General features: G+C 45.2%; 6 protein-coding genes across 11 annotated transcripts; 1 reads left to right on the top strand and 5 right to left on the bottom strand.

The window, feature by feature from the left end:
* Nucleotides 1-3,396: 3,396 nt before the first annotated feature.
* LOC120752873 (placenta-specific gene 8 protein-like) lies at nt 3,397-6,712 on the bottom strand. 3 transcript variants are annotated; one of them, XM_040064608.2, is made up of 5 exons: nt 6,552-6,712; nt 4,779-4,907; nt 4,518-4,642; nt 3,815-3,918; nt 3,397-3,548 (listed from the first exon to the last, which is right to left on the bottom strand). In XM_040064608.2, coding segments are annotated over exons 2-5 (345 nt in total). In that variant the 5' UTR covers nt 4,894-4,907; nt 6,552-6,712; the 3' UTR covers nt 3,397-3,547. The 3 variants fall into 3 exon arrangements, with proteins under 3 accessions (XP_039920542.1, XP_039920539.1, XP_039920540.1); XM_040064605.2 differs by lacking the exon at nt 3,397-3,548 and having other exon boundaries at nt 3,811-3,918; XM_040064606.1 differs by lacking the exon at nt 3,397-3,548 and having other exon boundaries at nt 3,811-3,918; nt 4,779-4,924; nt 6,552-6,693.
* Nucleotides 6,713-15,046: 8,334 nt separating this feature from the next.
* On the bottom strand, nt 15,047-22,539 carry COQ2 (coenzyme Q2, polyprenyltransferase). The gene is made up of 7 exons (XM_040065763.1): nt 22,314-22,539; nt 22,058-22,224; nt 19,557-19,678; nt 19,241-19,326; nt 18,022-18,155; nt 17,381-17,569; nt 15,047-15,574 (listed from the first exon to the last, which is right to left on the bottom strand). The coding sequence occupies exons 1-7, from the start codon at nt 22,537-22,539 to the stop codon at nt 15,419-15,421; spliced, it is 1,080 nt and encodes a 359-aa protein (XP_039921697.1). The 3' UTR covers nt 15,047-15,418.
* Nucleotides 22,540-26,326: 3,787 nt separating this feature from the next.
* On the bottom strand, nt 26,327-38,646 carry HPSE (heparanase). The gene is given in 14 exon segments (XM_040064537.2): nt 26,327-28,171; nt 28,911-29,057; nt 29,189-29,307; nt 30,947-31,061; nt 31,570-31,676; nt 32,333-32,426; nt 33,836-33,883; nt 34,410-34,581; nt 35,034-35,207; nt 35,567-35,692; nt 36,724-36,869; nt 38,321-38,525; nt 38,528-38,579; nt 38,581-38,646. Coding segments are annotated over 14 exon segments (1,731 nt in total). The 3' UTR covers nt 26,327-28,011.
* Nucleotides 38,647-45,011: 6,365 nt separating this feature from the next.
* Nucleotides 45,012-58,722, bottom strand: HELQ (helicase, POLQ like). 3 transcript variants are annotated; one of them, XM_040064365.1, is made up of 18 exons: nt 58,555-58,722; nt 57,439-58,177; nt 56,953-57,131; nt 56,193-56,393; nt 55,075-55,147; nt 54,512-54,609; nt 53,846-53,944; nt 53,054-53,199; nt 52,122-52,361; nt 51,285-51,426; nt 50,878-50,982; nt 50,143-50,362; nt 49,256-49,413; nt 48,783-48,881; nt 48,324-48,497; nt 47,704-47,817; nt 46,611-46,745; nt 45,012-45,210 (listed from the first exon to the last, which is right to left on the bottom strand). In XM_040064365.1, the coding sequence occupies exons 1-18, from the start codon at nt 58,705-58,707 to the stop codon at nt 45,124-45,126; spliced, it is 3,162 nt and encodes a 1,053-aa protein (XP_039920299.1). In that variant the 5' UTR covers nt 58,708-58,722; the 3' UTR covers nt 45,012-45,123. The 3 variants fall into 3 exon arrangements, with proteins under 3 accessions (XP_039920299.1, XP_039920300.1, XP_039920302.1); XM_040064366.2 differs by lacking the exon at nt 58,555-58,722 and having other exon boundaries at nt 57,684-57,877; XM_040064368.1 differs by lacking the exons at nt 57,439-58,177; nt 58,555-58,722 and having other exon boundaries at nt 56,193-56,269; nt 56,953-57,005.
* A 225-nt stretch (nt 58,723-58,947) lies between these two features.
* On the top strand, nt 58,948-61,348 carry MRPS18C (mitochondrial ribosomal protein S18C). The gene is made up of 6 exons (XM_040064371.1): nt 58,948-59,018; nt 59,132-59,202; nt 60,188-60,271; nt 60,701-60,758; nt 61,066-61,125; nt 61,225-61,348. Exons 1-6 carry the CDS (start codon nt 58,967-58,969, stop codon nt 61,299-61,301), a joined length of 402 nt encoding a protein of 133 aa, XP_039920305.1. The 5' UTR covers nt 58,948-58,966; the 3' UTR covers nt 61,302-61,348.
* Nucleotides 61,135-67,529, bottom strand: ABRAXAS1 (abraxas 1, BRCA1 A complex subunit). 2 transcript variants are annotated; one of them, XM_040064369.1, is made up of 9 exons: nt 67,420-67,529; nt 66,252-66,342; nt 65,590-65,626; nt 65,094-65,160; nt 64,243-64,436; nt 63,546-63,665; nt 63,146-63,230; nt 62,556-62,664; nt 61,135-62,402 (listed from the first exon to the last, which is right to left on the bottom strand). In XM_040064369.1, exons 1-9 carry the CDS (start codon nt 67,504-67,506, stop codon nt 61,975-61,977), a joined length of 1,218 nt encoding a protein of 405 aa, XP_039920303.1. In that variant the 5' UTR covers nt 67,507-67,529; the 3' UTR covers nt 61,135-61,974. The 2 variants fall into 2 exon arrangements, with proteins under 2 accessions (XP_039920303.1, XP_039920304.1); XM_040064370.1 differs by lacking the exon at nt 65,094-65,160 and having other exon boundaries at nt 67,420-67,468.
* Nucleotides 67,530-68,042: the final 513 nt, after the last annotated feature.

Below are 68,042 nucleotides of genomic sequence, written 5' to 3'. Positions count from 1 at the left end.
CCTGCCACCCCTGTAAGGCACAGTGCCAGCTTCTGCCACTCTCACTTTTCTTTCTGGAGCTTTAATTAAAACAAACAAACAAAAAACCCAGAGGACTCTCCCACAGGAGGAGTCCCATGTAGACACACTCCCTGTGCCCTGTGCCCAAGCTCCGCACCACTTTGTTAAGCGCTCCAAGAGGATTGTTTTCACATCAGAATTGCACATTTACACCAAGTTAAGTATTAAACAACACAAGAAATGGGGTGGAACGATTACCATGCCCAGCACTCTGATGATGCCATTGAGCTGATTACACACATCAGAGTGGCACCAGCTGTGGCATTGCATTTGTACTAATGCCAGCAGGTGGCAAAGGGTTGATGGCGCTGCTGGCAGCTACTCCCCAGCATTTACAGACACATCCCAGCTGTCAGACACAGCCTGTTGCTGTAGGGCCACCCCTTGTTCCTGGCAGTCCCAAGAAGAGGAAGAAAGGATTGTTGAAACATGGTGTAAGCAGGAAGAAAGCTGGTGAAAATCTCCACAGGGTTTGCTCCTGACTTTTTGCAGCTTTCTGGCTGGGCTGTCCCTGTCTGAGACACCTGTGAGTGCATCAGGGGACAGTGTGCCCATTGTCCCTCTCTGGACACCTCCTGGCCCTGCCTTGGCCAGTTGTCCCTGTTTGTTCATCCACGAGATCCCAGGTAATTCCAGCCACCTCTGCAGCCAACCTAACACCTCGTGGCATGCCAAAACAGCAATCCCTTCCAGAAGCCGTGGCACTCAATGATTTAAGAAGCAAGAACCAGGAGGGGCAGGGGAGGAGGCAGATCATGGACAGGCTGTGCAGTGCCCAGCACGGGGCTCCCATGCAGCGACAGGGATGCCCAGCAGCAGGCAGGACCACAGAGACCACAGGGAGAAATGTGCACAGGAGCAACAGCAGCAGGAGAAATTTTAGGGGCAGGATCCCTCCAGTCAGGCTTCCTCACCCCTCCCCAGGTACGAGCACACCACATCCCTGCATGGGTGGAGGCTGCGGTGTGAAGCAGGCAGCAGCCTGGAGAAGCTTCTGCCACATGCTCACCTCCCGAGAGATGGCCCAGGCTCAGCACACCAAACATATCCCAGTTCTACAATTCACAGCCCGAGGGCATCACCAGCCTTGCTGGAATGACTGATGGGGACAAAAGGATCCTGAGGTGCATGCAACCACATTTCACCAACAGCCAAGGTCATGAAGCAGCACCCACAGGCACTGTAGGTGCACAAATGAGCAACACAGTGCAAAACCTGCTGTCCTCTTCCTCTGCTCCCCACATCTGTCAAGATGCCGTCAGCAGCACCCACCACGCTGTAGTTAACCCTGAAGCAGTTTTCCAGGAAGAAAACCTCACCTTTGTTTCCAGCCCTTCCCCTTGCCCAGCATCACCGCTTCAGCCAGGAGCAGTTTTCATACCACAACCAAAGCCAAGACGTGCCATACGTACTTTCCAAGCTGTCCTTGTCCCAGCAGGCAAGAGCCTTTTTCCTGGTTCTCATGCTTTATATGTGCTCTGGCAAATGACCTCTGCTCCCTCTGACTAACAGAGCAAATGCCAGCTTAGGTGCAGCTTTGCACAATGACAGCTTCCCTGCTGCGTTCCTGCTGCCCGACCTCGCCTTTCCCCATCCGGGCGTTCTCCAGGCCCAGAGCCCCGGTGGGAGAGGTTTCCAGAGAAGGGCAGTTTGCTCCCAGGCTGCTGGAGGTGCAGCACCTTTCCTCTGTCAAACCTGAGTATCTGCAAGAACCTCCCTGTGACTGCACTGGGTGACACGGGGGCGGCCTCTCTTGGGCTGAAAATGCCCTCCTCTGCATTGCCAGGGATCATCCAAAGGACCATCTGGGCCATCTGGGGTTTAAGGGGTGTGGATGCCGTCACACCCCCCCACCCTGCAGCACGGACGGAGCCGCTGCCTGCCATGTAAAAAGCTTTGTGGTGAAGGTGAAGGCAGAGTGGGGACAAAAACCCAATCATATTCTCCTTAAAGAATGAAGCTGGGAGATATTTGTGGAGATCAAAGGTCCTTTAGCATTCCTCTTGAGAGTGATGGAGAGAGGGTGGGTGCGACCTTCACCTTCTGGACAGGAATGCAGGGCTCACAGCCCAGTGCAGACAGATGGGCTGTGCGCCATGGCTTGAAAAGACAGGTATCTGCTAGGGAGGGGTGGGGCCTCTCTAGGAATGGGGAATTCCAATCCCTTCCCTCCAAGTTATTATAATTTAGAAGATTAAAGAGGCTTTTCAGGCAGAGCTGTGGGGAAAGGAATAACAGTTCCTTACTAGTAAGTGTAATAAGGCAAACAGACAACAACAACAACAGCAATAATAATAAACAGAACCAGAAGCTGGGGCAGTCTGATCCCTTGGGACCCCGAGAGCACCAAGCTGGAACAGTGGAAAACTCTCGGGCTGGTGGATGGAACAACGAGGGTCCCCAGCAGGCAGGGGGGAATGTCCCGGCAGGCAAGGGGGGGTGTCCCGGAAAAGTGAGCAGTGCTGAAGAAGCCACAACAGCTGGACGGGGCCGGCCCAGCTCCAGCAGGGCAGGCGAAGTGGCTCCGAATTCCTGGGCACACGAGCGGATGATGGATGGTGGTAGAATTCCCAGGACCGGACCCTCCGTTCACAGTGGACTCCTCAGGCAATAAGCAGCAGCCCAACCGTGCCTCTCCAATGCCGAGAGCAGGGAAAAAAGAAACTCAGCTCCCCCCAGCCCTGTCCTTTTCCCTCCCCCAAACTTCGTGTGATCGTCTCCCTCCCGGTCACGTCTTTTTGTGTTAATCAAGTACCCTCTGTTTCCTAGCAACTTATGGGGAAAAATACTTTAAGACAAAAAGGAACAAATCCAACCCCCAATATTATGTAATGCCATGCGGGAAGATGCCACTCTTTGTCCCTGGAGAGGACACAGATCACCCACGACCCAGCCAGGTGTTTTATTGCAGGTAGGGAGGAACTCATGCTTTCAGTCCATATAACTTCAACGTCGAGGTGAGCTGGTGCCAGGCAGCCCCAAATCCCCATGCCTTTCTATTCACAAAGGTGGCATGACCAGGAACCCTGGACAGCCACCGCAGCAGGGGCAATGCTGGATGGCCTGCAGAAGTCACTTGCCTGCAGGAAGAAATAGCTCTGCCATGCAGCAGTAGTCATTTTCCCAAATTTTTCCACTTGGATGAGCAACACTGACTCCTTCAATGTATTAAATATCCTTTCTAGAAGCTGATCCAATAACAAAATACTAGTGGAAATCTCTCTCTGCAGCAGGCACAGGGAAATCTCAGCTACACTGGGGGCTGCTGAGATGGATGGAGCAGGAGAAGGATGGGTGCTCTCAGGCAGTGACACGCAGAAGTGACATACACAGAGGTAGGAAGACAAACTCAAAACTTTATTTCTGCACTTAATAAGGGAAAATCAAATGCAATCAAGGCAAGCTCCACATGGTGCATTTCCTAACAGTCAGAGCAGCGGTGACTCCTGCTTGCAGCAGCTCCAAGGACATAGCCAGGATGGCAGCATCTGCAACAGGATGGGAAAGGAGTGTCAGGGACTGGGGCTGTGCCTCACCACACCCTGTGTGTGCCCCCAGTCCTTCCCCCTCCACCCTACACGAGGTCCCCAGCGACATTTTTCTTTAGGACAGGTCACTGCTGTCACCCACGGCCATTTCCCCACTGCAGCAAACTTTGTCAGGTGTTCAAGGTGTCGGCAGGAGAGGCTCTGGGAAGCTGCCTGGCTGCGTGTGACAGCAGCTTTATGGACCAGCACCAGCACCCCCAGCTTACCAGAATATGCCAAGCTCCCTCCTGCGGTTGATGTCTCTCTTAATTTGGCAAACAGAGCACACCGGGCACCACATGGTGACACAGAAGTCAGAGCAAATGGACCCCTGTTAGGGAGAAACAGGTTAGGGACAGGTTAGAAAACGTTAATCACATTCCAAGTCAAGTACTCTTTTTTTCCTCGGCAGGCCGCAGCATCCTGAGTAGAAAACACTGAAGCCCTGGGCTGGCAAACCCCGAGCACCACGAAAAAAGAAGGAAGGAGCCCATAGTGCAGGCTGCAGATAGCTACCCATCTTTTGACTTCTGAGGTGCAGACTGGGAAGAAAAATGCACACGGGAACAGACAATTTGGGCAAGGTGAACTCAAGCCCCCATTGTTCGCACTTGGGATGGCAGCAACCACCTCCCCTGCAGGAAGAAACACCCCCAGGTATCCACCTTTCTCCCAAACCTGATTATGGATCTTTATCCGTGTAACCGGCTTCACCTATTCTTCAGTCAGCCCACAGTTACCTCGAATCTTTCCCATCTTTCAAAGCTCAAAGGGGGACGCAGCAGCCGAGGTGGAAACGAATGGGGAAAAAAGGGGCGAGTGGAAATCACTGCTGCCCTGAGCCCCTCCCTCGAGTGCAGGGAGAGGGGCCTCGGGGGCACCCCGTCTTTCAGGCTGCAGCGGGGTGAGGGGGGCAGGCTCAGCACTGACCGGGATGTTGTATCTGGTGCGGTACAGGGTCCTCATGGCCACGCTGGTCCCACACAGGCAGCACTCGTTCATGTCCCCGGCCACCTGGCACGCCAGGCACGGGTAGCAGAACATCCCGCAGCAGACTGGCGGGAGAGAAACACGGCGCTGGCTGAGGCTGCGCCTGCCCGCCCGGCACCGGCCGAGCGGCGGGGAGAGCCGGGCCGCACAGCGGCTGCACGGCGGCAGGAAAGGCAAGGGCAGCGTGTGCCGGGCACTCACAGACGCCACAGTCGGTGCAGCAGTCCATCAGGCCCGTCTGCCACGTGCATCTCGAGACGGAGGGCAGGGCCGCGCCGTACTGCGGCTGGATGGTCACGACGGTGGGGACGGCCATTCCCAGGTCCTCTTCTGAAAGAGACAGGGGACTGGATAGTGGGTCACAAAGCTGTGGCCGGTCCGAACCTCCAACCGAACCGGTGGCTGCCACCCCTCAGCGGGCCGCTGCCTTTTGCCCAGCTCCCTAGCTGCCGCTGGAGGTGACAGAGCGTAACCGTATCTGGCCTGCATTTCTGTCTCCTCAAGGTTTTTGCACTATCTGCCATTTTATCCAGCCTTCAGAACAGCATCAGGTCACTGACGTTCCCCACTCCACCCCGTAAGGACTTTGCTAGCGCCTAGGCACGGCTCGTTCCCCTTGTGCCGAGCTGGGCTGGGCAGCGAACCCGGGCTAAAGGGAGTGACTCGGGCATTCCGCTTGTTGGACTCGGCGTATTTTATACAAGATGCCTTTGGCATGGGCACAGAGCACGTGGGAAGCGCCCGTGGACTCATTTCCTCATAGCAAAGCCAGTCTACGAAGCAGAGATACTATAGAAAACTCGTATCTCTGGTTTCTTTACACAGGGAGGCAGAAAGGCAGAATATCAGCGTCTGAATTGCCTCTCCTTGCCTTCCTGTGCTTAAGCAAGTAAGTAAACCTTGAAAGCCAGTAAGCAACAGGTCTGAAATAATAATGATGATGATGATAATAGTAAGACTAGCAACAAGAACAATTCCTCTCTGCTTCTAATTCCCTAGCCAAGCAAAAAAGCCCAAAATATTTCCAGGTAACAATTCTAAGACAGTTCGGGCTTGGGTGAGGTTCTAAGATAAACTGCCTGCTCACATTGGTTGAGACTTTTTTCCTGTAAGTCGGGTTGATTTATTTTATTTGTTAAAAACGGCAATTCCACAAAGGCAGACCCACCCCGCTGGGTGGTCGGGCTCCTCCCCCTCCTTCCCCTGTTGCTTCGGAGCTCAGAAACCAGAATAGAAACTGAAATGAGAGAGTGATGCTGGGGGAGGGGGAGCACCTTCTTTCTCCAGCCTTTGGGGAAACGCGTGTTTCTCCAGAAATCCCGCTCCCGGCTGCAGGTGGTATCAGGTGCGTGTCCAGAGGGAAGCGCAACGCCTCTGCCTACCCGCAGCTTCCCTCTGCCTGCCCGCAGCAGTGCCACCGACACTTGGTGAATCTCTCCACACTTTTACAAAGGCACAGTGTCCTCTGCACGAGTGTTATTCGCTTATTTTCTCCTCTCCTAGCTGCAAACAATAATGAAGAGTTTGAAGCATAGCTGCTCTTGGCCCCGACAGCACACCCCACCGAAGGGACAGGCAAGAACACGGGGAGACCAGGTATCAAAAGGCATCAATATCTGAGCTTCTGGTAGGGCAGCCCAGCTTAAACAGAGACTTAAGTACCAGGCAGATTCCTTCAACACATTTATGCAGTTGTGTTAGCATCAGAAAGCAGGAAGCACAGGTAAACCCTCCACAACCTAGCTTTTGTATGTGGCTTTTTAAAAGCCCCACACCCCCTCTTCCCCAAGTAGGATTTGCCAGACAGATTGATTTATATTTTGTGCTAAGCAGGAAAAAAAAAGAAAAAAAAAAGAAAAAAAAAGAAAAAAAAAAAGAAAAAAAAAAAAAAAAAAAATCCCTGCTTCGACAGCATTATCCCACTCTTCCCAGATTAACAAGTTACTAATATTTCCATGCTTTTAGAGAACTAACCTGGTGAGCAGCCTTGATCTGTGCAGGCTTCCTCTCCAGCCGAGACCCTACGAAAGGCTCCGGGCGAGATGAAACTACAGTCACTCCCTCGGATGTTCCTAGTAACAGCCAGCAGCAAGTACAATGGGTGGGAGGTAACCTGAACGGGGAAGTGAGGAGCTGTGCCCTGTCCTTCCAACCACAAACTTGAAACATGAAGAGCGCAGCCGTTTATTTTTCCTTTTTCCAGAGTTAGTTATTCTTAAAAAAACCCCAAAACAACAACAAAAAAACCAAACAAAGAAAGAAAAAAAAACCAACAACAACAACAACAAAACACACAAAAAAAACCCCACCCAAAAGTTTTCATGTTTATTTTCTTGTTCCCCTAACTTTGCCCACATGTTGTTGCTGTTCGGGGGAGCGCAGCTCTGAATGATGTGCTTTCATCAGGACAGACATTTAGGTTTTCATTTCTTAGAAAATACACTCCACGTGGAGGCTTTCCAAAAAATGAGGCTGATTCCCTAAGTGCTTGTCACAAGCCACTGTAGCCCAGCCACTGTAAAATTAACCGAGCACTTACCATACACGCATAAATTTCCCTTTATGAGATACTAATATTTACGGTTTCTGCACTAACGTGCCCCAAATATGTAACCACTCATGCCTTGTGCAAGTCATGACAGTTTTGGATGCACTTCCACATTTTGTGGAGAATCTGGGGCACAGGGACAGCACTTTCTTTTTCCCAGCAGGATGCACAGAGTGTGCAGAGATCCCAGAGAGGATCTGGGTGGCTGCTTTCTCAGGAGCAAGTTGAGTTCAGCGCATCCCACGGGAAGTGCTGAGGGTCAGATTCGCTTCTCTCTTGCCCTCATGAAGAAAGGGGAAAGGAGAAGTTCAGGCAGACCTTCAGTATGGCAGCTTCATCAACAGGCTGGGATTTAGGGTGCTTTAAGTGAAGCCTTTTTCCAGTACTGCCGCTGAGAAAACAGGGAGCCGTGCCTTGAAATGCTTCCCTTGGCTTCCAGCAGGTCCAAAGTTAAACTGTGTCTGCCCCAGCTTTACAGTGGGGCTGCCTGGCCACTCCCTGGTGGGATCATACACAGTTGGTGTTTTCTGCTAAGAACATTGCAAGAGGCTGTGGGAACTGAAGTTTTCAAAAAAATTGCAGAGCAGCAGATTCTCCCTAGAGGAGGAGATGCCTGATATCCCACCAGCTGGCTGGATGAGGCTCATAGCCTAGGAGTCTGCTGGGGAGGAGGGAAGCAGGGAGCCGAAATGCAGTCAGGTTTTTTAGGTGGTAAGAGGAAAAGGTTCCAGAGAGACCTCAGAGCATCTCCCAGTACCGAAAGGGAGCTACAAGAGAGCTGGAGAGGGACTATTCACAAGGGCATGTAGCGACAGGACAAGGGGAAATTGCTTTGAACTGAAGGAGGATAGGTTTAGATTATATTACAAAGAAATTCTTCATTGTTAGCGTGGTGAGGCACTGGCACAGGCTGCCCAGAGAAGCTGCCGATGCCTCATCCCTGGAAGTGTTCAAGGCCAGGTTGGATGGGGCTGCAAGTAACCTGGTCTAGTGAAAAGCATCGCTGCCCACAGCATGGGGGTTGAAAAGAGATGATCTTTAAAGTCCCTTCCAAACCAAGCCACTTGATTATTTCCAAGAAGATGATGGAAAGGTTCTGCTGAAATCAACACTCACCAATTTAACATGTACTAGAGTAAATGCAATACTGCTGAAGATTCAGGAGCACAGATTTTAAAAAAATCCCCCTTAACACCTTTTTGCTTTCTCTGCAAAGAGCAAATTACGGATTACGCAGTCTACCATTGTATTTCACGGAGCAGTTGCAACCAGAAACTCATTTATTCCGGTTTGGGCCGCTCACACGTAAATAAATGTTCGTGCCTGTTCTCTGAACCGCATGAAACAAGCCCAACCTTCAGCGTCAAACATGACCACAAATAAGCAAAGCCACCTTCCCCAGCACGCTGCCTCATGCTATTTACACAGACTAAGGTGTCTCGAGTGGTGAGAGGTGTGTTCATTCACAAAGGGTCCATGAATCCCATTGCTGTGCAGGTCAGGGGGTTGCCTGGCACAGGAAGGTGCCTGGGGCCTCTCTCCAAAGCTCTGGTCCCACCAGTCCTTTCCAGAGACAGAGAAACAGCCTTAGGGTTCTGTTTCAGGTATGGAGAAGGGCTTCTGAATCAGAAATGTCACCTTTTTTTCTAGATGTCTTCACGGCTTCAGTGGAAGAGCTTTGTTACCCACAAACCTTGCTTCCTTCCCACAGCTTGAAATGGCTCAGGCAAAAGGGAACCTCCTGCAACTGTAAAAACTGCAGGAGAATGGAGCTGAGTAAGTGCAAGAGGAAATTTTCACAGCCCCTACAAATAGAGCTGAGGCCCAGGTGCACATATCACCGAAGCTGAAGCCACTGCAGTGGGTACAAGCAGAGAGCTGCTCCCATGTCTGCGCATCCCTCACCTCTCCCACGCCAGGGACACGGTGTTACCCTGGTTTTTCTGAGGTTTCTTTGTTAGCCTTTTGATTTTCGTAAATGGAGTCAGATCTTTTAGTTACTGTAGAATATTAGAGCAGTTTTTTACCTTTCCCACAGAAGTAATATAAACAAATCCTTTGTTTTTCAATCTCTGTCCTTTGTTTGCATATTTCTAACCTGAAAACAATTGTAACTGACAATTCGTCTGGCCACTGAGGCTGAGGGGTGGAAACCCCAAAAAGCCAATCTTCTGCTAGACCAACAAATGTATAAAAAGTGAAAAAATAAACAAAGGGGTCTCTTCCTCTCTCGGCTTTCAGCTGTGAGCTGGGATTGGAAGGACCTCTGCCTTACGAAATCTCGTCTGCGTGTGACTGCTTTGTGTGTCTCTGTGACGGCACACAGCAGAGAGGGTCTGCTTGGGAGCTGAGCAGACAAAAAACGACGCTGTGGCTGGGAGCGTGCAGTGCTGTTTGGGCAAGGGGCCTGAACCCCCTGTGCCACAGGCGCCCAAACATAAACCCAGGTCCAGCACACAGCGTAGAGCTCACAAGCCAGGGCCAAGGGTACCACCAGCCTTGCTGCAGCTCTTAGCCACGGCTGGTCAGACCGAAACAGAAGCAGCAGAAGTGGCTTCCAATCCCTCTACAATGGCAGGCGAGTGCTGGCAATGGTTTGTCACAAGATGTTTCACGCATCTTGCGTGAGAAAGACATCACACATCCAGCTGAGCCTGGGGCTTGTTACATTTTCGTGCTTTCGGTGGTGCCACGCTTTCTCCAGCTCGCTCAGATTTACAGGATAATGCCCTCCGGGAATCAAGATTTATCTCCGGAGCTCACAAGGTAAAAAACAACTAAAGCAAAAATCAACAAATAAATCCTCTTGCAACAAACAGACCAGTCCAGCTAATACATTTTGTAGTCTGCCGCTTCATTAACTAACTCAAAAATTCACTGAGCTGCACCTGCACACAAGCAGAACTACCAGAGGGTGCAAGTATAGATCCTCCTGTCCCTGTCCCCATCACCAGAGAGTGGTGGGAAGCAGGAGAACCTCAGCAGTTCAGCTGCTCTTGGGTCACCTCCAGAGGCTTTCTGGACTAAGCTGACCCATGGCAAATTTCCAGCTTGGGCATATGCTCGGTGCCATTTCTATGGCAGTTTTACCCCAAGCTGACAGCTTTTGCCAGGACCGTGCAGGGGATGATGGATCTTCCCCTCTGCTGTCCCTTGTGTCTGGCACACGAGATGTCCTTGCTTCAACGCCTGAGCAGGAGCTGAGCGAACAGCCACACACGATGCATCATGAAGTTAACCCAGCATTAACCAAGGGACTGGCAGAAGGACATCCAATGCACTTTGCAACAGTATCTGACAGGTGAAAAGTATTTTTTTTTAGTGTATTGATGTTATTTAGCAGAATAAGCTGTACTGCGGATTTAAAAGGGCCTTTACTACCTAATAATAATAATGATGTTTTTTAAGACCGATGGGAAAAGGTATTGAGAGAGTTGAACCAGGAGAGACGACCTCCTCTTCAGAGGAGAGCTTTTGTTTTCCATGGCAGTCTCACGACCCAACATGCTCAGCCTGATGGAAGGGTAGGTTATAACCTGTGACAGAAGCTCCCTGGCTGTTTAACCTCCATTTTTCTGACTTAACATGGCATAAATAAATCAGCACTGAGCAGCTCAAATTCTTGAAGGCAATTTTTTACCTCCTGCTTCCCCTCTTGCCCCTTGTTTCTCAAGCAAAGCCTGAAGACAGCAGATACAACACTCGCTGCCTTTGCACCTGCCCCGTGTGGATGGTTTCCCTGTGTGCATGTCCCAAGATCTCAGAGGACCCCTGGCAGCACAGCAGCTCACGGCGGGGCTGAGAGACACGGGAAACACTGGGAGAACACTTCCCCTGTCCTACCCAGCACATGAGAAAAAAACCCACCAGCAGTGGCCCGGTAGAGCACATTCATCTGATAGAGACACAAGAAGGGAGGAAAGTCTGCAGGTGCCAGAGTCCTGCTTGGGGTTGAGCAACCAAATGTTTATCACCTGTCACCTGGGAGAGGAGGCATGCCCTGCACATCAGACCTTCAGCCTGTCCTTTACCCAGCCAAGAGCAACCTCAGCCCCACCAGCTCCAGGGACAACCTCTGCGCACACAGCCTTGGCTTTCTGCCCTGGGTTTTCCTCCCAAGGAGGAGGCAGGCAGGAAAATCCCACCCCTCGTCTAATGGATGAAGACAAAGTTGCACTTTACTGTGATCTGCCAAATCCTTCTTTTACTGCCTTGCTGCACTCGCTGTGCGGCGTCACGCATGCGGAACTGCGGGGAAAAAAAGAGATCACGCCAACTCTAAGCAAATAAATTCAAAGTGCCTTCCAGCAAATTCTTCAAGCACAACAGTAATGAGTGTTACAGTGTACATGACGTCTGTGCTTTCCTCCATTTTCCTCTCAAGCACTTTTATTTCCCTTTATACGTATTCCCTGAAAAAGTGGTTAATAGCATGACAGAATTTAGGGAAAATAAGTTCTGATGAAGCTGAAAAACTGTTTGACAAATATTTGGCAGTGCTGCAGCATGAGAGGCAACACAAAATGCACACAGGTTTTTTACTAAGCAGCCACCTAATGGTGCTGAAGTTTCTCCCCAAAGCAGTCCCCCGGTGTTATGTATGTGCCACTGCTTGCAAGGTTGGGCATTGAACATTGATTAATTTGAAGATAAAATTATTTCCCTTCAATATCAAATCACAGCAAAATGTTTATGTTGGAAAACACCTCTAAGATCGCTGCGTCCAACCATTAATGCAGCACTGCCATGTTCACCACCAAGTGCCTCAACCTCACACCTTTTGAACACTTCCAGGGACGGTGATCCCACCATTTCCCTGGGCAGCCTGTTCCAATGTGTGACCATTTCAGGCAGGGAATTTACAACCAGTCTAAACCACCCCTGGTGTAACTGGAGGCGTTTCCTCTCCTCCTTGTTATGACCAACACCCACCTGGCCACAAAGTCCTTTCAGGGAGGCGTAGAAAGTGAGATACTTTACATTCAGAGCTGAACTCTCTAAATGTTAGTGCAGGAAAAACATAAGGTCCTGTGGAAGGGGCTGGCCACTGTTTTCCCCCACTGTCCTTACAACTTGTTTAGGGCTTGGTTCTGTTCTTTAAGCAGCTGTACAGCTTATTTTATAGTAGGCACATTTTATTTACTTTATTTTGTATCAGGTATATTTCCTTGTTACCGCACCTGCCACAGACAAGAAGCTCTGCAATTTGGAGGAAGTGTATTTTGCAGGTGTAAGAATTCAGTGGTGGCTTTGGATTTTATTTTGCATTAGGATGGGAATTTCCACCTCAGAAATTACAGTTGTATTGTTAGAAGCATTGAACTTGGCATGAACGCTGTTTTTTTGCTGTTGGTTTTGTTTCGGTTTCTTTTAAGTGTATTAGACCTCTTTCTGCTTTGTTCAGAAAAAATCACTTCTGTAGTGATGTTAATTGACAGGAAGTGTTATTTTCGATGGGTTTTTTTTAAACACAATCATCCAGGAAAAGAAAAATGCTGTAAAACAAATGAAGTTTTTTGCTATTTTCTTTGTAGTTCTGGTACTGCGTTCAGCACACTGTGTTAAAACGGGGTCTGGCCTATTGCCTCCATCACAAAACGCAGGGAAGCATTGCAGGAGAATCAAAACCACTTCTTCAGTATACCAGGCACCTTCAGCTAGTACCTACACTTCTCATTACCCATGGCTGGCTAAGATACACATTTTTTCTTGGCAGCTTTGTTTTGAAGCTCAAACGGAGCCTCTCTCCTGGTATTTGCCCTGTGAGGTGCTTAGAAATCAGTTAATGGCCCTTTCCTAGGTTTTGCCAAAGTGGAAATAGAAAAGCAGTGCCTTTTTTTTTCCAGCTCATGTCACCAGAGGCTGGCTGGCGAGATGCCTGACCTCCTGTCCTGGTGTTGCCAGGCTCGCTGGCAGCCAGGCCGGCTGGCACGGGCACTCCGGCTGTTTGCACAGCGCAGCTCCTGCAGCACGTACTTGGGAACAGAGGGAGGGAAAACCCCGACCCCCTCCCATTAACGGCATCATATCTACCAAGAAATGCTAAGAGCAGAACCCAGGCAGAGTCTGCCTTGGCTGAACCCCCTCTGAGGAGCGTTCTCCCTGGGAAAGGGGAGTGTGAGATCTCCCGCGTGCCACTGGGCAAAGCAGGCTTCTAAAGCAAAGATCCAGCCCCACGCTGCAGGCTACCAATGCCTTGGCAACCTCTCCCTTTATCCCTGCAGGAGTAGCACCCTTGTTCCTATAGGGCTAGTCCCGGACAAAGAGCTGGCGTTGCTTTGATACACCCTTCTACAAAGTGCAACACAGGCAAGGGTTGGCGTTGGTACAGAGCTTTCTGTTTCACTGAGCAACTGGTAGCGGTTCACTTCGCCATTGTCAGGCACACTTGACCTTCCTGCTGCCGGAAAAAAGCATTTATCTCAGCATCCTGTGGAGGAATACTTGGAAAAGGAGGTGGACGAGAAAGGCAAGGTTTGATAGTGGAGAAGAAACTTCCAGAGGATGTTGTTTAGTTCTGCAAAACCACACTGATAAAAAGCTGATACTTAGAGGCAGGAGTATTTGAAAACTTTTTAAGAAACTGTATCCAATTACAGCAAGAGTGTCTTAGTGAAGATTTGGAATAGAATGCCTTGGGAATGGAGAGAGGAGATGCATATATACCTGCCAGCAGATCCAAACAGGAAGGTTTTAGTCAGGAAGCAGCTTGGCCCTTATCTCTTCTGCCATTTAAAAAATATTTAATTTCCTTGTATAAATCATAAAACTTTCAGGAATTTAATATCCTCAGTATTACAGCCTGGGACCTGAGTCTTTCTGTTTTTTTCAGGCAATGAACCTAAAAATACAGCTATGTCTTATCAGTGTAAGATGAAATTAGGATGAATTTGGAAAATTCCAACAAAAAACATGAAATGATTTTCAAGTTCCGGTCATGAGGACTGTTCTGAAACTTTAATTCATACTCTGTTTAGCGACACCTTTTTCCTCCTCTCATTTTAAGAGAAACACTTGTGAAAAGCAGTCATCAGACAAAGGGCCCCAGAAGGTTCAAAGGCACGAGAAAATGTGAGTTCTTCTCAAATCTGAGCTACTTAAAGGCACCTCAGTATGTTAAAAACAGATTGATAACTTTTGCCACCACCTCACTAAAGCAGCACTACTAGTACTGAGAAACCGACCCACACTAGTCACTTCACATGACTTTTTAATTACTAGTAAATGGCTAATAAACAAAGTTCAAGTTGGATGCACCAAGTTCTCCCTCTACAAAATGCAGCTATGTCACATAACTCATCAGAAGCTTACTGTTTTGCATTATTAAACTGCTTTTCCTCCACTTAATACTTTCTCCACTCCAGAAATATAAACCCTATTTAAGAACAACTTCTGCGTAATGGCCCTTTAGTTAGCCTGCACTTGCTATTTTTACTGTTTCTAGGCATCCTCCTAGAAACAAGATTTTCCTGTAAGACTACAAATAAAACCGGGAGGAGTAAATCAAAACAAGCCGGACTAAAAAATAAAAGTTAAAAAATGTCAACAGTTTGCATGACAAATTTGTAGCCCAGGGTCAACCACTGCTCACACACACTTGGCAACAGCTCCAGGCTGCTCTGTTTTTGTTTTCAGTCCTTAGAGTTCAAATCACTCTTGGCAAACAAGCTCAGCTCACTCTGTGCAGGCAACTTTGCAGAAGCCTGTGCTTTTCATGTGGAAAGCACCTGCTGCAGCAATCACTGCAAGAGCAGAAAATCTTCTCAAACACTTCTCTACTGACTCCTTATTGTGGACCTGACACACTCAAGGGTCCTGACTGCTCCTAGACATCCCAGGAGAAAAACAGTTATTGCAACTCTTCCATGCAGCAAGTTCCAACTCAAACTGAAAATTACCTTTGTAATAAACCAGACCATCAAACATGTACAGCCAGATTTTATTTACATCCAAAAATTACTTTGCATTTTTACCCGTGCTGTCACTAAGAGACACCTGCTTCAGATAAAATCTTGGGTTCACAGTAACCAGAGCTTGAGAGAAGTCTGCTGCTACTACACAGGACTCGCAGAGCAGCTTCACGTTTTGGAGCTTCTATGCAGATTGAAGTTATTCCCAGATAACCAAAACTTCATTGTAGAATTATCTCAATTGCATGATTTCAGAAACAAGAATGTTTCCACCAGCTTTTATAAATAAATAATATAAACCTGCTATATTTATATTAAAAGTGTTTTCCTTCTTACAATATTTACACTTCAGTTAGACTAAAATATCAGTATAGTGATTTCAACTATCTGTTCTCTGAAGGCTCTTCTACATTTTTGAAGTCTTTTTGTTTCCACAGATTTCCAAGCACAATCCCTAGGAAGAGCAGAATTCCTACAGTACGATTTGAAGCAAATTTTTTCCAACAGTCTTCAGGCTTGTCTATGTCCAAAGTGTAAATCTGCAAAAGCACAGTACAACATTAGAGGATTATTATTTTACAGACTCATAAATATCTGACACATCACATAATGACCTGCAACTTCAAAAAATTATTCTTAAGCTCTAAAGTCTACCCTTACCTCCACAAGAAACAGGAACATGCTGTGCTTGAAATTTCTTTTTGGATAACTGGCATCTGTGTTTGACAGATTTTTTTTCAACATACAGCAGAAAAGCCAAGGATCTCATATGAACATGATTCCCAGACCATCTCAGTGGAAGATTACATAAACAGCCCAGTTACTGGTGTGTCTGGTTTGATGTTTAAAAGTGCAAAAACATCTGGGCATGTAAATAAGTCTTTTTGAGATTTTCCTCAGTAGGTTGCCACCTAATTCTTCAATGTAACTTTAAATAAAATGAGCCCCCCACAACATGCACTTTTCCATCTCTGCTGCAAGGTGTTGTTTCGTGTCTCAGTAGAGACAAGGCACTGGAGACCCAGCAGTGAACCAGGGTAACTGGAAAGCACAGGCAAGTGTCAGGCCCTGCCTTGTCACATAGAGCTGGTTTCAGCCCGATTGCTCCTAGCCAAATTCATGCAATTTCCCGCCAAACAACAACCAGGACATCTGCAACAGCAGCCAGAAGCAAGACTTGGCTTACCCAGCATAGCAGCTCTCCGCCGTGAGTCACAACCAAAGTAAAAAACAAAACCAAAAACCCATAAAACCAACAGAAAAACCCCACAAGGTATAGCAAGAGCAAGTTTAGTGAAAAATATTCCCAAACCCGAAATTTGGTGCAAAAGTCTTGAGAACGATAACAAGAGGAAATGCTGTGAAAGGGTGAAAGGGTTGACAGAAAAGGAGCCCCTAAAACCTCAAACCTTGCACTTCAGCCTTTGAAAAAGATAAAACAGAAAGAGAGAAGTGAAACCTTCCCCAGGAAATCTGCTTCATTTGTGCTTGTAGAGAGACCCAGGGCTGGGTCCTGGTCCTGGTCAAATAAACAAAAACACTCTTCACAAGTTTCTAAAATATGATGTGATCCACACCCTTAAGAACCTGCCAGCTCCTCAGACACTGGGAACTTGAAACACTGAACTGACAAATTAAACTCAACAGCAGCCAAGCTATTCTTTTGGAAACAAAAGGAAAATGAAAGATATTATTCTTCTATTGGTGCACTTCTTGAGAGGGATATAATTTAACACCATTATGACCCAAATTCCTCTGCCTCAGGCAAAAATTCAGTGAATCACGGAAATCTATCTGCATCCTTTACTGACAAAGCTAAATTCTTTCTTTCGGTTATCCATAAAAACTTCCAAATGAATGCACCTACAAGACTGAACTGGATTGTTCTCTGCTATGAAGAGAACTCTTGAGAACTGTCAATTAACATAAAATTATAATATTGCCATCTGCTGTAATGTGTGCCAGACACTGCAAGAGCTGACTCAGAAGAGTCAACACCACTGTATTTTGCAGCACATTGAGGTGGATCTAGCAGCAGCTGCTGCTGCTGGCAGTGAGAGGAAAATCCCTTCCTTGAGATCCCAGCTTAATGTGTGGCACTTCTGCTGGTTAGGAACAGACCGAATCTCAGTGCTCCACTGTTTGTGGTCAGGACTGAAGGTCTCCTCAACCAAAACATCTACAAAAGGTACTTAAGTAAGACCAAGCTTATTGACCGAAGACTTTAGTGCACTTTACAGGAGCTGTTTTTCGTGGGCAGCTCATGAATTGATGGGGGTGGAAAAGCCCTCTGACTTCTCAGTAAGAACTTGCACGTGGAAAAAGTATAAATAAATCCATCAAACCTGGTGTGCCAGGTGAGCCCCTACGGCAGCCACAGCCGAGTAATACGGGAAGGTCTGGTTGCAGTTCATCCCTGCCACGCACAGACTCAGGAGCATGGCCAGGCTGAAGCCACTGAGCCACTGCTTCGTGTCCTCCTTGAACTGCAACGCCGTTGACTTCACACCGATCATGATGTCGTCCCTCTTATCCTGGAATGAAAGGATGAATTACCAGATGAAAATCCATAATCCAACGCCACTTCATTAGAAGAATAAAAACAGGGGGGACTTGCTTAAATTTCCAATGCTTCCTACTAGGAACCCAATTTAAGGGCAGTTGTAGGTCCCCACATTAAAATTCAAACTAGAAGCTTGGTCCTAGAGCTGCTTTAGCAGCCGAGAGTAAATACCAACGTCCAAGTCATTTACACACAGCAAAAGCATAAAAGCACAAAGGGCACTGTACTTCCATCTTTCCACCCGATTTGTAAAACCCTGGCAAACAGCAATAAAACATCGAAGGGCTGGGACTTCTTTGGTGTTGCTTCAGCACAGCTGAGGGTGAAGAACTGCAAGAGGTTAGTTCTGCTGTTCGACAATAGATATGTAAACGAAGCACACAAACCTTTGTGTTCAAACACAATGTCTCACTGTTACCCTACCTGATGTGCATAAATGGTGTCGTACACCAGCGTCCACATCACCCCAGCAAAGTACAAGGGCAAGCACACAGACCACTCACACGACCCTCTGATGGCAGACCAGCCAAGAAGGGCTCCCCAATTAAATGTAAGTCCTAAAAACATTAAGAGAATTAAAAAAAAAAAGAAGTTACAATAACGCCTGGAGCAATTAAATACGATTTATTTGAGAGTGTATCATATCAGCAGCTTTTTGTGTAATAAAACAACTCTATTTTTCTACCACTTATTTTCAGGCAGGTAATAAATATAAATAATTTGACATTAAATACTCTGGACGTGCAAGGAAAAATACATATGCTACACATTTTCCCCTAATTTGAATTTGACTTCATTAGTGTAGGGAAACATTTGCACAGAACTATTCCAGAATATTCAAACAACAGGTCTGAAGATAAAATGCTCAGATGTCAGTGTAACAAAAGATGTCAGCATAACTGGCTGAAAAACAGTACACAGCAGCCAACTACGGTACTTCTAGGCTGAAAATTACAAATTTGGTTAAAAAACCCCCCCGAAGACAGCTGGAATGTGAGAGCCAATAAACACAGGTATGTTTTAGTAGCTCAACCTAAAACACAAGCACCATCAGTATCTGTTCAGGAGTTGTTTTAGAAGCTGAAGACTGAAATGCTCTATAGACAAATCTGTATTTAAGAAGTGTTTTGAAATAATCACAAAACTATAGCTCATTCTCAAATAAAAAATATTTGTTTTCTCCCTACCCTTCTTCCTCCTATCACTCCAACAAAACAAAGAACTGATTTCAAGCAAAAAAACCCAAAAAACCAAAAACCCCCCAAAACCAAAAAAACACCCCACAAAACAAAACAAAAAAAACACAAAAAACCCCAAAACAAAAAGCCCAAAAACCACCCCCCCCAAACAACAAAAAACCCCAAACCAAAACAACCAAAACAAAACAACCAAAACCCACAAACAAACAAACAACCCAAACAAACCAAACAAAAAAAACCCCACAACAACAAACGCCACATCAACTATGATGCCTGTTATAAATTAAGAAGCTTGTGGCACAACAGAGCTTGGTCTGTAAGGTATTTCTATTTTGATGTAAAGTTATAAAAAGTCAGACTGCTAAAGCTGAAGTACTAATTCATAAAATACCCCCAAAACTAAAGCTGAAATAAAAAAATAGAAAATAATATTTCCATCTCACCCAAAACTAGCTGTGGCCAGTATGTTATTCTCTTCATCAGAGGGTAGGTGATCACAAGAGATAAAGAGGCTGCTCCCAGAATGATACTGTGAAAAGCACCAAGAGGATTATTGCTTGCCAGGCTAAAGATCAGTAGATGTAGTGCAGCACTGCAAGAGCTGTACACAGTACTGACCTAATTCTTTTCCTTTCAATTACAATTTCATGGCTAAAACCTCCTCCCTCCGACCCCAACACCTTTTCCACTCAAAATCTCTGTGCTTAACTCAGCACTCAGACCTAGACTTTAAAAACGAAAAGATAATTCATGCATCACCTGTAGTAATTCAGGCACAGAAGCACACAGAGTGCCAGGCTGAGCTGTCCTCCGAGAAAAACCAAGGACTGGAAAGTGGAGATATCTCCAGCTGCCAGGGGTCTGCTTGCTGTCCTTGCAACCTAAAAAATGGAAAGAATACTACAGGTACATCTGTAACTGATGGGCAATTTACAATGTTTGCTTCCTATTTTCTGAAGAGAAATGAAAGGGCCCTAATTCTGTTGTTTACTTCTGTTTCTCTCTAATGGCATTTTCAGAATCCCGTCCCATTGATGTGGAGTTAATAGCTGTAAAAGGCAATTAATTCAATCCCAGCTGGGATACAGTGGAGTTTAGAAACTCTGTCTGGAACAGGAAACCATACAAGGTAAACGGAAGAAAGAAATGAGTATCAGAAAAAAATTGAAATAAATGAATGGCGAGTTACTTGCCAAAGGTGACCAATGCCAAGTAAACCTCAAATGACTGAATTTCACCTCAATGTGAGGAAGAACTTCTCTACACTGAAGGTGGCAGAGCACTGGAACAAGTTGCCCATGGAGATTGTGGACTCTCCCTCTCTGGGGACATTCCAAACCCCAGCTGGGTGTGTTCCTGTGTCACCTGCTCCAGGTGACCCTGCCTTGGTAGGGGTTTGGACTGGATGATCTCCAGAGGTGCCTTTCAGCCCTAACAATTCCATGAAATGGTGTGTGTTGATGAAAATGGTGTCAAGTTTATTCAAATAGGTTCAAAATCCAGCTTTTTACAGACTATTATGTACATACAAACTACCTTGACTATGCTTGAATACTATGAATTTAAATAAACTCTTTTAGCTTGTTCTTCCCCCTGCCATCAGGTTATGTTAACATCAAATACTGCTTTTGGAGTTTAAACATGCAATTAACATGCCTGTGATCAATTCCACTGCACAGTGCAACCAAAAGTGGGACGTTTCACTTAAAGAAAACACCCCAAATAAACAGTAACACCCCAATCTACACCCCAAACCACTATCACCTATACCAGCCAACATCCTGCTGCCAACCTGGCCTCTATAGCACTTGTGTTGAAGGCAGCCTTTTAAGGTACCCCAGAAAAAGCTGTGACGGCAATTTTTAAAATTTTCCATCTGACCACATCACATGACCACATAATGCATAAATTTAATCATTGTATTGAAATTCCCTCTTACTTATCACGTCCCCCACATCAAATCTGTTTAGCATATGTAGTTGTTGACACCTTCCAAACCCTCAACCATCCAGAGCTGCCATAAACCCCACCCCATCCTGGTTCCCTGCCTTCCCAACAGCACAAACATAAGTGCCATACTAAGAACTTCACATACCGGATTGGCTCATTATTCTTTGTCTTGCAGGGTTCAAAACCCAAACCCCCAAACCACAGGAGCAATACAAGAACAAAAAACAGGAGGAACAAACAGTGACACACCACCAGGATGTTCCCCTCCAAGCCCGCACCTGCAGGTGTGCATTTCAAAATCTTTTGCTTATTTCCCTCTTCTGAACAAATGGGAGATGATAAAGGAAAAATACAACATAATAGATGGGGATTAGCTCAGGGTTGGGCATAGTACTCTGAACAACTGAAATTATCAACACAAGGAAACACTGCTCCTAAAATTAAGGAAAAAAAAAAGTCATTCTTGGATAGATTGTAACTAGCAAGCATAGCAAAAAAAGTGTCACTTGGTTTGCTCTGTCACGCAAAACAAGGTTGAGAAATCAACTTTTTCAAGAACTGCCTACAGATGACAAAAGCATGTACTTTATCTTACACAGAAGCGAGTATTCTAGAAGGCTTATTACAGTCCCAGACAGAGAAATGTTATAAGAAACAAAATTCTTTCTACTATTTATGGAGGGAATGAAGACAAATTAATTGCGTGCATCTCAGACAGAAACACGGAGGAATTCCTGAACCCAGAGCCTGCACTCAGCAAGGAATCACTGGTGATGTTCATGTACTTCAGTGCCTTCAGGATCCCTGGTGCTTGGCTGAGAAAAATCAGCATCTGCTAAGTGGAGTCTCCCTCCCTGGAGATATTCCAAACCCACTTGGATGCGTTCCTGTGTAACCTGCTCTTCATGAGCTGACCTTGCCAAGGGAGTTGAACTACATGATCTTCTGAGGTCCCTTCCAACCCTAAAAATTCTGTTGATTCTTTGATGATGGAGATGAGTGGGCTTGTGCTTGGTTCACTGAATGACAGAAGGGCTTGGGTTGGAAGGGGACCTTAAAAATCACCTCATTCCAGCCCCCGTGCTGAGCTGGCAGGGACACTTGTCACTAGACCAGGTTACTGGCAGCCTCATCCAACTTGGCCTTGAACGCTTCCAGGGATGGGCCACCTCTTCCGATGCCTCACCATCCTCAGAGCGAAGAGCTTTCTCCCACTACCCAACCTAAACCGACCCTTCCAGTTTGACGCCACGCCCCGTCGTCCTGTCGCTGCACGGCGGTGCCGGCAGCCTCGCCCCAGGGTCCTCTACCTGTCTGTCATAGTCGCGGTCCCACATGTCATTGATGGTGCAGCCGGCCCCTCGCATGAGCACGGCTCCCACGCCGAACAGGGACAGCGTGCGCCAGTCCGGGAGGCAGCCGGGCGCGGCCGCCAGCCCGATGCTCCACGTACACGGCAGGTACAGCAGCCACGTCCCTGCGGGGAGACAAAACCCGCGGGCGGGCTCAGCGGGGAACGGGAGGCCACGGGGGGCTCGGGGCCCCGACCCTCCCCGCCGCGCTCACCGGCGGGCTGGTGCAGCCGCATGAGCCGCAGGTAGGGCTGCAGCGGGGCCGGCGCGGCGCGCACCAGCTCGGCCGCCGAGAAGCTGCGCGGCCCCAGGGGCGCGGCGGGGCGGCGGAGCGGCGGCGGGACGGCGGCGGCGAGGGGCGGGCGGACGGCGCGGAGCCCGGGGGTGCCCCGCGCCCAAGGGGCGCTCCGGCACAGCCGCGCCAGCAGCGCCGCCGCCATCTTAGCGCCGCCCCGCTGCCGCCGGCCGGGGTCAGGCGGCGCCGCGCATGCGCCGCGCCCTCAGGCGCCCCGCGCCGGGGCTGGGGCGGGTCGGGGTGTGGGGCCGGGGTGTTGTGGGTGAAATCCTCGATCCCGAAACTTAATGTGATCGTTTGTACATGCGGGTCATCTCCAAGACTTTTCCTCACTGTGGGTGGTAAGAAAGAAAAAAAAAAAATCAGATTTCCCATGTGGTCGTTGTATCTCTTCTCCTGGCTGACTCAGTTCCCTCACCAGCTGTGTGAGGGGCTGAAATGCTGAGGGTTAATGACTCCAACAATCAGCGAGTTGCAAAAGCAGCAGCTGGCGCTTGGCTGAGGCTGGGTTTGCTCTCCCCAAGCTGGAGGGAAGGAGGAGAGCTTGGGGGATGTGTTGAGAAACCTCAGACGTGCATAAGAACAGCCCAGGTGGCCACAACAAACCCACCTTCGCTTAGCGACAGGGGAGGTACCTGGGCATTCCCATCTGAACCAGACTGTGTGTTAACTCATTGAACTTCATGTCTGAGACTCCCCCTAGGACATTAAATTTGAAGAATTAGGGATTTTTTGGAAAGTTAAGATAATAAGTTGCTGAAATAGCTGAAGTAGGTAGGCAAGCTTTGTTCACAGTTAACAGAAGCCGGATCTTAGATAAGATATCCCAGATTTAGTAACTCATTGCTTGTCAGCTTTATGTTTGTGTAGCTTGTAACGAAAAACAAAATGTGGTAAATAGGACATAAGATAGCTGCATATTTCCTGCTTAAAGGACCCTTTGAACACAGAAAACTATAAGTTCTACCAAGGAATCATTTGTTACGAATGCATTGAAAAGGTAGAAAGGTCAGGACGAGGAAGACTCATCTTACTTCCTCATTTTGGGTGACCCCTCCCCAGAAGAGACCCCCGACTCATTTTAGGAGACAAGTACGCATGCTTAATAGCCTTTTTGCCAATTAGCATACGAAGCGAGGAATGGGAGGTGACAGGGATATGAATACGTATTTGTATTTTGGGTATTCAACACTTTTGTAAATAAAAGGCTTTGTAATTACCTGTGAATTTCGCAGTGCGAATTAGGGAAATATCCCGCCGTGCTGCCCGGCCGTAATAAACATACACTTTCTAACTTTAAACTGTTAGAGAGTTTTTGTCCGGCACAGTTGGGTATCGATACTAGATCAATACCCATATTTCTTTAATAAGTCACCCCCACCCCTGATGGATCACAACTGAGATCATCACACATGAAAATTCAATGCATCAATCAAGTCTTGTTGCTGGGTCCGTAGGTAGTGTTACCTGTGCAGAAAAATACACAGCACCAGAGGTTTATGTCCAAAAAGGAGACAGAGAAGCCCTCTAACTTTATTCGAATAAAGGGAGAGGCCATGGGGTATTCCCCTGGTGTCTCTCAATTTGTTGGAGGACTTAGCTTCCTTTTAATCTTATTTTTCAGGCTGCATCAGGCTCTTCTTTTCCCCATTGACTGAGGTACCTCAGAGGTAAGGGCTGCCCGAACACGTAATATGTATCCTCTTCTTTCTTTGTGTCTCTAAGTCCGGGAATTTAACACGGCCTTGGAAGAGCAAGTCTGTGTCAATTGATAACATTCCTCTGAAATTTATGGTTACTCCCGTTGTTTCTTTCACCTATCAGTATCTAGCGTTTCCTACAGGCAGACTCACAGTTTGTTTGTAAAGACACATTCTTCTCATTCCTTTCATATCTTTCCTCTCCACTATCTTGTCCTTTCTCTTTCTTTTCATTATATATTTTCTTAAATGACATCTTCATACATTTCTATTGTTGTATTTCTATAGATAATAACCGAAACAGCTGCATACCTCCTTCCCACCATTCTAAACTAAACTTGCTGTATGTAAACACCGGTCATTCAAGTGTCATTTCACTTTTCTCTGCCCCAAGGGACCCATTAAAAAGAACCTCAGCTACCTCACCTTCAGGCTCGTAACACCGACTTACGAGTTATTGCACAAACCAGAGTGCAGAGGACAGAGCCATAAAACTTTTGCTTAGCATGCCATGGTTTCAGTGTCAAAATGTCCCCAGATCTGCTGCTGAAAGGCTCCTTGGGAAGTGCATTGTCCCTGTATAAATTTTGTAGCATTACACACTTCCTTCAGCTTGAACGACTCACACACTGGTAGAAAACAATGGAAACCATTTGGACTTTAATTTCCTGAGATGCTGACTAGCAGGAGGAAGTGAAATATAAATGCGATGGAGAAGTGATTTTAATGTTTTGCCATTTATTGTTTTAGTCAGCAGTATTCCACAGCAGTAAAATGACTTGCACTGGACCATAAAGGAAAGAGTTTCTCAACTCTGATAAATAGATAACTAATAATCTAGGCTCCATTTCACATCGATAAGGTCATCACGGGCTTTATTTGGATACAGACAAGTACCTGAGGTGTGTTTGAATAGTGGGTCCTGACACTGAATCCCCACAGCGTCTCTGCCTGCTATGTCTGTAGGGAACATGGATGCTCCTCTACAGCCATTGCTTTGGGGTTTTTTTATGTGTGATGTGGTGAGGAAACCCTGGACTGTCTGCAGAAAATTTTTAAGGAGCTCATGGAGTAGAGCAGAAAAGTAAAAATATTTATATTCATAATAAACTGGCCTGGCCCTTCACTGAAAGGCAATCGGGAACAGATCATTTCAGACTAATAAAGCCCAGCTGTCTTGTTTAGCTCAAATCTGAGTTGATAGTCAGAATGTCCCTGACTTTGAGGAGGTTATCAGTTTCCTTGTTTTCACATACACCAGATGATCCCTGTACCAAAGTGTGATGCATCTTACTCCACCTTTCAGGAACCCATTTACAGCAGATCCAGTGTGAGTAATCTGACCTCCAGAGTCAAAAGGGCAAAAGTGAATTGGAATGTGAGATATGATTGTTCCTGTTCTCAAATATGTGTGTACAATCGTATTCAGTCCCCCAAGGTTTACAACATTCACAGAGAAATAAAACCCCCAGAGATAAGGGTGGGGATAATTGGCCCTGTGAGGGTGATGTTCATCTCTGTTTCAGACCGCAGCTTCCTTGGAGTGCTGGGATCCAGCATCTTTCCCATTCCTGCACTTTTGTCCCTCTTGCTCTGTCTGTATAGAGCTAACAGTAGCCATTAGCTTGATGTGCAACACTCTGTGGAGAGAAAGGTGGCTACTGAGCTGTAAACCAAACCTCCCCCTCCCCACCATGAAGAACAGGGCTCAGAGAGGAGACATGGTTGGCAGCAGCCGTCATTTGCGTGTGCAAACATCCCCGGGCCTCTCCTGGCAGTTCCTGTGTGCCAGTCACCAGCACATGGATCGGGTCTGAGTCACACTGGGTGGAGGGCTTCTGAACTGGTGGGCAAACACGACTGAAACACACCAACCTGCGTAGGACTTCTTTCATTTGTGTGTACTTGGGTACTCCTGTTGATAACAAAATAAAAAGCACGGGTGGGTAGTTATGACCAAAAGAAAAGTAGGGAGTGTCCTGGTATCAGCATGTCAAAAAGGAGCCTTAAAAAAAAAAAAAAAAAAAAAAAAAAATTGACAAAAGTTGGTATAAATCAATTTAATTAAAATCTTCAAATACAAAACTCACAAGCATTGGAATAAACAATTTTTTAAAAAAAAGTTCTAAAAAGAAGCTACCAGGCAAATAATGACTTGGATGGTTTAGTTGTAACTTACATAATAATAGTAATAATAATAATAATAATAATAATAATAATAATAATAATAATAATAATAATAATGTATTATTAACTTTATGTTGACTGTATGTGAGACTTTCCATCTTACACTCTCTTTATTTCTCTTATGGAACTTGGACAATGTAAACAAATCCAGCCTTGCTCATTTCTGATCTGTTACCCCCTGATACATAACCCTTCACAGAATGCATCTGCTCCGTGGATGCACGCACTCCCTTGACACACTGAACTCAAGTATAACCTTTTTAGTGTGCAGGTTTTCATCACAGCTGCAAAAGTACATCAGTTTTGAAAGTCCTCTCATTAAAAAAAGGTTCCCTGCCCTGTGTTAAACCCCATGTAGGTGGTAGCATCTTTTTAAAGCTTAAAAAGGGAAGTAAAGTAGTGTGGGGTTGTTCCTCCTTGCTGTGCTCATAAATACATCATAAGTCATCGACAGTGGTGTGTGTTACATATCTTCTAGAAAACTAGATGCAAATAAATATTTGTAGGAGGCCACAGCTACTGTCTGAGGCTTTTTGTTGCTCTGGGGACCAGCAGCCTGCGTGCCACAGGGAGCTATTGCTGGCACAGCCAACTGCAACAGAGTGTGCACGGGGAAGGCACAGCTGGGGAGAAAAGCCACCACCAACACGGATTTCTGTCCAAAATCACTGTTCTCCCAGTTGGCAGGATGTCAAGCTGGCTGAGCAGGTCTGTCCCCAGCATGCTCCAAGGCCACTGATGTCTCTCTGGTGGCTGAGGGGTGAGTGGTTTCCTCAGCCTCTTTCCTATGCCATTTCCCCGAGGACAGAAGAGACCTGAGTGCTTTAGGGAGGGTAAAGCAGAGAGAGCTTTACCTGTGCATAGGTTCAGGGAAGTCCTTTCCAGGTGAGCTGCCTGCAGCGTGGTGCAGGTTGAGGGGTCAGGAACACTCACTGTGCAGCCCCTGAGCACAGAGGGTTATTGCCAGGGCCTGGTGGGCTCCTCTCCTTTCCTTGCAGGGATGAAGCGTGTGATGGCAGAGGCAGACCACCCTACAGGGACACCCTGCATTTCCTGCCTCAACAACTTGCTTTTGGAAAGCACAGAGCCATAGCTCCATCTTGTGACTGAACACTCCTAGCTTGAGAAAAATGTGTCATTTCCCCAAATCTGATAGAGGATCTGGTTTCTCTGCAAGGCCTCTACCCCTGCAAGCACCCTGACCTTGGTTTGCTTTGCGTGTCCACACTTTTCACCCCAAGATACCCTCAGCAACCACAGCCCCCCATCAGGCCTACCCACATGATGCGAAGTCACAGCTGTACAGCTCAAATAAAAACTGCTCATCCTTTCTGAAGGCAAGCTTTTGAAGAAACTGCTTTAGGAGCTGTGCTTGCAGAAACAAGAGGGAGATGGAAAGTTGCAGTGCCTGGGCTGGCAGAGCCCCAAGCAGTGCGAGAAGTTCCCTGCATGGTGTGGAGAAGGGTTCCATGCCCAAGCACGGTGACAGGCTGGATCGAGAGCAAAACCAGCCCCTGCCTCTTGTTCTACCTGGATAATTCTCCTGGGACCTTTCATGTACCAGTTACTCAGAGAGACATTATGTCTTTCCCAGCTCAGAGTTGTACTAGCGCTGCAACTATTGCATCCCTTACCAGAATTAAATCCCGTGGTAGGAATGTGAATTTCTAGGATCAGAATTCCCTACCAGCCAAATGCTTTACGTTTATCCTGGTGCGTGTGTTGACCACTTAAATGCAGGCAATAGCTTTGGCGTTTTTGATAACGTAGAAGCCGTAGGAGAAGGCCGGAAGGCCAAGCAGGCTGCCGGGACCAAGGGGCTTTTCCGTAAGCTCTGGCAGCGTTTCATCATCCAGCATCTGCAGCACACGGCCGTTCAGCTCAATAGACCTGGAGAGGGACAGAGAGACTGTCTGGGCGGCTGTGCTCTGTTTGCCATCCAGCACAAACTGCTCTGGGCCTGAGTGCAAACCATAACTCAGCCCAAAGCCAAGCTAAACTCCCTTGAATGTGTGTGTACACACACGCACACAGACGTCTGCAGCATTCCCACTGCAAGGATCCTTCGGAGTCGTAGCACAAGCACATTAAAAAGTACATTTCTTTCTCTTCCAATGAGGTCAAGAGCTAAATGGGCTTTGAAAAGTACGAATTTCAATTGCTTTTTCTTCTGAAAATATCAATACTCTTTTATGGCCACAGAGCTGATCTTTTCCCTGTGGATGCATTAACAATGACAACAAAAACACCCCACCAACATAAAAAGCCTGAACATGCTGCTGTAAATCAGGAGCCAGCACTTGGGAAAGCAATATACCTGTGCTTGTGGGGCAAAAAACCAGAAACAACAACAAAAAACCCCAGGACTTTAGCAGCTGGTCCAGAACACTGAAGCCTGCTAGAATAAACTTCCAAATTAACTGTAAATGTCCTTATAACTTAGCAAGCTTTCAGCAGCCTGAGTTTAGGAGACCTGATTTAACACAAGTCAGATCTTCCTGAAAAAAACCCCACATGACTGAATGCTGATCCCTTCTTTCCCCTTGCAATTTGAATAAGGCAAGGTTTTAAAAACCATCTCAGCCTGTTCACAGTCTTTTCCACAGGGACTGGAGGAATTGCAGCTTACCTGGAAAGAATATTCTCTTTGCCATGAGGCAGTAAGAGGTACTGATCCACGTGCTTGCTCGATAGGGAATCCGGTAGCTCCAAATGTTGGGTGACGTTGTAGAGGTTTAAGGCAAACAGCGTCACATCCCCTTCTCTGTACTTAGGGCTGCGAGGCAAGAGAAGGTGATGGTAGGGATCAGAACAATGTGTGACCTTGCACTGTCCCAAATGGCATTTGTTGGCCTGGGGATGGCTGTGGGCTGTTTCCAGGATATTTTGCCCTTTCTGGAGGCTTACTTGAGGCTGTTTGTGCAGTGGAGGTAGACACGGAGCTTCCTCTTGTCGGCTCCTGCCAGGCCGACCTGCAGCACCTTGGTACCCACCAGCTTCTTGTAGAGCAGTGAGAGCCAGTAGTCCTGGGAGGCACAAAAACACATGGAAACATTTGTGTACGTGCCAGCTGCTCCTCACAGTGCTTAATCAAACCTTCATTTTGAAGCTCAGTTCAAAGGGTTTTCCCCCATAGCTTCTTGTTTTACCAAGATTTTCACCACATCTTAAATTCACACAAACACCATGGCTGAAAGGGAAGCCCTGCCTGTGAGCAGCTGTGTTTACAAGATACCTCAGAGTCATTTTCTCCTTCATATGGAACTCTCAGAGCTCTGTCAGGGAGAGATTGTTTGCATTTTGGAAACGCCCTTCTGCTGGGTACAGAGAACCTCGGGGCTGAATGCAGGGGTGTGAGCTGCCCTTCCCACAGGAAAGTTTGTACCTAAGGCACAGGTGCAAGACCAGGAAGAAGCTCCTAAACTTTAACCCCTTTCATTAGCATTGTACTTTTGGACAGGTCTCAGGATTGATTTCTGAACCTGAGTCACAAGGGCATCTCTGACACCCCAGGGTGATGGCCTCAGAACAGGACAATGCCCAGTGCAAACACAATTTTTCCAGGTCTTTCCAGGCTTTCAAAGAGCTTTTCCCAACTCATCTGTTTGTCTTTGAGGTTTTCTTAGGAGGAAAACTGTTGTATTTCTCTTCTGACTCACCACAAGCCCGGGAAATTACTTTTCCTATCAGCCTTCATACTCAATCCCTCTGCAAGGAAGTGCAGCCTTCTGACACTGCTGTGCTTCCTCATTTCTACAGCCGATGCACCTGGGTATGGATTTCCCTGCCTCTGAAGCATTATTGGCTTGGTTAGTGTCTATACTCCCTGCAGGTGAGGAACAAGGCACACAGTTTCAATCCAAATTAAATCTGTTTTAAAAGAGGGAATGAAAAGCCCAAAGCCACAAGCCTGATGATGCAGCCTCTGGCATAGGAAGCAGCTGAGCAAGTAGGATGGAAAATCCCTGTGTGCTGGGTTTTCTTGCAGGCTGGCTCTATGACCACCCGTGAAAATCACAATTTGGAAGCAGAAAAATGAGAGGAAATCTAGAATGGCAGATGCTGTCCTCTCATCCCAGTCTAAGTGCTAGTAGTACAAAGAAATGTGCTGTATGTGCAAGAACAATGTATAGTTCATATAATGAAGTTTCATCACAGCAAAATGTTATTTCCTAATCAATCAAGCTATACTAAATATATATTTCAATTTCATTATCCTTCAACCACCACTGTAGGATGAATATGCTCACGACATATAATGCTTGAGTCTTGGCTTCATGTTGGCCTGGTTTTCACATGGAATAGAGTGGACTTTAATATCTGTTTTCACTTCTGTTTATAAACTACTTGTCACCCAGCTGAGGAGTAGTCAAACCAAAACAGGCCATCCAGAAAAGCCTTGTGAACTCCAGGAGCTCCTGCGTACAAACCAGAGCATGGTGTCCCGCAAATCAGTTTCTGCTGTGCACCCCTGCAGCTGGAGTAAATATCTTGTGTGCCTACATATATATGCAATAACACATTAACCCGTGGTGGAAGGTGAGATAACTTTAGAATACCTGTGACCATCCAGGGAGAAAAAGGTGTTGTTCAAACAGCTGACGTGTCCCCCCACGCCCAGTGTTGCCTGTGCAGAGCTGCATTCAGGGGGTGTCATTTACGTACCGGCAAAGGCTCAAAGTTGGCATCCACCAGGTGGTAGGACCCTGCCCCGAAGAAAACCTGTCTCATCACCACATCAATCCCCTGCTTGGCTGAAAGCCCGAGTTTGTCCAACCACCTGCCAAAAGAGGAGGCAAATGTCACGCAGATGAAAGTGCTGACCTCAACTGTACCCGTTTGCTCCTCTCCAACTGGCTCGGGAAGCAGGAAAGCAAAAATCAGTGCGTGATGCTGACTTCTTTAAAAGCACACAACTAATTTCAAGTCTTGCATTGATTACATTAAAAAATCATTTCAGACCACCTCTTGAAGTTGGTGGGAGCAGTTGCTCCGTTCCCCTGTTTGTAGGTGGTAGAAACAAGGAGTGGCAGCAGATTCTCTTGAACTGGCCAAGGGTCTGGTGGCTGAGAGAAATCATCACATCAGCAACAACGTTGCCTGCCATTATCAGACTTTGACTTGCTGACCCACCAGGCCCTGATAAAAAGTCGTCATATCCTACAGGATGGGAAAAAATCTGCTCACACTCCCCAGGAAGCCTGAGGGAGCCACGTTCCTCCTGTGGGGTAGCCCCGTTCAGCTGGTAAGATATATAATTTCCCCACACCTGGGGACACAGTACTCACATAAAGCCAGCAACGTAAGTGTTAGACAGTCTGGGAGCTCCTCCTCCATAGGCAGAGCTCGTCTCTCCCAGCCACACCTTCTTGTCCGGCACAGTCCGACCAACGATCTGGCCAATGTGGCATTAGGGAAGAAGAAAGAGAGACAAGAGTTAATTTTTTGGCTACTGAAATAAGCAAAATTTTGTGCTTTAGCCAAAGGCTTACTTAGGATGTTCACATTTAAGGGATAATACCCTGAGATGGGATGTCAAGAAATTTGGATCAAACTACTAGAAGTAGATTTACATCCCCCCCCCCGAGAAAAACTAAACTTGCTACCCACGTCAAACAGGGCAAACGCTAAAATCCAGGTCCTATAATTCTTCCTGTGCTGAGTAGTGCTATATTCTAAGTTAAAATAGTTAAAATGCTCTCAGGATCTCAAAAAAAAAAAAAAAAAAAAAAAAAAAAAAAAAAAAAAAAAAAAGCATCAGGGGGATGGGATAACCATAAATTACATCCCTGGGTAATTACTATATCAATAAATGAGAGTGTTGTGGGTGTGTGATGCACTTGGCACCATGTTTGCTGCATGGCGAACTGCTGGAGCTCATTTTTGTTAATATCATTAATTTTGATTTTTTTTTTTTTTTAATATACAATGTCAGCAGAACTCAAGCTTTGAGTATCCCTGTTTATTGCTAGTAAGAAATGGTGCTTCATTTTGGATTCTCTGCTAACCCTTGGAAACTGAACATGGGAATGATTGAACAGGACAAGGCACCTCCTGGACTTCATATATGGCTGTGGCAAAGGTATCCAGCACATCAGGGCTCAAGAAATCCCGCCTTGTTGCACTCCGTCCATTCACATAGTAACTGAAAATGAGGGGAAAAAAATAGCCAAAATTAGGGAAAAATACCACCAGTGGTACAAAACACCACTGAAAGTATTCAGTTGATTGGTACATTTATCCGCAGCAAGATTTTTCTGTCCAATGCTTTTTAATTTTTTGTTTTCCAAATGTGTAGGTCTGTCACTTGTATTTTAGGGACTTTCAGATATGATTGCCTCACTGGTGGCAGGATAACACAGAAATTTCCACCAGCAGAAGTAATATGTTTGTTTGCATCTACTCATTTAGAATAAGGAAAACATCACCAAGAGCCAGCTTCTGTGAATCTTGTTGAGGAGTCCAACACTCCTATGTGATTACTTGCTTTACTCTGTCAAGATATATATTAAAAATATTCTGATATTTTTGGACATCTGCTGGAATATTTTGGCCACTTGGAGAGAGCTGGAATGTGGGCATCCCTATGGCGTGAAGGTTGAGCAGAAGAGCTTTTAAGTCTGGTTTGTCCAAATAAATTGGGATCCCTGTGGTTTTTGCATTTTATCCTGCTATCACTCAGTCCTACAAAAGTAGCTGAAGCCTTCCAGCCACAAGAGGAAGCTTAAACCTGATAATCCTAAATTAGTAAAGAACATCCCAGGAAGGGGAAAGGACATGTTTCATGCCTTTCTAGCAGCTCAAAATACGTAGATAATTGACGTATGTATACATATACATAAAAAAATAAGCATGTGCGTAATTTCCCTCTGTGGTCTGACGGCTGCATGTCAATGTCCTGCTTTTGACTGTGGAAAGAAAGCTGCCTTCACATAGAAATGACATTCAAACGTGGAGTTCATGGCCCTGGGGCCAGTTTGCCCCACTGCCCCCATGAGCACTTTAAATCTACAGATCAAAGTCACAGGAGCACAGGAGCAAAGGGCCAGGTGCCAGTGCTGTTTGCACTAAATGTGGGACCTGAGGGTGTTACCCATACATAGCCTGAAATTACTCAGATGACAAACTCAAGGGAACAGGAGAAGCTGCTGACACTTCTCCATGGACAAAGGTCAGGAACACCTGAAGGGCTTTTCCTTTATATCAACTAGACATAAATAGAGCAAACGTTTGCTCTTGCAAACTAGACATAAATAGAGCATCTTGCACATGTTGCATTCCCTGCTGCTGTGCTTACTGACAACACCCCAGCACTGCTTTTGGGTCTCTGCACCAAGCCAACCTTTTGGAGGCTTCAGCATTTCTGTAACATGCTCCCTCAATTAATCTCTTATTCTGAACAGAGAAATTTGTGGAGAGGCCCCCAAGAAACTGTCAAAAGAGGCATTTTACCCCCTTCTTTTCTGTTGAGATTGATAATTCTGTTCAAATTGACATTTTTTAAAGAGAACGAGGCAGTAATTAGAATGACTGTGGTATCCAAGTGGTACTTACTGGTGCCATGTGACAGAGTCGATCACCTTCCCTCCCGATTTCAGGAAGCTGCACCCAGAGGGAATGATGGAGAGCAGGGGATTAGCAGTACTAGTGATGGGTCACAGCCCTCCTGCCAGGGCAGCGCCATGCACAGCCCTCCCCTCTCCCCACAGCTGGCAGTACTGATGGTGAATGCTTGGGGGCCAGGCTTGCCATGGCTTTTAAGCAGGCTTTGGGCAGCCTGGCTGCCTCAGCAGGTTGCTGGGAGGATGAATTGACCTTTGTGTAACACATGGGTGTTTCTCAGGCTAAAAGCCATTGTTAGCACAACCCTGGAGCCAGTGCTCAATGGAAAAACCTGTGGACCACTGATGCACTGCCAGCAGCTGAGTTTCACCTGGCTGAGTATTCAGGCCTTGAACTCCAGCATGCAAGATTTTAGTTGTCATCAATCAAGGGAGAAAAAAAAAAAAAATTGTTCAACCCCTGCCTGGAAGCCTCTTCATGCCTGCTGCATCTAGGAGCAGACAAGCCACAATTTTCCACATCTGCCCCACCCTCAGGGAGTGCTGCTGGAACCTCACACCTCTACCTTCTCAACAGCTTCTGCGTGTGCTTCCGGGGCTGCCCAACATCGGGGCCGTAGAGCTTGGCGTGCTGGTAGAGGGGATAGTTATTCAGCAGATGGCGTAAGTGAATAAAATCTTGCCCCAGCTGGAAGCCGTCAATGTGGATGCCAGATTTCTTCCTGAAGCTGTTGGGCTCTGTGGAAGACACGTGCACATCAACACCTCACTCTATTTCTGGGACACAAAATAGGGCAGCTCCATCCACATGGGAAGCACCAGTCCCCTCAGGCTTCGCCTGGTTTGGCAAGGTGTGGGTGAGATACTTGAAGGTGAGCATGAAACCAAAAGCTTGGGGAATACAGTGTGCTGTTCTCCAATGCTCTGTCCCAGCCATAGGTGACATCCAGCACCTTGTGGGGCATCATTCACCTCATCTCAAAACCCTGGTAGGAGCAGCAAAATCATCTCAATTTGCTCATTCGTTGTGTCTTCTTGTAAAATCCCTCTGCAAATTAAGACCTTAATGTCCCTTAATAAAACATCACCTTGCCTTCATGTGCCATCATCCAAAACATCCAAAGTTACCAGCCCATAGCCTCTGGTGGTACTTTTCTAGGTGACAGCTGTCCTGGCCAACAAGCACTTACCATTCCCAAGCTCCCAGGAGATGTTGTACCCCTGGGAAGCACAGTAGTCCAGCAGTGCCTGGGCATTGGAGCTGTCCCACTGCAAGCCACCTTTCCGCAGCAAGGCATTGAGTCCGAAGATCAGGTGAAACCCTGAGCAGTTTGCAAAGCTGTAGAGAATATCCAGCGTATTTTCTGCAGGGAGGAGAAAGCAGGGATGTTTATCCCAAGGCTAGAGCGTGCTAGCTGAGCTCTGGCCAAGCAACAATCTTTACTGCCTGTACTTATTCAGCCTGATGCTGCAGATGTGCCAAACTCTCCCAGCCAGACAGAAGAGGTCAGGCTTCACTAGACAATATCTAGCAAGCTTTGAGAACCTTTCAACCCCTGCAGCTGAATACTATTAAACGTGAGGCGGCGAACAGTAGAAAAAGAGTTCTCTGGATATCTTTCTAAGTGGGTGAAATGTTTCTTTTTCAGTGGTTTCAGCTCCCAACAGCCTACGGCCCTTCTACAACAGGGCAGAGAATTGCATCCCCCCGTTTAAGTCTTACTTGTAATGGTGGTGTTTTTGTGCTTTTTCCGGTTCTGTTCAGCCAGAAGCAGCTTCTCTTGGCTGGGCCACTGGGCCAGCAGCACCTTCCCAACATCAGCAAATGCGGGTCTCGAGCCACAAGCCTCTGTAGGGCAGAAGAAGGTTGATAGGAATTAACTCCTCACCTCCACAGCCAGGGAACCCTTGTTCCAGTGAGCTGACAAAGCATAGGCTGCAATGCCTGAGGAGCAGATAAGCCTGCCTGGCATGCAGTGGTGTGGCAGAGATCATGACCCACCCTGCTGGGGGCAGGAACAGGGCAATGCTTCCTGCACTGTCTCGTGCAGGGAAAAGTGCTGACTTCCCCACACGGCTCACTGGCAGGAGCCATAAGACTTTTCCTTCAAAGCTAATGGTTTTTCTTGACATGCAAACCAGGAACAAGCCATAATCAGAGAGGAAGACACGAGCCAGAGTCACAGGAAGTGGCTACTTTAAAAAGTGCTGCGAGGGGAAAAGTACCACCTGACTTCAAAACTGAGCATCGCGGGTCGTACAGTAATGTAGGATTGCACAATTGTGCTATGTGCCACAGGAATACGCAGGATTTTTTCATGTGAAACACCTCTTGAAGAGTTTATGCACTTCTGCTAAGTTCAAAGAGAAAATACCAAGCTCAAGCAGTTGGCAGGGATCCAGCAGGTTTGCACTTGCCCTGTCAAAGCAGCAGGAGGGCAAGGCTGCACCCCCAGCCCAGCCCAGCCCAGCTCTCTGGCTTTGGGAGAGAGACTAAACGCTCTATTTTCCTCAGGTTATTTCTTCCATCTGTTCCTTAATTTTCATAATGAAGCCACAGCTTCTGAGCTGAACTTGACTACCTCCCAGGCAGTGGGGGAGCTCCCAAGATTGCAGCGGGGATAAGAGGGCAGCAAAGGGAGAGTCTCAGCAGATGCCGGGAAGGATATGAGTTCTCCTACATCCTTTCTCACTTTCCCACAGCTCTTCCTACGAATCATGCTGAAAGTCCACAGATCTCCTCTCTATGGATGACAGCCACACTGACCTGTGGAGGGCCCCCAGCGCTGCTGCTGTGCCCTTGCAGCATCCTCAGCCTGTGTCAAAAACCCTCCAAAGCCCAGGACAGTTTAATCTCTAATACATTGATGCCCACTTTACCTTGCTGGGCTTGAAGTTCCCAGAGGACTTTTTCTTCTGAAGTTGAATCCTTGTTGGGATCAAAGATAAGAAAATCTGTCTCAGTGCCACCAAACCTCAGGAAACCTGGGGACAGGGCCGTTGCCAGGGCACGCAGTTTGGAATTGCTGAGGAGGGAATGCCGAGAAACAGAAAACCACTATATTTATGCAGACTGTGTAGAGGGTAAACATGGCAAGCACTTTTGGGAACGTGCTGCAGTAGGCGACCTGAGGCTACCCAGTAGCCTCAGAGAATTCCTGATGGCTCGCTGGGATCTGCATCCCAGCCCTCTGCACTGTACAAGAGGGAGACTGATGGCCAAGTGAGCCAGGAGAGGGTCTAATGGGCAACAAGGGGAGAGCATGCCTGAGGGAACATGGTCATGGGCAGGGAGCCAAATCCTGGGGGCAAAGTAAGGCAAAACTTTAAAACGGTCTTGATTATTTTCATCCTAAACACCTTTCTCCCCAAGACTTTTTGGTTTTGTTTATGCAACACCAACATAAATGTCCTTTGAGAAGTTGGAAGCAAAACTGACTTTACATCATCAGCCCTAAATTCCATCCACAACAGACAAAGCAATTGCCTTTGTACCCAAGGGAGATTAAAGAGTCCCTGCTGGGACAGGTGCTAACTTTATCAAAGCGGATTTACAAAAAACCGTAACTCTGTGACTTGCTCACATCCCACGCGGGATGTGCAGCGCTGACACCCAGCCTTCTCCGGGGGAAACCACAAGGCATCGGAGGGTGCTGGGCATGTCAGGCACTATCTGCTCCATGGTGACAAACAGCTGATTAGAGGCCACCAAGTACTTCCTACTCCTCGTGCTGGCAGGGCTGGCCTCAGGCTGAACCTGGTGTGCAGCTGGGGCTGGATGCTGGAGACCTGAGCACTTGCCGGTAAAGCTGGTGACACCTTTCTCACCAGCTCAGTGTGGAGGAAAACATGCAAGTGGTGGGAAAGCAGGACTAGAGGATCCGCACGTTTTTTGAACACTTTCATGGATGGTGATCCTGCCACCTGCTTCCCTGCGCAGCCTGTTCCAATGCAAGACTGCCCTCTCAGCGAAGAATTTTTTCCTTAATATCCAGTCTAAAGCCCACCCGGAGCAACTTGAGGCTGTCTCCTCTCGTCCAGCCACTTGATAGCTGGAAGAGACTGACCCACACCTCACTACAGCCTCCTTTCTGATACTTGCGCTGAGAGATAAGGACACCCTGAAGCCTCAATTTCTCCAGGGCAAACAACCGCAATCCCCTCCGTTTCCTTCTCCTTTTTTTTTCCTTCTGACAAAGCCGCTCCCCTCCCTGACTTCTCCCTGCATCCGCCCATGCCAGCCGCTCCTTGCCCGAGCACAGACGGCTCGCACCTGCGGAAGGTACCGCCTTCTGCCCGGGGAGGACGGAATTAGTGAGCCCCGAAGCAGAGAGGATCCAGCAGCCTCTCCCCGACCCCAGTTCCAGAGGTGGAGGACTCCCCGTTCCCCCCAGCTCGCTCGGCAGCGCATTCGCCGGCATGGCCCGCTCCCCCAAGACCCTTCCTCCTCTGCCCGGTGGGGCGAGAGGCGGCTCACCTGAGCAAGGCGACATAGCGCGGGTCCCGGGCGAGGCTGGCATCCAGGGTGAGGGAGAGGAAAGCCGGGCTCACCTCCCCTCGGGGGCTGCCCCGGAGCCCCAGCCGCAGCACCGCCACCCGCTGCCCCTCGGCCAGCGCCGGCAGCAGCAGCAGGAGAGGCAGGAGAGGCAGCAGCATCCTCCGCTCCCGGCCCGCCGCGCCGCGCCGCCGGCACCACCCCCGCGGAGGGCGGGCCCGGGGCTGCGGCGCTCCGCTCCCCGCCGGGAAGAGCCGCGCCGGCGAGAGCAGGACCTTCCCCGCCCTCTGGAAGGGCTCCAGCAGCATCTTCGAGCCTCAGATCAGCGGCAAGGCACCCGAAACCCGGCGTTACCCAAACGCTTCAATCGTTGCAAAATGAACCCGCGTTTCCAGCTGGATCCTTTCCGGCTCACACCTTAGCAGCCTTGCAGCCGCCTCCTCCGGCCTCTCGCCCTGCCCGGGCATTTCCGTGTACAACCAGCGGGGTGGGAAATGGCTCCAGGCTGAAGGCTGCCGCTCCAGGCCTGGAATGCCAGCCTGGCACCCCGTCTGCAGCCTCCACTGCGGGAAACTGAGTCCCAGCAGCGCACAGCCGTGTCAGGCAGAAACCTGACTGTTGCAACACTCTTGGGACAAGAGTATGTCCTAATGCAGAGGCATGAAACTTGGAATTACTGTTACAAAAAGGATTCAGGCAGGCTCTGGGTCTGCCCCCAGGTGCTCCCTGCAGACTCCAATCTGTACCGAAACTCCTTCTACAGCAGCAGCTGGCCTTTGCAAGGAGGCCTGTCAGGGAAGAGCCAGCGGCAGCCACAGAGCAGGCATGGCTTCGTGTCACGGAATGGCTTGGGTTGTTCCAAACCCTACACCATCGGCAGGGATGCCTCCTACTAGACCAGGTTGTTTGAAAGCCCCATCCAGCCTGGCCTTGAACACTTCCAGGAATGAGATGTCCACAGCTTCTCTGGGCAACCTGTGCCCCACCACCCTCGCAGTAAAGAATTTCTTGCTAACATAGAGTGTAAACCAACCCTCCTTCAGCTTAAGGCCTTTCCTCTCTTGTCCTACCACTCCACTCCTTTGTAAAAAGTCCTTCTCCAGCTCTCTTGTCATCCCTCCAGGTACTGCAAGGTGCTCTAAGGTCACCCTGGAGCCTTCTCCTCTCCAGGCTGAGCAACCCCACCTCTCTCAGCCTCTCTTCAAGGAAGAGTTGTTCCAGTCCTCTGATCACCTTTGTGGCCTCCTAACTGGTCCACATTCTTCTTGTTTTGGGGGCCCAGGACTGGATCCACTACCACAGATGGATTCTGGAGTAGAGGGGGACAGTCACCTCCCTTGACCTACTGCCCACTCTCCCTTTCATGCAGCCCAGAATACAGTCTACTTCTGGACTGCAAGAATGTCTCTAAATTTCCATGCACACTACTGAAACATTTGCAGAGTTTTTAGATAACTGCATTTAACACCACCATTCCATTTCCCACCTTCACCAGTTCATCCTGAAGCATCCACGTTTCTTAGGAGGTTTGTTTTGGAAACAGCTGCCTGCTGTTCAGCCAAAGTTGGGGCATTAACCTGTGGCTCAAGTGCTCGCCTGCCTGGCCCTTCCTGTTCCCGCTTGCTCTGCATTTTTGTACTATTAAGTAACTCTCCACCGGAACTAGAAGAACTCGACCAAATTAACTCTGTTTTTGATAAGCACATCCATGGCCCTGCCAAAAAGGAAACACCAGTGACACTTCTGACTGTCTCAGTATCTTAGTCAGGGTAACACATCCCATTTTGGGGGTGCAGCACCAATTATATGCCTACGCCCCAGGAAGGGCTGGGGTGACTGTCTGCCAGAGGAATAACTCATCTATCAGCAGGTGACTGGAGCACCAAACAAACCACCCAGCCCCGTGGGTAGGATAAGGATATAAGAATGTAGTTCGGTGTGTGAAGAATCATTGCTGCAAACCTAGCTAAGGTCGTTACTACAGGTGCAGGAAAGGTCAGGGGCTGTCAGGCAAGATGCAGCCTGTGCACGATTTTTTTCTGTTGGGATTCCCTACTTCTGCCTTCATTTCCTCCACGTTCTTCTTTGAGAAGAGGCACTTTGGGTCACTTGCCACTGTGCTGTATTCCTCACAGCAAAGGCACAAGGTGTGTATTTCAAATGGTCAAGGCTACGTTTTGGGATCAGTTGCTGTCTACAGATGTGTGTATGTAAAGTCTGGCACGTGTTGTGTTTCTAGCAGCCTGTGAAACCTTGTAGCTGGAAAACAATGCCTTCCAGCATTAGCTTAAGAGCTTGAGGTACTAAGTGAGAAGTGACAACTTTTGCCTGGACATTTTTCACATGGTTTTATACACATTTTTAAATATTGCAGAGTAGGGGAGCTCAGTACAGGTGTAGTTGGACTTAGGTAAATTAGCACAGAATTTGAGTGATACCCTGTGAGCTACAAGGGAGGATTTAAGAACTAGGACTAGGCTTAAGCCCACTTGAGTGTTACTTGAAGCCAGCTCCAAATAAGCATGCCGCCCCTCCTCCTCACTCCACACAAAGCCTAGCCCCTGCCTTGTGACATTCATATGCTTTGGTCTTGCAGCTCCTATCAGACAGTTCTGCTTCTCCCAGGAATGCCATTAGACAGCCTGTGATGACTAAGTTTTTATAACTAGAAAGAACTAAAAATAAAACCTTCCAGGAATTTCAACTGTCTAACAGCAGCAGCACCATGCTATTGCTAACAGGGGCACCTCTGCTCTTCCTGGGCAAGCGCCAAGCACTGATATATTTATATTTATACCTATATCCATATCTATGTCACTGCTTTACCTTGTGTATATTAAGGGAATTCAGAAGGGAAGAGCTGCCTGTGCAAAAGGCAAACAGTTCTTGTGACACAGATGTTTGGGCAGATGAACAGAGCTGACCTGTGTCAGAATACTGCTCTGTTTCTATGTGCAGGAAGATGAAACTAAGGCTAAGCTGATGCCAAGAAAGCATGGAAACTGTAAAAACAGAGATGCCTATCAGAGTGGTTTTGTGAGTTAGCCTTCCTCCCTGCCCCTAGCCTGCAGCCAGACCTTGTCCTGACACAGCACACAGCTCTCAGTACTCCCTGCTGGCTTTATTTCTGAGCTTAGCTGCTTACGGGAGTCTGAGGTGGCACACAGTGTTTATTCAGAGATGGAAATGACACCCTGGGTCTAGATTTTAGCAGGTCTCTTTGATATGCACACAAAGATGAAATGAAGCTTTTAAAGGAAGGACAAAGTGAGAGCTAGGTGGGACTAACTCATGTGGAAGCAGCTTTCCAGAACACAGGAACACAATAGGTCTCATTCACACAATGAAAATTAACAGCTAAACATTACCCCAAGCCTGGCTCTCTTACCAGTCCTTCCAGGGAGACAGTTTGCAGTAGGTTATGTAAAGGGGTTCCTGAAAGCATGGAATCATGACTCAGGGGAAGGAAGGGAGTCACACAAACACAAGAACTGTTCTATGTGGGCAAGCTGGAAAGTGGAGTGAATAGAAACAAAGACTAAGAAACATGCTGTGAGGTTTTAGGTCAGAACACTTCCCTGCACCTGAACAGACTTGCACACACAATAGTTCTGATCCAATTTACTGTGGGTCATGAAGACATTGGCAGGAACATCCGACAGAGCATATTTTTATGACCTGCTTAGCTTCGAAGCATCTACCATTATATCACATGGAAATAAAGATATATTCATAAATGTTTCTTCTTTTCTTTTAACACAGGCCTTAGGACACAAACATCCTGTTCAAGCAAGTGAGAAATATTTGCTTTCCAAAGTGTCTTGAGTCCATCCAGCACAAGTTTACCCATGGGACATTCACCCATAACAGACATTTACCAAACTAATGCATACTCATTCCGACACCTGCATGTTATATATATATATATATATATAATCAGCCCAGTAGTGTACTTGACACTGAAGCACTGAGCATCACCTGGCAGCACAAAAATACCATGAGCAGCATCTGTTGTATTCCCTTTTTTCTCCTCTCCCATCCCCACCCAGGGGAAAAGCCCAGGTAAGAAAGCTTTACATGAAAAGCATTTAATCACACATTAGTACATACTGCAGAAAGAAAGAGTGGTCTGAAACACATGTACTGCCTTGCCTGATAAGCTTGATTTCAGGAAAATAAGACAAGCTACATATAACAAAGTTTCAGTGCAAATTAGTGCAGCTTCATTTAACTTCTGATGCTTCTCTAGGTCACAGAGAAAGCCTTAGGGGAATTGCATTCATCCATCCAGGCAGAGCACAGCCTGTGTAAAGAGAACAGCAAAGACAACAAATGCTAACCTCTTTTCTTTCCAGACCAGCTTTATGCAGATTGAAAACCACTCTCTTGTTTCAAACCAGCTTTTTCTACCATTTCCAAGGGAGCTTTGGCATTTGTAGGGAATACTTGACTTGATTCCCAAATGTCTCTCTCATCACAGCCTGATCTTGCAGCAGTACTGGGTGTTATGGGCATGTATAGAGTGAGGGTACATTTAGCAAGTGGCAGGAATGATAGTTTCCTGCTGTTCCCCTCTGCTACATAAAATGTACACTTTAATTAGCATGCAAGTACACAGATCATGCAAAGAATTGTGACAGAGGTTACTGGCTCATTAACTATTCTCTAATAAATGTAGCAGTTAATGGATTATTTCCATAACATCTGTTATCACAGTATCTCAGTACTCAGAGTGAATATTTTTATAATAACTTCCTGGGGTTCTTTTTTCCCCGCAAGACCACACAAAACTGTACCAAACTTTGGAAAAGCACCATCAAATACCCATAAAGCTTTATTGTGGTAGCTGTGTTTTCTTATGTGGGTACTACATCACTTGATGAGATATGTATTCATGGTTATGCTGGAGTGAGCATCATCTGCCTTTTGAATGTAACACAAACAAACCAATAGAGGATTTAATATCATCTATCATTTGGTCAAAAATGTATCTTAATTAAAAGGGCAAAGCATTAAGAGACAGACTATAGCCTCAAGCAGCATATACTGCTTCTGCCCTGAGGACCAACTTGACTTTTTTTTCATGTTTCCAAATCCAATTGCGCCTTAGGCACTTAAATATCAGTAACAGGATTCCCCTGTGGGCACTCAGTGTACCACTGGAAATGAATCACACTGCCTCTAAAGAGTGCTGGTTTTAAATTCCTGACCTGGTTTAATACTGAATGCAGTCAAATATTGCATTTATCCAAACCTTGTAAGCCACTACGAAGCCACAAGTATGGGTTTAGAGGCATGTTTATGCCAAATAAAGGCTTATAAAGAATTTATTCAATTGCTACCAATGATTTCTCTAATGCAACAACAAAATGAACAATAGAATATTAGCATTTTCATCAGTTTTTCACCATAACCACTTTATATCTAGCATTCAACATCTAACACCCCTGTCAGATTTAAAAACATTTTTGGTTATTTCTAGAACCCTAACATAAATTAACTTAACAAGTCCCCAGTTTAACTCATGTTTATCTTACTCCTCCTTTACTGAGAAGAGACCAAATTTGACACAGAAATGCCATGTTTAGGTGTGCCGCTCCACTGGCTCCCATAATTCAAAACTACTTCCATGCCCTCACAGTCCCCTACCTGCATCCAGATCTGGTGTTCTCAGCACAAGAAAGCCATGAACTGTGATGGAGAAGGTTCAGAGGAGGTCATGGAGATGCTCAGAGGGCTGAATCACATCTCCTACAAACACAGGCTGAGAGCTGTGGCTGTCCAGCACAGAGAAGGCTCCAGGGCTTATAACAAATGAGGAAGAGAGAATATTTAGAGGGGCAGATAGTGGTAGGACTATGAGGGAATGGCTTTAAACTTAAAGAAGAGGTATTTAGATTGGATATTAGGAAAAAAATTCTTTACTATGAGGGTGATGAAGCACTGGCTTTGAAGTTTACTCTGTCACAACTGAGGAAGGTTCAGACATCCTCAAAACTACTTTATTGAGACCTAACTTTTTGCTGGAGCAAATCACGTTCAGATGCCTTTAAAAATCCTGATTAGGGTGACTGACACATGCATATATGGACTCTCAGAACTTGACAGGGCTTCTGAAATGTCCATTCTTTAAGACTTCATTTTTATTTAGTCTTCACATTTAAGCAAAAAAAATTAAAAAAACTTTTAAAAAAAGTAAACCTTCGGTTTGAAGCACTGCTTCAGAGGCATCCTGAAAGAATTACCTCAGGGAATTACCAGAGGCTGAACATGAATTTGATATCTGCATTTTTAAAAAAGGCTTAAACCAGGCATCATTTACGACCTCTCGCACAATTCTGGGACAACTTCTTCGTTATGAATTGCAGCTCCTTCCATGAGCTACACTTAGCACAGAGAATCCTGCAAGCAGGCATTTTGGGGTAGCTTACTCAGGTGCATGTGTCCTAAAAGGAATATCCAAAGACATTATTGAAGTCAGCTGTGAACATAAGCTCCCAGCAGGAGTACACATGAAGCAGTCAGTCCAATTCCCAAAGCACTCCTAGGGCTGTGTATGAAACCAGGAATGAGTGAAGGTGATTCTGTCTTATTGCTCAAAAAGTTCATAATCCAAACCTCCAAATGAAGTCAACTTTCCAGGAAACATTCTGAATTCAGGACTCACTCAAAATTGCAGTATACAAAAGATATTAAATATTTATTAAATTACAGCAGCTTTAAGCAGGAGAGTTAAAAACTTTAAAATATCCAGATTTTGGATTTGTGACTTTTCTTCATGACAATCAGTGGGTCCCTGGGATATCTGCTGGCACTTTTAGGAGTTCTTCGACTTCTTCCTGTAAAGCCTCAGCTTTTTCGCTCAGCAGCATCTACACAACAAGCAAAAAACAAAGAAACAAAAATTAGAAAACAAGTACAAGCACTGGCTATAACTCTCAGACAGATTAAAACACCAATGTTTCGTTCCAAACTTGCATCTGGGTCTGTGAAAGGCTTCTGCTGCTGCTCCCAGGACTGCAGCAGCTTTGCCTCAATGGACCAGCATTTTTTTTGCTGCTAGGTGTACACCCATATAAAAGCAGTCCCACAAAAATTCATACAGCACACAGATGGTTTTCCGGATTCTGCCATCATGTAATACACCAAATTTACAGAACATGAACAGTTTTGTCTGGAACTGTTAAGGAACATTTTTAACCTTAGACATTTATTTTCCATGTTGGAATAAACACTTTTGCCTGCCAAGCCAACAACTTCTTCCTTTATTTGAAATTTTTTACTACAGCATTTTACACCAGACATACAGGACTCCTGGTATCAGCAGTTGTTTAATCCACTGCTCTGAATTGTGTGCTGCTGGCATGGAGAAGAACAGGACCCCATGCAAGCACTTCCTAGTTAGAGAAAACTCCATGAATTTAGTGTCTGAGCATGAGAATAGGGTAGATTGCTAGATTTGTCATTGATGTAGATAAGGAATCTGCATATATCCCTTTCTTTTGGCTCCCACAGCAGCAAACTAAAAAAGCAGCAAGAAACCCACAACAACACTATCTGAATATGAACTTTTAAATGCTCAACCCCCAAAGCTGGCATGCTTACTGTGTGAGAATGTGCAAACCAAAGCTTTCTAATTAACTACCTTATTTTTACACCAACCACCCATCCTTTTATTCTGGACATTCCCTTACTTCACCAAGAGCTTGCTCTTTTAGCAGAATCTAACATGAAGCCAATACCATTGCAACAGCAGATGATGAATGGAGATAGAGAAATAATACCACCCCTTGATAAAATACTTTCTGGATTCTTTGTTTAGACACAACTCACTGTTTGTTACAGAACCTGCGTATTCGAAATGGAAAAGACAGGAAAGAATAACAGGGCATGACAAAAGCAGCCTAAACAGGTGAGGTTAACACTGCACCTTGTTGGTTTTCATTTCTACAACCCTACAAATCCTATTTTTTCGTCACAACTACCACTACCACTTCTGTAAGGTAAGTCCTGAGATACTGGCAGAACTGAGCAAGTATCAGACAAGCCATCAAGCATTTCTGTTCTTTGCTGCCCCTCTGAAAAGCAGCACCACTTGGCACTGTCCTGTACACAACAGATTGTTCCTAGTACAGGTCAGCATTTGGATCACAAACATCCACTAATGCCTCTACTAGTAGATTGAATCCTTCCCTTTTAACGTTATTCAAACATCCACTTTTGACATATTGGAGTTCTGAAGCAGGTTTTTATAGCTTTGTTTCTAACTCACCTTTGCAGATGAAACGATTTGTTTGGCTTGACGTCGTGACAAGTGCTCAATCATCCTCACCAGAGTTTCTGGATTTGCATTAGCCAAGTGTGCTAAAGTTTTGTACCCTGCATTGTAAAGCTGTTTTGCTCGTGCCTGAGAGCACAAAATTGTGTTAGATTATCAGAACAGGAAATAACAATTACTGGTAAGTGCCAGTCTCTGCACCAACCTCAAACATTTTGTTCTGCAAATCAATCCAATTCTCTTTTTCTAACATGAATGCCCACTGAGAATCTTCACAGCCCAAAAGCACAGCTTTATCACTAAGATTTACCACCCTAGCAATCTTACCCAGCTCTTAGGAACCCATTTGCCTCTGTTTCCTCTGAGCATAGATGATACCAACGCTGCTGTTTTCTCTTGTTATCGTGTTTTCTGCATTCACTGTCACTGACAGGAATGACAGTCCCACGTTCTTTGGAGGTGTCTGTCTTGTTTAGCTTTTCAGATTAAAACATCACTGCCACTAAATTCAATGGTTTTCTGACAAACTGATTCTACAATATGATAGGCAAGCAAATTAAATAATCTCGCAAAGTGTAGAACCTTGGACTGAAGCCCCAAAAGAGCTTTTATTTTAATAGGAGTCTTTCATTCAGAGACTGGTTAAATTTCTTATTTAAAATACATGCAGTACTGCAAGTGATCACCGAAGCCAAAGTTCCCAACAGGACTTTGCATACTTCTGTAAGGATCTTCTAACTTAAATATGTAAGCTCTTGTTCCCCTTTACTCCCATGAACTGGAGAACCCTTACCACAAAAGAAACCTGGACACTGTTTTCCAACTGAGTATACAGCTAAACTATTATCCAAATACAGTGTTTTCATAGTCGCTGTGGCAGCAGCCAGGAGAAAAACACTGGCTCCAGCTCCCATTTCCTCTACAGATCACTTTTCCCCCAACCTCCAGACTGTTGTGGAATATCTGCTGAATTATACTGAATTCCCAGTAACAAATTAGCTTGGTCTTCCAGATACACTCGAAAGGCACAGTAACATTTAGCACACGGGTTAACATTGTAGAGTTTCATCGAGCCATGTTTACTGACCTCTAGAACCCCTGCTACCTCCATCAGAGGGATGAGTTCTGTCTTAACACAGTATGTCAACTGCTTGGTAAGTTCTGTCAGCAAGGCTTTATAAACCCAGAATTCTTCCAATTCCTGCAGAGACAAAAAGACTGCTAAAAATCAGCTCCAAAGTTCTGTATTTGGGCAATATGACTGACAAAACTCTGCTATGGCAACAAGCATATATTTGGCTTTTAGATGGGGGAAGCGCTATTATTTCTAGTCATCCTTTCAGGAGAGTTGCAGAGTGTATTCGGCATTCTTCAGCTAAACATCCCAAAGCTGAGGCAGTTCTGAAGGATAAGCAATGCATTATTTCAACTATTTCACCAACAGCATTGGCAGTGATCAATGCCCTGTACAATTTGTGTATTTTCACATTCTCGGTGCATAAAGCTTGCTTTCACTAGCAGAAATGTCATTGTATGAACACGCTTTGCTCAACAGAAAAAATAACATAGAACAGGAAAGGCGAAGAAACATTTTGTGCACAGGAGAGGTGAAATACCACACCTGTATTCAGTTCTAAAAGTAAGGGAATGAACCTCCAGATTTTGCCAAACCAAGCCACAAAGAATTTCATTGTTGTAACACAGTACCTCACAGAAATGTAGAAGGCAGGATGCAAAGGAGGCAGCAGAATTGAGGAGATTTTGCACATAGCCCCGGGACATGTTAAATTTCTCTGAAACACTCCATACATTGGTCTCTTTCAGCAGGGCGTAGAGGACAAACGTCAGGTAGAGCCTGTTCACCACAGCATTGTCCACATTCTAGGAATAAGACAAGCTAGACTTCAGAGCCAGTAGCATACTGCAGATGTTCTGTTAGTATCACAAGGCAAATCTTTTCATCTCTACTCCCTTCACAGCTTTAAAACACTTCTATATTACACACAAAGACATTAAAACATCAAGGAAATCAACCAAGGAGATTAAAAGAACTTTAATAATCAGAACAGCAATAAACAGCACTAGCAGAAAAATTATCTGGAATTTGTAAATAATCAAATGAAATTACTAAATTGTCATCTTAGGTATGAGAAATCTCCAACCTACCTTTCTGATGGCTTGACCAGAAGCCTTTTTTGTAATAAAGCTTTCAGGTACTCCCACAATCTCTGCTACTTTTTGCTCTGCTGCACTTAGCTGGTTGAACTAAAATAAAATTTCATAAAGAATTTTGAGATGTTTAGTTCTCTTAATATTATAGAAAACACAAGTGTATTATTTACAGTGCAACAATGTTTTTCAGTATCTCTGTAGAAGTAGAGTAGTAATAAAGTCACCAGTCACAGGCAGCTCTGGGGCTTCTTTGCCTACTTGTTTGAAGCATCTGTAACTGTCCATCTCTGAATGCCTCATTTTAACAGAATTAAATAGATTCTAGTGCTCCCACGATAAAAAAAAAACCCAGCATATTTGCCATCAGATTGTTACCCCACTTCAAGTCCTATGTGTGCAAACTCCCTGCAAATTGAATACACAGGATTACTGAATGCCCCAATGCATGTTTGCTAGCAATTTCTCACCTGTCTCAAGTAAATCATCCAATTTGGGCTACAGGTAGAAGTCATATCATAGGGAGTCGACAGATACAGGAGATGAAGATTGCTCTCGAGAACCAGCCCCTCCAAACCCTTCTTTAATTCCCTGTACAGAAGATTGCAGTATGCCAAGTCTATTGAGCCTAGAACAAGCACACAGGGTAAGAATAAGCACAGTTATAAACAGGCACACAGAGTTAAATGAAGGACATTTTAACATAGAATCAGTATTGTCTTTACCTTCCACACAAGCTTGTTATGCCATCTGAACTGGAGGGAAGTATCTGTAACCTGAGTTAACTGTTCTAACTTAACATGAGCAGTGAAGCAAAGCTGAGGAGAGGCAGTCCCCTACTTTCATGTATGTTCATTCTGTGTGGTTTTGGAGAGCTTGTGAAATGCCTTGGCTTTACTGAAATCCTGCAGTAATGTGGTAGATTGAAGCAACCCTTCAGACTCATCTTACTTCAATTACTCCATACCCCAAAATCTTTATGATACGACAGGAAAACAGAACTTCCTGATATATTTTTTATTACAATTTGTCTACATGTCATATATTCCCTTTCCCTCTTAAGCTTTCCAAGGAATCCTTCTGTTTACAATAACCTGTTCATAACAATTAATTGTAAAACAAGGTCCTGAGCCACTTTGATTACAGCCACTAGATCAAGGGTTTAAATGCCTTTTTTAGGGGTATAGTCTTGGTTTTGTTCCCAGTGGGATCAATATTATCACACTTCATTCCCTCTGGACTCAGTCATGTGCCACTTCACTCCCATTTTCAGCCCACTACATCATGTAGTAAAACTCTTTTTCTACAATTTATTTTTCATTGCAGTTTAATAATAAGAATAAACAAAAAGCCTTACCCTTATATGTAGCTTTACCCAAGGGTGTGATTGTCAGGGTAGATTTGGAATTGTGGTCCTTCTCAGATATTTTCCCTTTCAGGAGTCCTTTTTCTATTAGATTTGCCAGCCCATCTTTAATTATCTCTGAGAGGCTCTTCTCTTCAGACATCAGCTGCTGCTGAACACCCAGCAATGTACAGCACATAAAACGGTCCACTTCCTCATGGGTAACTGCTATCTGCACCAGTTTGGGAAGTGATTAGCACATTTAAAGTTATAATTTCACATGTTTAATAACACACAGGAAAATATTACTGAATAAAGGAAGAGTTTGTGTTTCTATAGAAATACATCCCAACAAATAGAATGATAGATACTCTGTGGTGGATCTGATGGACTACTCTCCATCTGTTCTATTATTCTAGCTACTGCATCATGTTAACTTGTTTCCACTGTTTCTATTTCTATTTTGAATCAAGTATCAGAAATAGAAATATTAACATTCTATTGTATAATAAGGTAGATATAATTTTTGCTTTTACACATAAGGTAATAGTTGTGTTACATGATCACTTATCAAGCAAGTTAAATGAAAAGATCAAATCAGATAAGGACAAAAATTTGATTAAAGCTGTTCTGAACTTGCAAGACTGAGTGTTTAAGCAGTCTGTCTTTTTCTACAGAATCAACAGGTGACATTTTCTTGGCATTTCCAAGCACTTAAGTTACTCACAGAGAAGAGTTAATTGATACCTTCAGTCCAACCAAAGACAACAACAGGCTCTGCATTCCCTTGGTCAACTCCAGCAGGAGATTGCTGTAGCAATTCTCCAAAGGACTGTGAACTAAATCCTGAACCTAAAAGGGGCAAGGAATATATTAGTACAGAGGAATATTCATGCATTAATCTTACACTTTAAAAAAATCAAACCCGATATGCGTGATTCAGCTTACAAAGAAAACAAGGGTAAACATCAAAAGTTTGCAGTTCCCATGTGAAAACAAGCCACATAAAGGTAGTTTAAAGGTATTATTACATAAGTCAAACACTCACAGCTTTAAAGGGTGGACAAAAACTAAGCTAGGCAGCTGGGCTCCTCCTGCTTATTCCACCATCTTAAACCAGCAATTTAGATTACCAACAGCTTTGTAAAAATTACCAAGTGTTTGTCTTTTTCTTGCACGATGAGAATGCTTTCTCCAGCACTGTCAATACCAGCTCGACCAGCTCTGCCAATCATTTGTTTGTACTGGTTCTTCTTCAGGAAGTCATTGCCAACATAAGGAGCTCTGAGAATCACCCTGCAAACAAGTCTCAAATAAGTTATGTCTCATATTCAAATTACTGAACCAGAAATAAAATGTTACAAATTCAAATTCATTCTTTATACGTGCCCCTTACCTCGTAACTAATAAAAATCAAATGCACCTCTTTGGACAGACGTGTAAATCAATTATAAAGCATTAAGCTATTTAAGGTGTATTCAATGTGCTCACAAATGTGGATTCTTAGCAAACAATCTTTGGTCACACAGAGAGTACAGCAGCCCTATCATCAGAACTTGGATATGAAAAGATAACACGTTTTAGTGTTAAAACATATTCCAACTGTAACTCCTTAAAAAAGGTTTATTTTACCAATTAAATAAACACTGTTCTTAGGAGAGTATCTTAAGAAACCACTGTTCTCCTGAATAACACTACTAAAACTACTAAAGCAATTTTCAGTTTATTAAAACTTCCTTAATCCATTTAAATAAGTGTTCTTCAGTGATATACTCCGAGATACTTCCTACTGATTCACATTTCCTACATAAATACTGCACAGTTTTGTGCCTCAAGTTGAACACAAAATCCCTCATACTTTCAATTTGCTGGTAAAAGAGCAAACACACTTTAAATAGCACTGAGATTTCCAACTTATTAAGGATTTTTTTGTTTGTTTTTTTTACAAAGCAAAAAAATCAATGCAAAAACTAAATGTTTTGGCTACTAACCTTCTAGCTGGCAGGTTGACTCCAGCAGCTAGAGTGGCTGTGCAAGCAAGCAGACACAGGACACCTGAAGAATAAGCTTCCTCTATGCTTTTTCTTTCATCATTTGTAAGGCCACTATGGTGATAGGCAATACCAAAAGGGATTGTTTGCTTCAGAACAGGACAGACAGCTCCATTTCCAATACTCTTTAGGCTCTTGATGAGATCTTGTTTTTCTTTCTCCTTGTGAGCTCTAAATTCTCTTGAAGGAAGAAAAGCATTTCTTTAGACTTTGCTCAATCATTAACTAAAAAGAAAATAAAAACCAAGAGACATGCTTACTGTCTACCTCTGTTCATCACCTATTCCTTTAACATCTAAGTTGGAGAAATAGTTATTTCCAGTAACTTTGAAACAGCAATACACAGGAGGCTGATTTAGGTGCAATAGAACGTTACTTGTTTGGAAACATGGGAACAGAAGGGATCAAATACTGGCTGCTTTTGATTTTTTTACAACTCAGATTTCCAAAGTGGGTATAGAACACAGATATACAACCGACTACCGAAGTACATGACTTAGGATCTTAATCTCCAGGATACAGAGAAAAACGTTTGTTTTCTAAGCTTCCAGAAACCAGTGCCAAAGGGACACAAAGTTAGATTAATTCAGTATGCTTTTCCTTCTTCTCTTTAGTATTTGTCCTCTGACAATCAACTTTTTCAATTGTTTTGGTATAAAAATAAGAACTTTTAAAAAACTTTTTATTTAATAAGCCTTTTGCAGTTTGCTATCACTTATGCAGTTAGCAACTCTATATGATTCCATGTTCAAAGCATTTACTTCTAATCACCAGGGAAAGACACTTGCAAACTAGATGACAATAAATCCTAAATTGTAAGCAATTGTTTCACATACCATTAAAAAAAAAAAAAAAAAGACAGAAACTCTTACTTCTTGAGGTACTTGCACACCATTGAAGCCACATTTTCACAGTTCTTTTTAGTGGGACAAAAGATTAGGCAGGAATATTTAGGAATAACTTCAGTAACCAATGCAATGATGTGGTCAGGATCTGCTTTCTCCAGATTACTAGAATACTGTAATAAGCACAGTTTGACAAAAACTTAGGGATTAAGTCATAACCTGAATATTCAGTACTTGTTGTCAACCATTGCTTGAATACTCCCATTGGATTTAATGTGACATAATTCCAAGAAGTTGTAGGATAAGCTCTTCTCCCAATCCTCACTTGAAAGACCTCTAACTTGAGTGATACATGAATATACAAATCAAATTCTTTGCTTTTTCCCTTAATACCTCATTTTCTTCTAGCAACACTTGTGATACTGGCAGTCTACCATCGGACATATTTTTCTTTGTAAAGGTTGAAATGAATCCCTACAAGGCAGTAGTAAGCCCCAAAAAGTATCTTCTTTCAGTTTTGTCTGAGGGTGATCAACTGTTGCGAAAATCTACCCCCAGACATAAAACCTTGAGCATTTGGAGTACTCAAACATGTTACTCTTCACGCGTCAAAAGACTGAAGAAACCTCTACATTGAGGAGTAAAAAAGAAGTGACAATCAAGTTAAGCATTCAGTATTTTAAGGCTTTTTTCCTTCTCAAAGCCTACCACTTCTTTCTCATGGCTACTACAAATGAATTACCCTGTTTAAATAATTTCCCTAGTTAAAGGTCTGTAAGTAAATCAGTGTAAAAGAAACTATAAGCACTTTGTTCTTACCTTGAAATTAAGGAGACGTGAAAAAGCAAAGCCATTTTCTGTTTTGCTGTCAACTGCATAAATGGTGTCTCGCACCTTTATGTATTCCTTTAATTCTACCTGGCAAGACAGAAGCCACGAAGGGAAACTTTAGTTCAATTACTCAGTTTTCTCTAAAGCTATTGCTGATGTACAGCTACAGCTTTTCTCTGAGCATCACACGTCATTTACGTACTTGCACATAAGCACACGCTTTAGAATTTTTAAGAGAACTTAATTAAATATTTGCCTTGATAAAGCGTGGAATCATAATGAAGAATGCCAAAATTGTATGAACCATGAACTATTTATAAACTGTGCAGTTCTGACAGCATACAAGAACCAGCAGTGCTGATTCTAGTTATACCAAATGGACAGCAATGACTCCTCACAGCAGCTGTAATTTAGGAATTGCTTAAGTTAAAATGAAACAAATGCCTTAGCAAAGCAGTATAAAGGTTATTGCATTTCTGTATTTAGAAGTTAATAGAGCTATTTATTGTATTGCTAGCAATTGGAGAGCAATAGCAGGCCTTACTTTATACTGTGCAATTAAGCACAAAAGCTGTGACACAACCCTAAACAGATTTACTATGATTTTAAAGGCAAATATCTTCTTTATTAGTTCCTGGTATGTTGTATACAGACCGGTCTAAAATCATTCGTGTAGTACTCTGCTTGCAGGAACTTCTGCAGGTCTCCAACATTATTTAACGTTGCACTCATGCCAATGATCTGTGTCTTTTCTGTAAAACAGAAGTTGAGACAAATTGATTGTCACATTACCCGTTTTTAACACTTGTGTCCAGTATTAAAGTCACGAGACTTCATCATTAGTCTTTCCAAAATGCCAAAGTAGCAGGTTTGAAGGGAAAGGCCGCTCCTAAACAAATACTAAGAAACAATACTAAGTTACAAAATACTACCTGAGACTAAAATGCAAAAAAAGAAGCCTTTAACTGGATGCCCAAAGGGCTCCTACAAAGAAATGGAAGACATTTGACAATACTTGGGATTTCAGAGAGAAGTATAAAAACACGCTAACATCATTAGAGGGCCAATTAACACTTAAATGAGTAAATGCTGTTAACACCTGGAGTCATGCCACAAAGCAACCAAAGCAGCACAAATCCAGAAAGTGAGAGTGTGACTTCTCTCAGAGAGGCCACAACTACAAAATGTTAATGACGTTAACCGTAGCCATGACTTACTACTGGTGTAAAGGATTTTCGCCAGAGTAATTTCCAGTATTGCTCCACGACTTCCCTCCCCGAGCATATGCAACTGTGCACAGAAGGGAAAAAGAAAAGGCAAGAATGCTACTGAGTTGAGAGTGTTTCTAAAAAAAACTTCCAAAATATATAGACCTAAAGAAATACTACAGAACTGTCTTTGTTTGACTTCCTCGTGATACCCTTCGTGTAAATTTGGATTGTTAAGTTCAGACGTATAACCTCACTTAAAAAAGCATTTGAGAATCACAGAAGAACAGACTCATGGGCAAATGCAGACAACAAGGTTTACCTTCCATTTAAGGAGACCACAACTGACACAAAGAGTTAACTACTGAAAGTAAACAGTCAGTGTGGAGATCTGTGTATTTGCCACACTGAGGCAATTTTAAGCAAAACTTGGTTTAAGCAACACCTAAGAGTAAAAACATCCCTAGCAGCCAGCTTCCAGAAAAAACAGTAGTGCTTCAGCTGCCCTCTCTTTAGAAGTTAAGATGCCAAAGTATGGTCAGTTAGCCTGAAGAATTCCAAGAATTAAGATCCCTGTTAGGTGTTATGCACGTTATTCAACCCCACAGCCAACCCTTGGTAGCACAACTCAGCCCCACCACTGTTAAGGGACAATTCTCACAGCCAAATGTTACTCGGTAATTTTCTTTTTTGTCAATGTTCACCCGGTCCAGACGCAAAGTTGCACAGTTTCACATCTAAGAGCTAAGTTCTAGCCTTCATAAAGTACATTCCACACAATTAAAATTCTTTATGCTTTTTTTACAACCCATTAGAGACTTCTAAATGAACAAGCTGTCATGCAGGAATTCAACATCAACCACTACCACAGCAGGTCTCCCAATATAAACCTATTACTCTGAAACAGCAATAATTGCTTCATTAAAAAAAAAAAAAACCACAACAAAAAACAACACAGCTTTCAAAATTACGTGCCAATTCAGAACATAGAAAATAAAAGTAACTTTCATGATGAACATTCTAAGCAAAACCAAGCAGACAAAGAACTGCTCCTTCCTAAAATAACTGCTTGTAAGAACCCTAAAAGAACTTGCATATGACAAATCTGAGTACATCTTGTGGCCTACCTCATCAACCACAACCAGGCCGAGGTCATAGATTCTTTCTGTTTCAATTAAGGAGTTCACCAGAGTGTGTCCTTTTTCTATAGTAGCAATATAAAGAGATTTTTTTACTCTCCTTTTGACCGGTGGAAATCGTCCTTTACTTCCTGCATATTCTTCAACCAGGAAACCCAATTCTATCCCAAAACTCGATAAACCCCTAACCTATAAAAGAAAATCGATTAGAGAACAAATTCACACTCATTTTGGATTTCATTTTCCATTTTTTGGAGCTGCTTCAAGAACTCAATGTACAGAAAACCAACCCATATCACAATCAGCTGCCTGAATTAGAGAAAACACATTAGCAAAGAATATCTATTCCAGCTACAGAATTGAGGTGTCTACATATATTATGAAGTTGTTCTCTAAAGCTAACTTTCCCCTGACACCAAAAAATGTTAGTTTTTATTGTAAGATTAATTCTTTAGCAAGCTGGGCAGCACAGCTCTTAGGCTGCAGAACTAAACAAAACATCCTAAAAAGGCATTATTTCAAAATTCAGTACCCTTTACTTCACAACTCAACATCTACTCCCCATGATTTGTGTCTGTTCCATTGCAACATTTCTGACCCTCAGAGTGGCATTTAGGAGAGGTCACTCACTTCCCAGCAGATATTTCACAAAAACCTTGCTGAAAACCAGGCAAGTGAGCAAGTAAACAAAGCATATCAGCAAAGACTGATATCAAACAAAGCAGTAGCAGAAATACCGTATCCAGACCTTTTCCTGGACAATGGCGACATAGGGCAGGATCATCAGAACATCCTTCTGCCTGCACAGTAACTCTTGGAGAATTATTATTTCAGCTACAAGAGTTTTTCCACCACCAGTTGGCAATGAGTAGATCAGATTCCTCCTTTGCTGCAGGGATTCTAGCATTAAGCAATCATGCTGCCACTCTGCAAAATGAAAAGGGAACTATCAGCAACCCCAGGGGCACCTGAGTTGATACCAAAATGCCTCAAAAAAGCACTTAAAGCCTTCAGTGATGCTGACTTCCAAAGGAATCTGTAATCCAGATGGATACCATTCATCCATTCCATCCATCTAAAACACCAAAACAGCCACTTCCTAACACAGGACAACTACTTTCCAACGTGGTTCACATTAAGCATTGCCTTAAATATTTTTACAGTATAGTGGGTGAAGCAGACAATATTCAGCTAGCAATTCTTCTTTTCCCCAACAGACCATTAGTTACACTACCATAAAGTGTTTCAATCCCTCGAAGTTGTCTGAATAAATCTTTAACCTTGCTAGGTAATCCATAAAAAGGGCCTATATCAACAGAAGAAGACTCAATAACTTTCCTAGCCACAAACATCTCTTCGGATAAAACAGCTTCTTTGAGCTGCTTGGTCTTGGACACCTGCAGAGTCTGGGCTCTGGCATTTCCAGTCATAGCACTTTTCAGGTGATCTTTGAGACTCTCAGTTTTAAATAAAACACACTTGGAATGTGAGGAAGAGTCAGCAGGCCTGTTCCCGTGCTCAGCACCAGCATAAAAAGACAAAGGGTCCCTGATTTTGTCTGAAGAAGAATTCACACGTTCATCCCTCCCTTTTGAGACTGGAGATGTTCTAGGAGCAGAAGAAAGTTCATCCATTTTTTCAAAATACAGAAGTTGTGACGATGGCAAGTCATCTAAAATGGACTCAGGTAATTCCTGATTGCCATCAGCTGGGTCACTGTCACGCCTTTGGCGAGCACCCTCTTTGTCACTTTCAAGGGCAACCACATTTTCGGAAGCAGAAGAGTTATCTCGCCCTTTCTGGTGAACTCCTGACGGGAGGTTCCCAAGTACGATCTCTCCAGCTGCTTTCACATCCGTATTTTCATCCTGCAGGTATTTGTGTTCAATATCATCCACTTGAGCCATCAATGAATCGTTTCCATAAAAGCTGTCGTAGTCCCCAAACATATCCTCCTCGCTGTCGTTAGCGCACTGCAAGAACGAAACGGGAGTTGTTAACAAGTTATCGCCCCGAGGCGACACCGCAGGAGGCACAATAACTGGCAGAGCACGAACAGCAGAGCCAAGTCACCTAAGTCTGCCCCAACTTCACACAAAAGCATTTCGTCTGATGTCGTCTGAGGAAAACCCAGCCTGCGTTCTGAAGGAATGCCTCGACTCAGCGAAACAGACGTCCTACAAGTAGGAGGATACGTGCGCGGAGAGGCGATAGAGATCAAATTTTTTTAAAGCTAAAGCCAAACGGCATCCTACCCTCTCATACAAGGTACGGCCCTTCCCGACACGCGCCACCCCCTCCCAGAGCTCCCCCGCCTCGCCGCCAGCCCCAGGATCCCGCCATCCCCTACCGGAGCCTCCGCCGGGGCTCCCTCGCCGCCAGGGCTCGGTCTCTTGCGAGCCACCGGCGAGCTGGCGGCGATGGGCTGCACCGCGGCCCGGCTCCGCTTGCGCTCCGAGCTGGAGCGGCTCTTCCTCCGCACGGCGAGCCTGGGCTCCGCCATGGCCGGGGCGGCGCGGGGCCGTCACGGCCGGGGCGGCGCGGGGCCGTCACGGCCGCGGCGGGACACGAGGAGCGGCCGCCGGGCCGCCCCGGGGAGGCGCGGCCGCCATGGCGGGAGCGGGCACTGCCGGCAATAACCCGCCGCGGGAGCGCCTTGGCCAATCGCCTGCTCCGAGTCGGGACGGCCGCGCTGCTATTGGCCAGCCAGCGGCCGGCGCAGTGACGCGCGCGCGGAAGTGGCGGCGCGCGGTGCGGGTGTCATGGCGGCGCGGACCGTGGCGGCGCGGAGGCCCTGGCAGCGCCTGGTTCCCGGTGCGTTCCTGCCGCTTCCCCGCTCCCCTCTGCCCCGAGCCGCCGCGGGGGCCTTCGCGTGTCCGGGCTGTCTCGCCGCGCCGCCGCTAACCCTGTCGCTCTTTCCCTTGCAGTAGCGCTGTGGGCGCGGCCGCGCCGCCTGCATGAGGGGCAGCGTGAGGGGCAGCCTGAGCGCTCGGACCAGGTGAGGCTTCCCTGCCCCGCCCTGCCCTCCGCAGGGGGCTGGAAGCGCTCTTACTCTGGTCGCTGTGTAGCTTGGGCCCCTCAGACCCCGAATCCATTGTGGGGAGCGCAGCGCACAGGGAAGTCACCAGGCGCTGGAAGTTAGGGCCCCGCGGATCGGTATTCCAATATCCTAACTAGAGCCTGTTAAAGCTGCTCTCTCAGTAACTCGGATGTGGAGCCAGCGACAGGACAAGGAGCAGTGGCCGTAAACTAAAAACACAAGAAGTTTCACCTCAGTATGAGGAAAAAATTCTTTACACTGAAGGTGGCAGAGCCCTGGAACAAGGCTGCCCAGGGAGGTTGTGGAGTCTCCTCTGGAGCCATTCCAACTCCACCTGGACGTGTCCTGTGTCACCTGCTCTAGGTGCCCTTGCCTCGGTAGGAGGTTTAACTGGATGATATCCAAAGGTGCCTTCCAACCTTGACTGTTCTGTGACTCTGTGAAAAGTGAAAAACACCTTTCATATCTTGTGAGAATTTGGTGCTGGGTGTATTCTGAAGCGTGAGGAAGCTTTCAGTCCGTGGGAGGTATTTCTGAATCTCACTCTTTAGAAAGTGTGTGAGCACACAGGAGCTTCCTCAGGCCATTTGCTTTGAAATTATTAAAGAAAAAATGAAATTCTTGTGACTTTAAGACAGAACTACTTTTCTACTAGCTTCTGTAAATTTTGACTTCAAGTAGAAGGTGTGAGCACTGTTGTACTGAATGATCTAACAGTTGCTAGTGTTATTGTTACTGAAGTATAAAAGGCTGTTTACTTGTGAGAAGTCTTTTAGGTTGCAAGGTACTAAGAAGTGAGTTTAATAGAGTTACTGAAAAACTTCAGTGGTGCACTAACTTTCTCTTCTGGTTTCAAGACAAATATTGATCAAAGGATTAAAAATAACAAGTGTTCTCTGTTTTGTTGTGACGCTTACAGATGTTAATAATTCTCTGATTTCAGCCCATACAAATGGAGAACCCCTATAAAGACCCTCCAAAGAGATGTGTCTTATGTGGAATAAATGTGGACTATAAGAATGTGCAGGTGAGTTTGAAAATTGCTGTCCTTGGATGAAGGTAACTGCTTTACTGCTTTTAAATGTGTGTGTAGGAAATAATAATTTAGAAAATCCATTTGTATGTGTAGGGGTTTAAAACTTAAGAGTAAGAATGTGTGCAGGTTACGGACCAAATAATGTAGTTGTGCTAAGATGCCTAATCTACTAATTATGTGTGACAACTTTGCTGTTGAACAAATAGAGTCCTTGGTTACAATTCAGCTGCCACAAAGCATGGAAGTTATTCCATAGAAAATACAATCTAGCTCCCAGCTCTACTTTTTTTTTCTTCAGGTAGAGCTGAGTTTTAAATAAACAGATGAGAAAATGAAAAATAGAGTGCAAGTAGTAACATAAAGCTCAAAAAAAAAAAAAAAGTTCTTAAACTGACTTTGATTTTTCTTCATTTTAAGTAGCTTCTTTCCCAGTTTGTTTCTCCATACACTGGCTCCATTTATGGCAGGCATATCACAGGTATGTGAAGTATTAAATTAAATCATATATGGCTTGATAATAATGTTTTTTGAGTCTAAGTAACTGTGTATCAGCAGTCTTTCTGAAAATAACCAGTCCCAACTCTGTACATTTTGTATGAGTATTCCCCTGATTTAGTAGCCTGCATCAAGGAATTAAAATATCCCTTAACTGTATGAGGTTTATGTTTAACAGTAAAAGCACACATGCATTTTTCTAGGAAGACTTAATCAAATCTAGAGGGAAGTGTCAATACCTTTCACCCTCTAATGACATGCTTAGTGTTGAAAAGAATTCATTTCTTTAGGCTTGTGCAACAAGAAGCAGAAGGAAATTACAAAAGCCATTAAAAGAGCTCATGTATTTGGTAAGTGTGATTTTGCTTCTGAGTATTCTAACTCAAGGCTGCTTTTCTACTAGGAACACCTCCAATCTTTTTTTTTTTTTTTTTTTTCTTTTTAAACAGGATTTATGCCAGTTATGTTTAAGAACCCACAATTTCTCACAGACCCCAAGCTATGCAATATCAAGTATCCAGAGTGATATACTGTACGGAAATAAACAATAAAACTGTGTTTCATGTTTATGTACTTGTTTGCCGGAAATGTGGTTTGCCAACATCGTGTGTGGTTGACTGAGGGGTGGGTGTCACTCATTCTTTTATTTTTCTTCATGAAGTCTCTGAAGTTTTTTGTCTGAAGGAAGATTAAAGCAATAATAGAAACTGGTAGCCGTAGGACCCTTTCCTCTGCTCACCGCTCTTGCCAAAGCTCAGGTGGCTGTTTTTTATTCCCTTGCTGGGTGGTAAGATGGGGAGAAGTAAACAAGCACTGGTTTCCTGAGGATAAGTTACTGTATTTAAACTGTGGCAGGTAATGCTGTGAGGTGCTCATTTGATGCTCCCTCCATCAGGAGGGTGGCACTGCTTCGTCACCAGCAGCTTGAAGTTGCGTCACTTTGAGGCAATATGTGACATGCTTATCTGACTGACAGCATCCAGCATAGTCTTTGAACCCTGAGAGAGAGAAGGCAGACGGAACTCTGAAAAGCAAAGTGAGGGAATGTCATGCTGGACTTATCTTTATGCCAAACTCGATTCGTGCACTGGGGGAAAAAACCAACCTGCAGAAATGCCCTTACATACATCGGTGCAGTGCAATAGATTGACACATCGCTGGAGTACACCAGCAGCAGCTTTTGGTGTGAAGTCAGCAGATCAGAAAGTAGGAGAGTGGGGGTATTCATTCGCATCTCTGTTTTTTTCAAACATATCCTCATCTGTTTCAGTGCCACTCAGTGTAAGCTTCCTTTCCTGGTCACTGTCCTCTTGTTCTTGAAGTGGTTCTTGGTGAAGCTGCAATGATCTGGCTTTCTTGAATGCTTTTGAAACTGTTGTGGTCCCCCTGACTTTACGCTTGTTTAGATGCCTCGTTTCTGCTTCAGTGAGGTCTTTTTCCTCTACCATAAGAGTCAGTTTGTCCAAGACATTAATATGATGGTCTGTGTTACAGCAGTTCTTGGATATCTGTTGGCCTTTGAAGGAAACAATGCACGTCTGAAGTCCAGAATTGGGGAAAAATGTTTGCAGTGCCTGACAAAGGAGAACATTCTCTTTTGGCTCTGCTGGGTGGTTTTTGTCTTCTCCTGAGGAAAAAAAAAAAAAAAAACAAAGTCAGCATTGCAGAACCTCTTGCACCTCTGCTGTTTTGGCTGCCTCAGGTTCAGAAGTGTTTTCTGCTTCTGCCACTTGAGTCAACTTTGAAAGGGCAAGGCTTGCATCACACTTGGTTAACTTACCTGAACAATTTTGTTGCTTTTTCCTCTTTATTTCTTCTTTTAATTGGCTCACCTCTGCTAAGAGCTTCTCTACAGATCGTTCACTGACTTCTACTGTAATGCATATTTTCTGCAAGAAGAAGAGCGTGTTGATCAGATTAACAGTATTCACAGCAGCTGACTTTAAAATTGTTGCAAAATGCTTAAAGGCACTCATGGTTAAGTTGGACAGTAAGCAGTAAAAAGCTCAGGTAATGATTCGGAGGTGGATTTGTCAGATAACTTAAACCTTGTGTTGAATGAGGTGCAAGATGTTTTATTTGATCCCACCAAGGCAAAGGAGATCTGACAAACTACAGATGGTACTCCTTTGAGATAATCCTCTTGTGAGAATTTATTTGTGGACTTGATGAAAGCACAAAGTTTAATCTTCAAATGGGAACTTAAATCCTCAGCTTTGAGAATATAGTGTGCAGCACAGTAAATGGAACTTGCTGATCTTTCAGTTTGTCCATGTTTTGGACATGGCTGTGTTTTCTCATGCAGTGCAAGATGTTGTAGCCCTTGGTTTTGCAGAACTGCTGAAGGTGAGGCAGGCGTGCCTGGCTTACCTTCAGTTCCTCCTGCAAGGTGGCATACATCGCATTTATCTTATGAACCTCTTGTAAGGACCCATCTTCAAGGAAGAATTCTGACCTGTGGACCAAGGGTAGAACTGCATAACTGCAAGTTAGTGATTCCAATGCTTACTTAATAAGAGCTTTAATGAGTAAAGAAGTGTTTTGAGCTTCAGTGCCAGGTGCCAGGTGTGTTGAGACAGACAGCTCCTGACAAAATATGGGACTGAATTACTTTCCAAGTATGCTGGAATGGTAAGTAACTGTAGAAAATGGGTCAACAAGGTATGGGTATATAGCATTTGCAAAAGCACTTAAATGCTTTTCTAGAAAGGTAAGTGTAGTTATGGTAGTGGGAAGCTACAGCTATCAGTAAATACAGCATATGTTGTACCTGTGTTGTCTCACGGCTCTCACAAAACCAGAGGATACACAAGAACCAGACACTGTTCTGTAACCTTGCTGCTCTGCCATGCCCAAGTTGGTAACCACCAAAGGGACTTTCTGGAAAAGACTTGAAATGCAGAAGAATGAAAACACGGTCTATTAATATCCAAAGGTCTCTCTTTGAAAGTTAAATGTTCTTGACAATTCAGAGTCTGAGGGGAGGGTTACAGTATAGCTAATCCTTGCTAAATCTATTACATCACATACAGATGAGGCTAAAGGCGAACTCCAAGAGCAACCAGAAGCTGAGCAATGCCCCTGATTTTCCCCCCTTTCTGACTACAACACACACTAATGCAACATTTGCTAAGCCTAGCCTGTGAGCAGAGAGAGGATGTCTCTGAAGATAAAGTTAACACTACTTTAAATATTTTGATGAACAACCATGTATGGTTGAAGTCCTGTACAGAAAACAATTTGATCAGGAGCAGCTCACATGTGAATAAACTGACAGTGTCTGCTTGGCGATGCTGGCACTACAGATAAAAAGGTCAATCCCAGAGTAGAATTCCAGGGTAAGCCTTCAACTGTGTTCTGGCAACATGAGCAACAATCTTATTAAAAGTTTTATTAATCAGCGTTACTGATTCAGTTCCAACAAAGTAGAGAAACTTTCAACTTGTAGTGCATGCTGTAGACATTACCCTTCCTGAGGCCGATGTAGGGCATGTTCGAGTCTGTAAGTAGAACAACTTTCTGTCATCACATTAGAGGTTAAAAGGAGGAATACAAGCCCCTGATTCGATAGGTGTGACTGCAGGTTTTTATGAAGAACTCTTTCCCGGAATGTCATGGTCTGGTCTGTGTTACGTCTGAATTTGTACCATCCTATGACACTCTGCAGGAAGAAGAAAATTCACAGTTACTGTTGAATCATGATGCCCCTGAGTGTCACACTGAAGCAAGTCTCATTCAGTGCAAAGTCACTGTCTGAATTGTTTGCTAGTAGGTGCATAGTCAAGCATTAAGTTAACTTGAAACCCTTAAAACTTCTAAGCCTAATTCCCGTCTTCTTTCCTTCAAAACCACGTGTTGAACTGGTCTGTTTCTGAGCCTGTGTGCAAGCTGAAACTGCAAGCTTTCTTCTGTTTTGTTGTTTGTTTCTTTTCGGCTTCTGCTTTCCCCTTGTAAAACTTTGTTCTGTGGAAAAGACTTAAGTTATTTTGATGAAGTGGTCCTTAACCACTTGTGAGTTGACCTCAACTGATCTTAAGGTGGAAATTGGTGCAATTCCTCTGGGATCCTTGAAGTGTTCACTTGATAAATTAATAATTAAAAATAAAATTGTGATGCATACATAGGCAAACCCTAGTCAAAGATAAGCTAAACTGTTTTTTTAAGGAGGAAAAGGATGTAACTGCCTTGACCAGCAGCATAAGGGACTATAAAAGGTTTAAAATGAGAAAAGAAAAAACCTTGATGCAAGAGGTATCCAGAAGAGCTTCCAAAATTTGAGTGAGCTCCTCAGTATGGTTTAGATTTGAAAATAAAATACCTTCTTACAGCCTGATAGTATTTTCTTCAGGGCAAGTTCATTCAGTTCTCCTGCAGAATTATAAAAGCTAGAAGAAAATCAGGACAATTAGAGGGGAAAAAAAATTGGGCTGGAAAAAAATTTCTAGCATGCTGGGAATCATCTCACTTTTTAGTTTTTAATTAATACCCTTAAGGGTGAGGGGTTAGAGTGCATGGAATGCCCTTTTATTTTTTCAGTGTGTTGACATTGTTCTGTAGTTTATATGGTGTCATAGCTTACCAGAAGGTGCAGTATGCCTTATCTCTATTTCTATATGCATAGACAAACACCAAAAAAGACATAAAGAACCAAAATAGGAATAACATAAGGCATTTTGCATCTGTAATTCCAAGAGGTTGATACAGCTATTATAATTACAGTTGGATGATTTTCTCAGGCAATATAAGTTTAACCCTTGCAGAGTTCAAGCTAGGGTTAATTTTAACTTTTCAATATGTTTACTTAAGATTTTTACCTGAACAACTGGTAGCATGGAATATGCTTCTGTATGTCTGGAAAGAGAGAAAGTAATATTACTCTGGGTTCATCAGCTCAAGATGTATATTCTTCTGTGTGCTATTATCAGCATGAAACTGATAGAAGGACCAAGAAATAATTCTATATAATTCCTTAAGATTGAATGCATTAACATCTAATTAGGTGAAGAAAGGAAATATTTTTTACTATATATTCTAGTTAATTTTGTCAAATGCAAAGGGAACCACTTACATAAACTGTATCTTTCTACTTTGGCAACTGAAAAATCAAGGTGGGTACTTTGTATTTTTTCTTGCAGTAGTATGTAGTCTGAAGGATTTCACTTGAGTTACTCAGTGTACGTCCACTCCAACCACATCAAGAGGATAATGAAAAATACATCTGGCATCTGCTTAGCGAAATTATTAAAGAGCTTGCAGCCTTCACACATAGAATATTATAAGCTCCAAATGAGGTTAACAGATGCTAATACGTTACAGTTCACATCACTGATAAACCAAGCTTTTCCAGGGCAGCTGTAGTCTAGGAGAGTTTGTGATGTAGCCCAGAGAAGGGTCTAAACTGCTGTCCCTCAAAACTGAAAGCTGTCATTTACTGCCCCGAAACCAAGCAGGCCATGAAAAATGCGGACACACTAACCGATTGTATAAACAACTTCAACATCATCCATTTGTGAGTCCGTAATGCTGTTCTTGGCTTCACCTTTCACATCTCCAAGGAGAAAACCTTCCTTTAGAGGGAAAGAGGGGTAAAAAAAAATAATCACATTAGCATTGAGCAGACACTCCTGCTTTCCTCGGCGCTGGTGCAGCCTCAACCCCTGTCAGTTTTGGATGCCACAATGTAAGAAAAATAACAAAGCTCTTAGAAAGTGTCCAGAGGAGGACTGCAAAGATGGTGGAGGGTCTAGAGGGGAAGCCACAGCCGGAGTGGCTGAGGTCACTTGGTCTGTTGAGCCTGGAGGAGAGTGAGGGGATGTCTCACTGCAGTCACAGCTGCCTCAAGAGGAGAAGTGCAGCGGCAGACACTGATCTCTTCCCTCCGCCGACCGTGACAGGGCCCAAGGGAACGGCATAAAGCTGAGTTGGGGGGGTTAGGTTGGATATCCGGAAAAGGTTCTTCCCCCGGAGGATGTTTGGGCAGTTGAACAGGCTCCCCAGGGAAGTGGACACAGCACCAGAGGCTGGCAGAGCTCAAGAAGCGCTTGGACAGCACTCACAGGCACGTGGTGGGATTCTTGGGGTGTCCGGTGCGGGGCCAGAAGTTGGACTACGTGATCCTTGTGGGTCCCTCCCCACTCAACATATTCTATCATCATCTTCTCTCGAACACTAAGTGTAAGTGCTGTCTTCAGGAGAGGAAAAATGCTCTCAAAACGAACTTTATATATATATATATATATATATTATTTACAGAGTGGATTCTCACTCATTTTTCAATGCAGTTAGGAAATAAGATCCCCAGCGCGGCAGCGCTGTGTGGTGGTGGGTTTGCGGTGGCTCCCGTGTTCACGGAGCCCGAGCAGCCCGCGGCCGTGCGGCGCTGCCCGCCCGGGCTGGGGCCGCGCTCGGCCCGGGGCGGAGACGGCGCTGCCGCCGCCGCTCTCCTCGTTCGGACACGGAACCCTCACGTTATTCCGCCGCTCGCACACAAAGCGACTCCCGGGCGCGGCGCGGCGGGACGGCCCCGAGCCCGGGCGCTCTCCCTGCCGGGCAGGGCCGGGCAGGGGAGGCCCGGCGGCAGCGCGGCGGGGGCGGCCCGTCCCTCCCTCCTCTCCCCCGCGGCCAGGCCCTCCCGCGGCACCCACCGTGTCCGAGTCGGTGCTGAGGTGCTGGAAGGCGAGGGCGCCGAACACGAAGCCCGAGAGCAGGGCCGAGGTGCTCTCGCCCTCCATGCCGGCAATGGCGGGACGGGCGCGGGCGCGCGGGAGCCCCCAGCGGCCGCCGGCGGCAGCGCCGCGCCCGGGCCCGGCCCACAGCGAGCGCGGCCCCGCGGCGGGCCCGGGGGCTCTCCTCGGCTCCGAAATGCGGGGTTCGGAAAAATGTTCTCAAGAGAGGATGTTCTCTGGTCCTCGGTCTTTGTCTGCTTTCAAGCCTAGGCAGCAAGAAGGGAGATTTAATCCGTGGAACAGTGACGGAATCAATTCGGTTGGAAAAGACCTCTGAGATCATCAAGCTGAAGCCGCGACCGAAGACCACGACGCCAACCAGACCAATTGAGCACCAAATCCAATCTTTCCATAAACACCTTCAGGGACAGTGACACCACCACCTCCCTGGGCATCCCATTACCATGCCTAATCACCATTTCTGTGAAGAAATTCTTCCTAATGTCCAACAAAAACCTCCCGTGGTGCAGCTTACAACTGTAAGATAGCAGCTAACAAGCAAGCTCTGAGTGATGTCCATGGGTTAGAAAGACAAATTACTT

This window comes from Hirundo rustica, chromosome 5 (assembly GCF_015227805.2).
Source record: "Hirundo rustica isolate bHirRus1 chromosome 5, bHirRus1.pri.v3, whole genome shotgun sequence".
In the NCBI taxonomy this organism is placed as follows: Eukaryota; Metazoa; Chordata; class Aves; order Passeriformes; family Hirundinidae; genus Hirundo; species Hirundo rustica.
This window is presented reverse-complemented; position numbering and strand designations above follow the sequence as displayed.

Excerpts from the sequence above, each read along its gene's own strand:
- MRPS18C (XM_040064371.1), top strand. The coding sequence starts at position 58,967 with ATGGCGGCGCGGACCGTGGCGGCGCGGAGGCCCTGGCAGCGCCTGGTT. Across the intron at positions 60,272-60,700 it reads TGGACTATAAGAATGTGCAG|CTTCTTTCCCAGTTTGTTTC; the intron begins GTGAGTTTGAAA and ends CATTTTAAGTAG. Across the intron at positions 61,126-61,224 it reads TAAAAGAGCTCATGTATTTG|GATTTATGCCAGTTATGTTT; the intron begins GTAAGTGTGATT and ends CTTTTTAAACAG.
- COQ2 (XM_040065763.1), bottom strand. The coding sequence starts at position 22,539 with ATGGCGGCGGCGCTGCTGGCGCGGCTGTGCCGGAGCGCCCCTTGGGCG. Across the intron at positions 22,225-22,313 it reads GCGGCTGCACCAGCCCGCCG|GGACGTGGCTGCTGTACCTG; the intron begins GTGAGCGCGGCG and ends GTCTCCCCGCAG. Across the intron at positions 18,156-19,240 it reads CTGGCCACAGCTAGTTTTGG|GACTTACATTTAATTGGGGA; the intron begins GTGAGATGGAAA and ends TAATGTTTTTAG.
- ABRAXAS1 (XM_040064369.1), bottom strand. The coding sequence starts at position 67,506 with ATGGAGGGCGAGAGCACCTCGGCCCTGCTCTCGGGCTTCGTGTTCGGC. Across the intron at positions 66,343-67,419 it reads TCAGCACCGACTCGGACACG|GAAGGTTTTCTCCTTGGAGA; the intron begins GTGGGTGCCGCG and ends TTCCCTCTAAAG. Across the intron at positions 62,665-63,145 it reads CCTTGCAGGAGGAACTGAAG|AAAATATGCATTACAGTAGA; the intron begins GTAAGCCAGGCA and ends TTCTTCTTGCAG.
- LOC120752873 (XM_040064605.2), bottom strand. The coding sequence starts at position 4,893 with ATGGCCGTCCCCACCGTCGTGACCATCCAGCCGCAGTACGGCGCGGCC. Across the intron at positions 4,643-4,778 it reads CTGCACCGACTGTGGCGTCT|TCTGCTGCGGGATGTTCTGC; the intron begins GTGAGTGCCCGG and ends CTCTCCCGCCAG. Across the intron at positions 3,919-4,517 it reads GCACCAGATACAACATCCCG|GGGTCCATTTGCTCTGACTT; the intron begins GTCAGTGCTGAG and ends TCTCCCTAACAG.
- HELQ (XM_040064365.1), bottom strand. The coding sequence starts at position 58,707 with ATGGCGGAGCCCAGGCTCGCCGTGCGGAGGAAGAGCCGCTCCAGCTCG. Across the intron at positions 50,983-51,284 it reads AAGAAAAAGACAAACACTTG|GTTCAGGATTTAGTTCACAG; the intron begins GTAATTTTTACA and ends TGCCCCTTTTAG. Across the intron at positions 48,882-49,255 it reads GGATGATTTACTTGAGACAG|TTCAACCAGCTAAGTGCAGC; the intron begins GTGAGAAATTGC and ends ATTTTATTTTAG.